Below are 72,089 nucleotides of genomic sequence, written 5' to 3'. Positions count from 1 at the left end.
TTTTTTCTCCCTTTGTAATATTTTCCAACTTATTTTGTATTTCTTATTTTCATTTTTACAAAATACCTAAAAAAGATTACAACAATCTATTATTAAAATCTATCAGAAAAGAATACAAAAAAAGTGAAAACATATAGTAAATAACATAAACAAAGAAGCAAAAAAATTGTAAGTTATCTTAAACTTGAAAAGAAAATAATAAACCACTTACCAAACAAACAATGCTTCATTACTTTGAAAGACCACAAAGTAGATTTTAACAACAACCCAAAAACCAGACTAATAAATCCATGTTATTCTGACATAGGACAAATAAGTAAAATTATCATAGACAAAATCAACAACAACTTAAGAAAAACTAACCAATACAACCAATGGAAAAGTACACAAGAAGTAATCAAATGGTACAAAAACCTAAAAATGCACAAATACAAATTTATGAAATTTGATATAGAAAACTTTTACTCATCAATAACAGAAAAATTATTAAAAGATGCTCTAAATTTTCCTTACAAAACCACACAAATTACAACACAAGAAAAGAAGATAATCTTTAATGCAACAAAATCTGTCTTATATAATCAAGAAGAAACATGGATAAAAAGAAAAAATAACAAAGATGAAAACAATTTTTTTGACATCACAATTGGTGGAAAGCATGGGGCAGAAACTTGTGAACTAATTGGGCTATACATTTTGAAGGGATTAAAAGATATCTTACCAAACTTAATAATTGGAATATATAGAGAAGATGGGCTTATAGCTGTAGAAAAAAAATTAAGCAATGTAGAAATAGAAAAGATTAAGAAAAAATTGCACAAATTCACTAAAAGCATAGGCATAAATATAATCATAGAAAACCCCTCTTGGAAGATTGACTACTTAGATCTAAATTTCAACCTACTGAACCATACTTTCTAACTATATAGAAAAGACAACAACAAAATAAGTTACATAAATTCAAAATCAAACCATCGACCAACCATACTCAAACAAATCCCAAAAATGGTAGAGACCAGACTTTCTAATAATTCAAGTAACAAAAACCTATTCAACAACATAAAAATAGACTATAATGATGCTTTAAAGGTAAACGGATACAATTATGAAATTAACTATAAAGAAGAATTCAATGATAAAAAAAGAAACAGAAAAAGAAAAACTATATGGTACAATCCCCCATATTGCAGGTCAGTAAAAACAAATATAGGTAAAAAGTTTCTAAAAATAATAAACAAGCAGTTTGGAGAAAATAGTAAGTTAAAAAAATATTTAAACAAAAACAATATAAAATTAAGCTACAGCTGCATGTCAAATATTGAAACAATAATAAAAAACCACGACAAAAAAGTAATAAACAACAATAAAGTAAACAAAGATAAATCATGCAACTGCAGAAAGAAAGAAACTTGCCCCCTTGAAGGAGGAGAATGTAGGGCAGAAAATGTTATTTACCAGGCAACAATAGAAACAGATAATTTAACAAAAATATACATTGGACTAAGTGCTAATCAACTAAAAAAACGTATATCTACACACAACACAACAATAAAAAACAACCCAAACAACAAAAACTACCTCCAGTATAAACAAGCAACTGAACTCTCAAAATTAACCCATAAATTAAAAAATGAAAATAAGAAATACAAAATAAGTTGGAAAATATTACAAAGGGAGAAAAAATCAAAACCAGGTATTATGACATGCAGATTGTGCTTAAAAGAAGCTTTATTGATACTTTAATCTGGTACAAATTGCATCAACAAAAGAACAGAATTAATGAACTCATGCAGACACAGAAACAAATTCTTATAAATAAACTGGAAAGCAGACAAAACTTAAACCAAATCATAATTAAAGTACAAAATAGGTTATTTTTCTTGATTTTTTCATTGAGTTTTTGTGGACATTTGGCTTAAATTAAAAAAAAGTTTTTTTAGATAGTTCTTAATTCAACTTAGATAAATTTTTAGAATTTTTTAGATAGTTCTTAAATCTGTTTAAATTTTGACTGTTATGTTAACTTAACTCAAATTAGATTTCGAAATCTTTAGCGACTTTGAGTTTTATTAATGTTTTGTTGACTCTTAGCTTAAAATCACAATTTTAGACAATTCTTAATTTCATTTGGATAAATCTCAAGGTATAATTTTTTTTTTATTATTACTATTTTTTTTTTTTAAAAGCTCTGAACTCAGTTTTTTCTTTAACTCATTATATTAATATTAATTTTTTTAAACTAGTACCAATTTTACCTAAATATACTCTGATATGCTTGAATTTTTGAATATTCAACACTTTTGTTTTTGTTTATATTCTTCACGCATGAACAAGTTTTTAAATAATAGTATAAATAACTAACATTGTTATATGCAGTTTCATATATTATTTTTGCTTGAAAAATGAAACCGGTCGTGAATAAAATTTACAATTTGCATAAATCTATTTAAATAAACTCTTTACATCCCAGTAAACTGAGCATTCTTTTTTAGTTAAGGCAAATAACTATACAATTTAACTTGTAAAGGCATCAGCATATACTGTTTTGTTACCGATTAATAAATACTTAAACTTCTACAAGTAAATATTACTTTCAATTTCTTCTTCTTTTGAAATAGTTTCATCTGCACCCAGGTATTTAATTTGGTCGAAATCAAACTCATCAAATTCAGTAGGTTTATCAGTAGTTGTTTCCAGTTCTACAACTTTATCTATATTTGGAGTAATAAGATTTGAGTTCTTAGCTTCTGTTTAAATAAACAATTTTAACGTTAATTAAAAATTGACAAAAATTAAACGGTAGCTATCATATCTAAAAGTTAGAAAATACTATTAACTCACCAGTCATAGTATGACAAGAATTTTTAATATTTTGTTCCAAATCAGGAATATTAGAAGTTACTTCACTTTCATTAGTTGGAACATCATTAGAGTAAAAAGACTTGACTGGTTCTATTTTAGCCCATTGTTTACCTTTCTCACAGCCAGAAATTTTTTAAATGAATCTTTTATATTTATATATATTTTTTCTTAAATTTAAATAGTATTACAAGTAAAACTTAAAATAACAGACAATTAATAGCAAAATAAAAGATTAAATCTAAGATTTCTAAATACCATCACCTTTTTCAGTGTTGTTTGTACTTGAATTTTTTGGAGTTGATATTGATTTATCAACAGATAAAGAAGCAGCTAGTCCTTGCAACCTAAAACAGTTAAAGTTTAGAACTTTTAAAATTAAAACCCAAGCTTTTAAATAGTTGATTACAAGTTGCTTATTTGAAAATGCTTATATATAACAAAGTAGTTGGTATTTGTTAGAAATATTATAAAAGCAAAAAAAAATTAACATATAATACTATTCATAAGAATTTTATAAAACTTTAAATTGTTTAAAGTGTTTAAAAAATATAATATACCTAAGTTTTTGTAAAAATTTGAATAACTACTTATAATCACCTGTCATTTTTTAACTGAAGATCTTCCTCTAAATTTTTTATATTTTTTGTCAGTTTATTATGTGAATCCGCCATCATCCTATTTTCTATTTCCAATCTGTAGATTATGTTTAATTTAAAACTATTATAAATTATAGTTTCAAAAGTGTTCTTTTTTTTCAGATAGTTTAATTTATTAATTTATAACTTTAAGTTCCATAACTTAAAACTTACCCAACTTATATAGGAAATAGAAGAGAGGTTAACGTTAAACACTCTTGTTGAAAATTTAATCTTGTTTTCACATAGCTAACAAGCTACAAGTCACAAATTACTGGGAGTCGAATTTTAAAGTATCTTTTGAGATATAAGCAATCAAAGCTATGGGATTAAATAGTTTTTTTATTGGAGGTGCAAGCTAAAATGGCAAAATTAGACTAAATCACTTAAAACTTATCTCTTCCTTCAATTTTTTAACAATTATTGCAAATTTTTTCAGAAATATTCTAAATAAATTTTAAACAATTTGTAGACAAATATATTTTTAATTTTGTTTTCATTTTTTTAATAAAAATAATCTAATTGATATTGGTCATAAACTTTTTTGAATTAGTTTTTAAATTAGCTAACTACAAATTGTTTTTAATATAAAAAAGAACATTTCCTAAAAGTTTAAAGTAAATTGCTAAAAAATTTAAGAGCAGATAGATTTTTAGTGAGTTTTTCGAAATTCCCAGAAAATCGCCTTGAAAATTTTTGATCCTTTAGGTTGTATGGATTTTTTTTATAAAAATGGATATATATCAAAAGTAATTGATTTTTTTTAAATCTAGTTATCATTAATGTTATTTTTTGTGAAAAAAATGTTGGACCACCCCTATGCCCTTAAGTTACTTAACAATCTGTTTTATGTTTTGTTAAAAGCTAAAGCTCTAAAGTGAATAATTGTCAATGAATATGTCAAGAGTTAAACAAAACTTTGAAAAAAAGTGACTATTATATAAAGTAAAAATTAACATTTTAAGATAAAAAGCAAATACAAACCTTGCAATTTTTTCACTAGATTCTTTTTCTAACTTATTTAGCTTTTCGAATAGGCTGGTGTTTACTCTTGATAAGTTTTCATTTTCTTTTTGCAAATTGCCTATCTTAGATTGTAATTGTTTATTTTCATTATCTTGTTTTTCTAGTATTTGTTTCAAACATGTCATATGGAACTCAGCTTGGTTTAAATCTATAAAGTATCTAAATTTAACAGCATTCAATTACATTTTTAAAGATAAATAATAAGTTTCTTAGTAAGTTTTTAATAATTAGTGTATCTGCTTAATTTAGATAAACATAGAAAGAACTTATTTGAGTATATAAGTCTTACCTTCATCTAGCTCATTGCTATTAACAAGTTCATCCATTTTTATAAAAAATCAGTAAACTTCCTAGTTAAGACTTAAAAAATATGTAATAAATTAGTTTGTGTAAAAATTAAGTTTATGTAATGTAAAAAAATACTTTTGAAAGTTTAAATATAAATTTATTACACAACTGTCTTCATTTATGTAAAGTTGTATTATAATGATATTATATACAACTATAAATTGACAGAAAAAAACAACAAAATAAAAGACTGGCAGTTAGTGAAAATAAAACTTTTAAATAAAAAGAGAGGTCATATTGAAACTCAATCAAAAGTTTTTGTTAATGCTTATTATAACTAGTAATTTTAAAGTAAATTATCAGATGCAAAACCTTCAAATGTAGTATTTTAAATGTTATTTGCTGTACCCATAATTATGAAAACCATTATTATTTGGAAAACATGACACATATGGCAAAATATGGTAAAAACATGGCAATTATATCAAATTAGAGCAAAATATAAAAAATATGATAAAAGTAAGGCAAATTTTAGATAATATCTATAACATCATTTTAAACACCTATATATTTATAACATCATCATATATTGTTTTATAATGTTAAACTGTGGTGTTAACATTTATTTCAAGTCCTAGCTAAACTAAGTTTTTGTTCATGATAAGATAGTTCAAATTTAGTATTTGTATTAGATGCTTTTCAGTGGAAAGTAAACTTTAAGTGCAGTGGGTTTCAGGTTAGGTAAAATTCCCTATCTATATTGTTTATATAACTTTGATGTTGATAGGAAATTTTATTAATTTATTTATACTCAGTTTATTTTTTACCAGGGCCTAAATCTCAATCAAAAATTTACAATAATATAGTTAATCGAACGACCAAAAATACTCGAAGTTTTTGGTTCTAAGACCTAGTGTACGATACAAAGAACGTTTCGATTATTGAGTCGTACACGACTGATACCTTTTATAATATATAACTATTATATAACTATAATATTACCTAGGACCTAGTACCTACTATAATAAAATGTAAAATAAGCAGACAATTTTGACTTGGTATATTAAACTTTAATTGCACGTATTTTTTATAACACATTGCAATTCAATCACTTTATATTACGAACACTAAATACACTATTAAAAAATATAAACTTAAGCGTTTGTAAACAAAAGATCCTAACAAAACTATTTCACAGGGTTATTTGAAATTAACAAAATAGTATAAATAAATAACGATTCGTTAAATCAAAGTCTTTATTATATTCAAGTGATTGAATCGCAATATGTTATAAATTATTATTCGTTTTTAACGAATATTAAACATATAATTTCAATTTGATAAACAAGTTGAATAAACTAATTCACGTCAAGTTATAATTGTATTATCCACCTTTAAAATCATTAATAATTTATTTTATTTTTATTTGCAAAGTTTACTCAAATTTTTAAATTTTATTTACAAAACAAAGTTTTATTTGTTTTAACTCAATCTAAAGAGATCATCAGTTAATAAAACCTGTACTTTTTTAAATTTTAAGATGCAAGAAGACATTAGGCTAAACTACACAGAATAATGTAGAATACATTTATACTGTAAAAGTACACAATATAAATTTATTTTGAAACATTAAATTTTTATTCAACTTTAAAACATAATCATAAGTCATAACAATAATAATATAAATAGTATTTAGTCTTTATGTTACGGTTAACACGTATTTAAAAGAATAATGAGTTTTTATAAAGTATTAATCGTCATTTACAATTGTACGCATTATAAATTTAAACTAATATAAATCATTAATCTCGAGTACACTATGTTTTAACCAAATATGATCGAATATTTAAAGACAGTTGATATTAACTAGACAATAAAGCTTAAACTATATTTTTTCAAACAAATTAATTAAAAAAGATCACTTGATTTGAGCTTAAAAACATTATTCAGTGTATGTTTCACACTTTTAAACTTAATATGCAGATTAATTTTAGAAGGTAAAATAACTTTAGTTAAATATTTTCAGCAACAAGCCGCAAATATACTTCAGAAAACTCAAATTACTGTGCAGAGGAGAGTTTATTTTGAAAAAGTTAATACATTTTTTTATTAAACATATAAGATACGTCCAATAGACCAATAGATACGTCTGGTATTATTAAAATGAAGATTATATTTTAGCGAACTGTTTTATTTTTATAAACAGGTATTAGTACTTAAAGTAAAATTGTTTGAATTTTTGTTATAAATTATATATTTATCTAAAAGCGAAATTTTAGAAAAACGTTTAAAACTAGTTATTTGTTAAAACTTACACCATTTTTTGTAAGTTAAGTTTTATTTTGTTATCTATAATTTGTTAATTTTCCGCGATGAACACAAAACGCGATAAATGAAACAACTTTGACAAGGTCTAGTTATTTGTTTTGTAGTTAGTTAGACCGCAAATTAAAAAAATCCAAGAAACTTTCCACTCTTAGAGTCTAAAAAAAAACTGCACTGAGGTATCCTGTGATTTATAAATTAAAATTTTTCCCCTTGCGCAAACTAGTTACAACTCATGTTCATTTTTCATCTTAATTATTAAAATGAATGTTGTATGTGTATTGTGTATGCTTCTTGCATTATGTTTTCACTAAAATAATAACAAATACCTTTTAAAATGTTTAACTTAAAACTTGAAATCAATTGAGAAATAAAGGAAATTGTAACGGCAATGGGTCTAAATTGCATGAACACAAAACTGCACAAGGTTACTGAATTGCACGAGGGGACTAAATTTCAAAAGAAAAAAATTGTACGAAAGTACAAAATTGCACGAAGCCAAACTTGCCCAAAGCCAAATTTGCACGAAGGTAAAAAATTACACAAATACGATTTTGCACGAGTTACAATTTTGCACGAGATAAAAAAAAAACACAAAAAAAATGTAAAATTAAAAAAAAAAGATGAAAACAAAAAATAATGGAAAGAAATTAATAAAAAAGGCACTGAATGAGAGTAAGGGTTAGGGGTAACAGTGATAATAAAAAAAATATATATTTGAATAAATACCAAAACAAAAAACAACTTACCGTCCGAGGGTAAGGGGTAACAGTTATAGTAAAAACAAATGAAAAACTAAATTTAAAAAAAATTAAAAAAAATTTATTAAACAACTATAAAATAAAACACTACAAAAATTCCACAAGTGCAAAAAAGTCTCCGTGCAAAAATTTGGGCTCGTGCAATTATGTATTGTGCAACTTTGCTCCTTGTGCAATAGTATCTTCGTGCAATTTTATCCCTTCGTGCGAAAGTGTCTTTGTGCAAAAGTATCTTCGTCCAGTTTTTTGCACTCGTGAAATTTTTTCCCTTGTGCGATTTTGTACGCATGTGCAAATTTGACATCTAGCAAATTGTATCTGAGATATAAATAAATTTAGTTATGTTGTTTTAAGATTGAATAACTTAACTTGGTTAACAATATTTTAATCAAAAAAGAAGAAAACTAGTTTACTATCTTAAGTGTCTTATGTGCTTGTTAATATTATTATTTTAGTTTTGTTAAACCCTTATATTTTGATTTAATTCAAAGTTTTAAAAACTGATAGTATTCACTAAAAGGGTATGTTTGTCTTATTCTATTTAGTTAGTTAAAGAATAGTTTTTTTATTTATTTGATATAGCTTTCTTTTACTATTTTATTAAATACCACATTTATATTTTGTTTATTTATTTTTAATATTATAGCTTTATTTTATTAATACTTATTTTTTAATAACTTAAAATAAGGTGATAGTACAATCTAAATACTTCAACACTCTTTTTAAACTTAAAGCTTATTTATTAATTTATTTTTTTTTCACAAAAATATATTTTTTAAAATTAAAAGGTAAAATTAGTTGCTAAAACCAATGATATTTTTCTATTAAAATAATACTTCAGATTGAAAATTTATTATTCAAATAGAGTTCAATATATATTTTATATGTATTAAATGTTTGATACTGTTATATATACTTTTTTTCATGGACATTTTTGTTTAGGAAATATTGAATGTTGATAGATTAATAGTCTCATTTTGAATTTTACCTTAAGAAAGTAACATTTAAAACACACAAATTATGATTCTTTTTTAAATCTTAAAATTTACATCTATTTTATAAGCTTTAAAAAGGGGAACGGGTCGAAATTGCATAAAGAAAAAATTGCACGAGCAGACAAAACTGCACCAAGTTTTAATTTTTATACTTAATTTAGTCATTGTCTGTTTATGATTCAATTTTTTGATTAATTTGTTTGTATATAATTTTTTTTTTACAATTCAAAGAAAAAGAAAAAGAATGTTTTTTTTGTCATTTAAATCTATTTATACTTTATAACATCACTACTTCAAAAATTTTTTATAACAAAAAAATGCCAGTTCAGTAAGAATAAGTTAGTATTTATAAGAAAAAAACAAAGTGTATAGTAAGATAAATGTTCACTATAGTTTATAAACCATTACAAGTAAAGTTTTTAGTTTATAATATTTCAGCAACAAAGATCTGTTTTATAAACATCCGAGAAACTAAAAAAACACTTTTATATACTGGATTAAATAATCTATAGTATGCAAGTTTTAATGTTTTATGTACCTTAATTATGATCTTCGGAATAAATTTTAAATAAAAAATAAAGTTCATATTCTAGGACCATTTTATAGAAAAAAACAAAAACTTTTTTTTGCTAAATTTGCTACAATGTTATTGAGAATATGAAACATTTTGAAACATAGTTACTTTTTGTATAAATTTCACTAGATGCATTTCCTGCAAAAAAAGTTAAACCTATGTATTAAAACTATTAAGATCTGTTTTAATATGGGTAAATTTAATCAAAATTTAAAGAAAGAAGTTGAGTATCTTTACTTTGAATTACAAAAAAACTATATAAGGCTGAACTTAGCTCTTTAGTATTATGCAACGTGATTTAAACAAAAATTAAGTTTTTAAAGTAATGGAAAGAAAATTGCAGAAGTAAAGCTGTTCTAGTATAAATTGTAGTTCTAGCTTTCGATCTTAAACTAACTTAAAAACGGTAAAACAAACCTTTATCAAAAACGAAGGTTTTATATTAAAAACATTTAATTTTTATTAGGCTAGGGGTAAAACACTTTTTTTTGAAATTAGATTTTATATAGTTTTTACTAAGCTACAATATGCTTTTTACAGATTATAAAAATTCAAAACAACTTTTGAGATATAGCCGGTCAAAGTCGTAGGCAGCACACGATCCTTATGTGAGGCGCATACTAAAACGGCAAAAATAGACTATTTCACTAAAAATCTATCTTCTCTACGTTTTTTGAGATAACTACATCAAAATTTAAAAAAGTGTTTCTTTATATATTTAGAAAATTCTGTCAGTAAGATTTTTTTTTTAATTAAAAAAGTTAAAAAATTATATATAAAATGAACTAATAAAACAGTTTTTTTGTTTTTTCTGGTTATTATTATTTTTTTTTAATTTTTAAATTTTGTTCCAACAAAATTTTCTAAATATTGCAAGGAACGTTTCCTAAAATTTTGAGGTAGTTATCTCAAAATCGTAGGAGAAGATAGACTTTTTGTGATTTCTATTTGTTTGCTGTTTTAGTTTGCGCCTCCCATAAAAAACCTATTGCTACCTTTGACTTTGGCCGGCTTTATCTCAAAAATTTTTTTGAGTTTTTATAATCTGTGTTAAGTATCTTGTAGCTTAGTAGAACCTATATAAAATAAGATCAAATTTCGAAAAAAAGTGTTATAACTAGTAAGTATTAACTATTGTCAAATGGTTCCTGTGGAATAGAATAACATTGTATTTTTAAGTTATCACAAAAAATAACTTTGTCATAAACAAAAATGATGTTTTTTTACATCAAAGTATGGTTAAACTAGTTTTTATATCTTCATTAAAAGTTCAAAAAAACATTAAATACAGATTTTTCATCTCAGTTTAAAATGAAGTAATTAATTTTTCGGACCGTTCCGTGACTACTTAATATACTTTTATATTAGTATATTCCTTACCGAGTATGTTATTTGGTTCTAAAGACTATAATTAATTTTGTTTACTTTACAGAAAATACAGTTGTATTTTATCGCATTAAGTATACTATTAAAGTTTTGTCTAACATGTTTCTATAGTATTAGTACTATTTTTATTTTAAAATGAAACTTTGCTAGTAGTCGTAATACAACTCAAATGCAATTAAAATAAAGTTGCAGGTAAAAAAAAAACAATAGGAAAAGCAAAGTAAATTGAAAAAGTCTGATGCAAGTTTTCATTGGCTGTATTCAGCTACATATAAACACAAAATTTTGTGCATTAGATACATTCATGCAGCCAAATGAACTGTTTCATCTACTCAAATTCAAGTTTACAACCTGTGGACCAATAAGCAGTGAATTGACTGCAAGCCAGTTATAATAAACGATTTTATCTAACTTAAATTACATAAGCAGTAATGCATTTTATACTTAACTACAAGTGACTTGCAATTTGCAAGCTTGTTTCTTAATGATTGGCCGTTCAATTTCATTTTAATATTCAAGAAACTACTAATTAACTAGGATGCATTGCCAATGCTTTATACTACACTACACCAATCGAAAAAAGTCTTTGGAAAAACATATATTATAATGTAAAAAAAGGTAAAACACTTATAACAAAGACAAATAGCTATAACTATATTTAGGATTAAATATAAACAGATATTTAAAAAGGTCAGAACACATAAAAACTATATGATTAAAATAACGAAAAACATCGTGTGTACTATATAAAAAGAATTATATTTGATTTTAAACTCTTTGCTTATGAGCAATGTTAGATATAGCTTGTTGTGCTGGGGAAGAGCAATCTGAAAATGTATAAATAATATCACTGTTCTCATAAACTGAGCACTTATATGCATACAATATAAGAAGTATTATAATAGTGTAACAGAATTAACACTTGTGAAAAACTAGAAGTTTCAAGTCTGTATTTATATAAACTAGGTCAGTTTATATTTAAGTTTAACAATCATTTGTTACCAGCTAATTTCGCTAATTATTATAAAAGTGTAAAAAATAACCATAAGTATCACACTAGGTCTTAAAAAGCAAGTTTTTTCTACCTGAATTCAACAGCAAAATAAGTGATAAATCTCAATCTTACCAAAATAGTAAGTTATGGACAAATCTGCTATAATGTTTATAATATTTAATTAATTTTAACAAGTTTATGGATGAACTAGAAAATTAACTATTAAATAGTAATTGTCAACGTCAATAGTAATTATTGCGTCTCGCCTTTTTTATTTAGTTTAAGTAGTTTATAGTATTTGAGTTTATATACCATTTGCAACTAAGTGTATAGAAATTACTCATATTATTATTATTATTTTTTATTTTACAAAGATTTTTAAAACTATACAAGTTTCATTGTCAAGTGGTAAATTTTAAATGAATTTAAAAAATATTTGGTATGTAAAACAGTTTAAAAAATAAGTTTAAATTATGACGTATGATTCTATTTAAATAAATAGAAAACTTAGAGCTTAGCTACTAAAACTATAGTAAAGATATGTTAACTGGTAAATTGTTAACAATTTTTTTTAACATTTGAAACTTTAAAGTTTTGAATTATGTCAGGGTTTTGACAGTTTGTGCAATTAAAAAGATGGTATAATATTGCGCTGTTTTTATCTGTTCCGCAATTGTCTGCGATTCGTCGGAAGACTTGCCGTGTTGTTTCTATAATGTAGGAGGGGCTCTGATCTGCTGGATGTTTATAAATAACTTTTGCGTCAAATACTTCCGAGCATTTACTTTTGTTGCTGAAAAGTCAGAAACGTTTGCTTGTGTAGACCGGCTTAAAAACAATGTTTTGTTTTTGAAATGTGGATACTGTTTTTTTTTTTGGAATCTTATTTAAGTACCTACGTAAACTGTTGTAAAATAAGAGCAGTTTTCAAGTTCTGTTTTCTTTTCATTTTTTAAGCTAATATTCTAAATGTTGAGTTGTCGAATTTATAAACTTCAAGAAATATGTAGATTTTGGACTCGTTAAGGTTTTTTTGATACTGATTTTTAAGCAATAAGATTATAGTTTTTGTAAGTTCTTTTTTAAAAGCGTTAAAATGTAAGCATATATTTAGAGCTCTGTTTACATAACAATTTACTAGACTGAGTTTCTAAGACTTTAGAAAAGTACTATTGTAATGTATTATTAGATCTGTGTCTGTTGCTTTTCTGTACACATTTCTGTCCAGTTAGTTTGATATTTGCTTTATTCAGTGTCGAGAAACAGTAGTTTTCTGTCAAGTATTTTTTTAAAGTAAGTTTTAGGTTTGGGTGTAGAGCAGACATGTTAAAAAGCTCTGCTTTGTTTACTCGAGCGTGAAATTACTAACTTAAAACAAACCAAAGTTTATACGCTTCATTGCTGAATTACCATAGTAATTGTTAGCATTTTAACAAGTCTGGTGTAGATTATTCATTTCATGAAAGAAGTTAGTTAAATGAGTGTTGTTTTGTGTGACAACGAATATAATCGTTGTCTATAACGATCATCTACCTATCTCAAATAGAAAAGATTTTTTTTTAATTGGTAGTTCGTTTTTGATGCTACAAACTAATTGGCTAGGATTGAGGTTAATGGGCTACCCATTGCAACACCGTCTATTTGTTTGTAGAATTTTTCACCATAAAGGAAAACACTTCGGGAGCACAACTATAAAAAATTTCTTTATATAATTTAATAATTTTGGTTTCTTTGAAAATTGATTTGACGCTTGTGTCTTAAATTTTTGTTAATATGTCTTTTATTATTTCATTTAGCGGAGCGTGAGTATATAGGCCTTTGATGTCTAAACTAGCAAAAGCGTTTTAAGCTTGGATATTTTATCAACAAGTTCACTTGGTGATGAAACACTATATTTGACATACAAATATTTTTTTCTAGCTACTTAGCTACATTGTACTTTGTAGTGTTGATACTGGATAATACTGGTCTTTTTGGAAAACTTTCTTTGTTCTTTTTTGCTACACAATATAATTCACCCGGTTATGATCCTCGTGGATAATTGTTGTAATTGGTTTTTATTATCAATAAACAAAAGAGATTAATCTGTTGAGTGATGACACAGTTTTTGTTAAACTTTGATACAAATAAGCTTTGTCGAATTACAGATCAAACAATTATTCAAGCATAAAAAGTAAAAGTTCATTTACAAACTTTATTTATATAAGTGAAATTTATATAATGAATACCAATAGCTTCAATGAAAAAAAGTAAAAGATGATTTTTTTTCAGTTTTACTATGTTATTTAGGTTTATTTGTAGTTAAATTTTTGTTGACGCTAACAGAAAACTAATTAGTACAATAAAAGTTATAGAAAAAAGATTTTAACACACGTTCAAAAAACACGATCATAAACCTTGCTATTTACTTTTTCATTATAAATAGTTTTAAAATCATTTATGTAAAAACCAAACAAATAATGAGTTATGCATTTTTTTTACTTTCAATTGTTTTTAACAGGATAAACAGTAAAATACATACAATGAAATATTTTTAATGCAAAATCTGTAAATAAATATTCAATACCTGTAAAAAAACTAAGTTTCTGTATTTTATAAATGAGAAACAAGTATTTAAATAAACTATAAAAAAAAAATTAACTTTATCTCTAAATCGTAAAATAAAGTCTTCAAAAATAAATTCATTATTTCATCTCTAGTAGTTGGGATCTCTTTACTAGTATTTCATAAAAATCAATACATATGAATTGACTTAAATAGTTTTTGTCTTTTTAAAGTTTATAAGGATTTAAATGATATCTTTAAACTAATGTCTAAGTTTTTTATAAATAACAAAAAATAAAATACTAAAACTATAAGCACAAATATTTGAATTATATATCAAAAAAAATTAATGTCCGAAATATTTATAAAATTAAAAATATAACAAAAAGAGAACAATTTTGCACTGGTTTATTAAAGCAAACATGTGAATGTGCAAAAATAAAAATGTGAACGATTTTAAAACTGTAGCAAGTTACACTTTTGTGCAAGTATCATCTAAACTTTAGATTCTAAAGGTTTATTTTAAGGTTTCACTTAGTCAATAATCCCTTTTTGGAATGTCAAGGGTTTAATGAATATTAATGGGGTAAAAGTTTCAATAGGCCATTAGATATAATGGTAAGATCTTGAAATCAGGTGTAAAAAGTTTTGCACAAAAGTATAACAACGCTAAAAGACTACAAAAATTATTAAACATCAAATTTCTGAAACTAAAATCCTTATTGTGCGTAATTAAAAACCAAACTTGAAACGTTTGTTTTCAGTTTGTAAAAGCTTAATTTTCCATTTTATTGTCTTTTAAAGAAATTTTTTCTCCCTTGAAAATGATCTATTTGATTTTTTGAATGTAGAGACATTTTCAAAATTTTGGGCATCTACAAAAAAATTAAGAATATTATTTCATTAAGTACCTTACAGAACTATATTGAAAAATTCATTAAAACAGTAGATTAATCATTCAATATCGTAATTTAAATTTAAATAACCTTTATTTGTCTCTACATGTTTACTAGACTCAATTTTTTCAGACTTCGTCTTTTTCGATACTGATCAATTGCGATTGGATTTTTTTTAGGTTTGAGTTTAACATCAGTTAAACTGAACAAATTAAAAAATAGTTAAATATGCGTTATTTTATTTGATTACTATAAAAAAAATACAACTTACAATAAGTATTCTATATGTTTTTTTGTAACGGATGGAGTTGATGACATTTTAGTTTTCTTAGCTTCTGGTTTGTTATTGGTAGAGCTGCACAAAATAAAGCTGTAAAATATTTGAAAATGTAATAAACTATTATAAAAAACTAAACCAACCATAAATTTCTTTTTTGTGCTTTTGTTGGCGGTTTCAAATCTGGTAGTTTTATATCCGATGGTTTTGACTCCTGTGAAATATATTGTTTTTAATCAATACAGTTTAAACTGTAAGAAAAAAGGTTATACTGATATAACATCGTTTAATAATATGTAGTTGAATGATATTTAGAACTTTAATTACTCATCAAAAACATATATTAACTTAAAAATAATTAAGATATTTAATTTTAGTTTATTTTTACATCAATATAGAAGAGTTAAGTTTGAATAACATAAACAAAATATACTAAGAATTATCATTTAAAGAACTAATATTTAAAATAAAACCATTAGTTAACTAAAAGTAATTTTAACGTTATTAAAGATATATATAAAACAATAACACTTCGAAGATATTAATTTACTTTTATATCTTTGTAGTTTAAGATGTAATCCTTGACTTCTGGGTGTTCGGCTAAAACTTGTTCAAAATCTTTTCTGATTTCAAATATATTATCATCAATAATTTCTCCCCAGTCATTGCTCATGTATTTCCAAAAGTACTTATTTTCAGTTGAAGTAGGAATCTAAAAAGTTACAAGCTTCTTTACTTTACATTAGAACTACAGCATACCAATGTATACTGTCATTAAAGACAATAAGCATATTAGAATAATATAAGCTTATATTTAGCCATCGTTACACCAAAAATTTAAGCAAAGTCAGCTTGATACTACTAATGTATCAGTATTTAGGTTATCACTAAAAAGTAAAGAATAATTTTTGAAAAAAAAACTACCAAAACTAGTAAATTCATACACAATAAAAACAAACCTCAAGATTTCTCCAGTCGCAAGCAGTACACATACAAGCAGCTGCGATTAGAACTGGACTGTACTGCAGACAGAAGGTAGTCAGGTGCAAGCTGTTTTAATTATTTATTTTATTCAGGGGATTTTGTGTGTACTTGGCAAAATACGTATTTAACATATGATATACTACTATGTGAGATGTCAACTTAATAGTTAACTCTAAATAAAGAACTATGAACTATTTCTTTTTTGATTAAGCTAAACGTTAAACTTAAGGACTAGTCTAAAAAAATACTGAATATTTGTATTCAGAAAAACATACAATATATTAAAAACTTTGACCTAAAAAAATAATCAAAAATAATTAAATTTTAAATAAAAGTCTAAAATGAATGTTTATAAAGTATTTAACTGATGTTAAAAAAATTAAATTGTTTTTTATTATTATTATTTTTTTAAATTCACAAAATTAATAATCTTACTATCTAAAAACCAATATTGCGACACAAATTATTAGAGTAAAAAAAGCCTTAATTTACAGTAGACTCAAGTGTTAGTTTTAGTATAACAAAAAAAAATGTTCTGCTTTTATTGTTACAAAAATAAATATCAATTTTCTTAATTACAGTTTACGAAAATTTACTACAAACCTCGCAGATGCCAAAAGGTCAGCTGTTTCGAAAATATCTTCTTTACCTGTTTTAAAATTACATTTAATTGTATATTTAAACAAGACAAAGTTTATGTTTTAATTTATAAATTATTTTCATAGAGATATTTTGAAGAGTATTATTAGTATTTTTGGAATAACGACTTAGAGCTAGAAGAATATTTAAGTACTTTCTAAGCATAGATTATAAGTTTTAAGAGCATTTTTTTTTTTTAATTTTTACCTTCAAACATTTCAAACACCTCTTTCACTTCTTCCTCTTTACCTTGATAAATTTCTCCTTCTCTTATTTTCTTAAGTTTTTCGCGTTCTAAAAATACGTTAGAAAGTATATAAAAAAAGAATAAAAGTTTATTCTTGTTTGAATCATTCAAAAAAAGACCAACCTCCAATGTCACGTTTTTTCATTGATCTATCTTTGTAATCCTTTATATTATCTACCGAAAAAGAATATCCATTTCTATTTTTTTCTCTAATATCTGTTATGAAAACACGATTTAAAATTAGTGTTTAAAAAACGAAATGAATTTTATATTTACAAGATACTTTTAAAGTTATTATTTTTACTTAAAAGGCTTACCTGCGTACTTTTTAGAGTATTCCAAAATCTTGTGCATATAAAGCTGAGGATGGACCACCCAAGTATGGAAATCTGCAGTTCAAACATGTGGTTTAGTCAGATTTTACGATTAAATAAATTTAATTTGAAGATTATTATAATTAAAAAAAATAGTTACAAATTAATACAGATGTTATGTTGTAATGACAGTGCAAAATTCCTTGCTTTGTCATTGTTGAGAGAGTTGTTTAAATATTTATGCTAGGTTTATATTTTAATATTTTATTAAACTTTATACATTTTATTGTTTACTAAAAGTTTTATTTAATATTTAGATTATTGTTTTAAGTCTTTTGATATAGATTTGAATAGCTTCCAGTTTTTAAAGTCTTATAATAGTAATTTATAATTTTGTATATCCATGTATTTCTTGCTGTGTTTTATATAAAAGATTAATCACTCAAAAATGTCTGTCTGATTTATATAAAGTAGCCAGAGTACCATTAAGTAGTTTAAAGTTGTTATGTCCAAATTTATTAATACAAATGAGAAGTATGAACAAAAACGTCAGGTTGACTATTTGCCCATAGTAAGTCAACCTGACTTAACTGAGGCTTTAAATGTTGGCCCACCAACATCCGAAGCCCGCAATGGCATCCTTTTTAGTAGTGAGAACTACCAATCTTCTAACCAACAGCTAAATAGATCAAAATTTGATAAAAATATTAAACATTCTTATATGGGTAATTACAGTCAGCACACAATCAGGGTAGCCATTCATTATTTCAATTTATTTTTCAGGTTTTCCAAATTTCTTCGAGGTTTTTAAAAGTACACATTTTTGGGTCTATTTTTAGTTTATTTCTAATAAAAAAACTGTGTTAGATAGAATAAAAGCATTGAAAAGATACTGTAAAATTACTTTAATTGTGTTTTTTAATAAAAAAAATTGACGAAGACAAAAATCTTAATTATATGATAGATTTTTTGTGTCATATCAAAATTTTACAACTGAAAAAGTTAAAGTTGATAAAAATTCCAGGTTTTTACAGGTTTTTTGATCAAATTTCCAGGTTTTTCCAGTTTTTTTTTCAAAATCTCATAAATTCCAGATTTTATCAGGATTTTCCAAATTTCCAGGTAAAGGTATGGGGAAGTTTTAAGGCACTCAGAGTCAATATGTGAGATAGAAGAACAGAGAGTTGTTGAGCAATCCAAAAATATTTAATATGAACCTCACAACCATACTATGGTACGTACAGAAGTAAGAGACACAATAAAGTAGGTCGTCAGCAAAATCAAAATTTGTTTTATAATAACCACAGTGGTAACCAGCCTAATCAAGAGTACTATAGGCTGGGAGACAGCCAATTTACAAATAAAGGCAGAGACCACTATAACAACAAACAAATTGAAGGCTATCAAAACCAAAATTTTTCCAAAATACATGGAAAAAAATGATAGAACAGTAAAACACTGTAATTTTGCAACCACAAAAACTCCTTCAGTTCAATTAACCAGAAAATTACAAAATTTTAAACCTAAGGCTCCAAGAAAAATTATAACAAATGGATTAACAGGCCAAGTTGTGTGGTAAATGTTAAAAAGGGATATAGATTCATTCATTGTGCTAATAAGGACAGAGATGTTTTTGTTCATCACACTGAAATTGCTAAAAACATTCTTAACAAGTTTATAAGGTCTCTTGCACAAGGTGAGGCTGTTCAATTTAATGTTGTAATGAGTGAAAGAAATTTACCATAGGCTGTGAATGTAACAGGTCCTAATAATAAACCAGTTAAAGTTTCTAAATATGCCCAAGACAGGTGGCCAAGCTATAACCAGAGGTTTAATAGGCAACAGAGGCCTCAACAAAAATGTTATTTTGTCAGTGATTGTAAGTAAAAGTCAAACAGCAGAGAGAAAAACAAAACAGTTATATTATAAAACACAACCACCAATTAACCCATCAGGTTGAAGCAACTGAAGATAAACGTTTTGCAAAAGAAAGCACCCATACTGATTCTCCAAATGATTTATTATATATTAGCTCTACCGGCTATCAACCTATTAATAATGAAAAAGAACAGGTTGAACCTCAAAATGCAATTCTAAAATTGCTTTCAGAAAAAGATGAGTTGATTAAAGAAGGTCTAAAATTTTAAGAAAATGTTGAGAGTATTAAACTTAAAGTTGAGTAATAAAGAAATAAAGTTTTAGAAGGCAAATGTAAAAAATAGTATTCTAGGGTTTAGTTAGGCATGACAGTTGAGTGATGTTTCGGTATGACCAAACGAATGTTCTTTTTTTTGTGAAAATATTTTGATCTTAAAACCCATTGGTACTATATTGCCAAAGATTTTTTCTGAGTTTAAAATTTTAATTAAAATTTGCTTATCTATAAAAAGTAATAATAGTATTTAGAAATGTAACCTCGAATTTTAGTGATATTTCATTTTATTTATTATGCAAGTACTATAATGTTAACATCATTTTTTTACCATGTTGTCTAAAATTTTTATTAAGTTAATTGTTCTGATAAAACGTATGTTCTTATATAAAAAGTAATAAAATTGTTTTAATACTGTGAAAGCCAAATTCTCTTCAAAAAAGGACTACAAGGTAAGATGTAATGACAGTGCAAAATTCCTTGCTTTGTCATTGTTTTAGAGAGTATTTAGAGTTAGATACGTTTGAATGCACGAACCAATGAGAATCATATGACGAAATGTTTTAGACTAAATACTGATGCAACAAAACATTACATCAAGACAGGCAGTTTATATGTAAGCAGTTGGTCAGTTAGTTTGGTGTGCAGCTGGAAGCAACAACATAACTTGAACTGATTTACTGATTTTTGAATGTTTATCGTTAGTATTGTTTTTAAAGAATATTTCAAATGGTATTTAATTGTTTAAATATTTAAGCCAGGTTTATATTTTATTAGTTTATTAAACTTTTTACAGTTTATTGTTTACAGTTTTATCTAATTTTTAGTTTATTGTTTAAAGTCTTTGGATAGAGATTTAAATAGCTTTTGTTTTTTAAAGTAATATAATAGTAATTTATAATTTTGTATATGCCTATATTTCTTGTTGTGTTTTATATAAAAGATTCATCACTCAAAACTGTCTGTCTGATTTATATAAAGTAGCCTAGAGTTAAGTAGTTTAAAGTTATTATGTCCAAAATTAATAATATAAATGAGAAGTATGAACAAAAAGGTCAGGTTGACTTTCTGCCCACAGTAAGTCAACCTGACCCAACTGAGGCTTTAGATGTTGGCCCACCAACGTCCCAAGCCCACAAAGTTTCAATTAGTTAAAATTAAATAATAAATTATTGAAGTAGTCGAAATTTCACTAACCTAGGACGTCAAAAAGCAATTTGTTTTCATTAGCAGCTAGCTCCCTTCTGTAAGTAGTCCGAATTCTTTCGAGATTGACGTCTTCGTTATGAATACACTTGCGGGCAACCTTGATTTTTTCGTTAGATTAAAATTATTTAATATATTTTATAGATTGTAAATAAAATTAATAAGAAGCTTTAGCACGTGATTTGATAGTTTGTTTTTATATAATTAAATTAATATAACAACTATTTTGTTTGAAAAAAAAAACATTTATACCTGCAACAATTTAAGTACATCAAGCCTTCCGGAGCTAATGTTGAGTTTATTGTTGTTTTCAGTTGATTCATTGACGTCAGTAAGTTCTTCCGATGCCACAAACAAACAAGCAATTACTATTTTCTCCTGCAAATAAATTAGTCGTTTTTGTGTAAAGTAGAATTAGTTCTGCTAGTGAAAATTTAAAATACATAGCAAAAAAAAATTGGCTGAACATTTATATGCATTAAAAAATTGTTTTTTTTTTATACTGTTTTCTCCTGCAGAGTTTTCATCATTATTCGTAGAGCTAGTAGTAAAAATTATTGCTCGGTAATACGAAGATTGTTAAAACTAAAACCAAGTTCAACAAAATGTTTGTGTATTTAAGTAACTTAACATGTTTGTGTTTTAACAAATTAATTATTATTTTCTGCTGCAGAAACGAGTGTTTTTTATTAGTGCGTGCGTGAAGTTAGTGTAAAAATTGTCATTTTGTAGTAATAATCAGTTTTTTTCACAAAAAAGTATGCAAATCGAGCTCACCAATTTTTCCTCATCAAAAGAGTACATCAAGTAAAATTTGAGCATGAAAGTGATCGCACTGTTGATGCACTTCTGTCCCCTGAAATATAATTTTAATATTATTAATGATAATAACCTCGTTCTTTAAAACATAACATAACTTGTAAGTTTGATATTTAAAACTTTGTTTCATGTGCAAAGAAATAATCACAATAAAAAACTCTATAAAAATTAAAAGGATACTTGTAATTCAGCCATTAGATACTCAAATTTGAGTAAGTAACTAATGTTAATTTTGTTATTAAGTTGCGTAAAAGTTAATATCACTTTTCACAAAAAAATTTGTTATATTATATGGCTAAGATTAGTCTCTAGTTGGTATAATTTGAATTAACTTAAAAAACCTACAAAAGAAACAAAACATATTTTAAACACAACACACATATTTAATCCGTTTCCGATCTGTAGGCAGTACTTGGCAGCTGTTTGGCGGAACATTTCCACTTTCTTCAAACTTCTCCTTGCGTGGGTGGGCGAATTGTTCACATCAGACTCGCTTTTCAGCTTCTCACTCATCAACTTCACCTCATTTGAAACTTCGTCGTCCTGGCTCAGGTTCAGAGTTTTGCACTGGTCGCGCTCAAAGGGCTTCATTCCTTCGATGTTGACTGATGAATTGTGAGACATTTTGTTGTTGTTGTTGTTGTTGTTGTTACGTAGGATGTTTAGTATTATATCTGTGTATTGAAAATAGATTAATATACATACATAAATTACACTAAATGATGTTTTACTTTAGTTAAATTTTATGTTTAAGTGTATTTTTACGTAGATTTAATTGAGCTTTTGCAGAGTTTAAGTGAATCTTAAATGCTAACGTGCAAAAAGCAGTTAAATTTAGCTGTGTTAAAACAAATTATGAGAAAATTAACTGCTGGGTAGATCTTAAGGTGCAAATAATTATACAATGAACTAACAAAATATTTATAGATAGATTTCCAATTGTTACTAATTAGGTATGATAAACAGTTTTAAATATTTTTAAGCATTAGGATAAATGCAATTGAGTTAAGTAGTTGAAAAAACTCAATCAAAAACAAAAGTTAAAATAAGAATAATTAACAAGTACTATAATTAGTAACTAGAGAGAAAAACAAATGGATGAATACAAAAAATGAGGTAAAATCTTAGGATTTCGTAACAGGATATCAAACTGCATTTGATAATTGTTTTGATTTACTTATAAATTTTGTTAAAACTCTTGTTCATCTAAGCGTTTAATAGAGAGCTCGCAAATTTCTCTGAGGCAAAAAAAAAAAAACAAATTTTCTTTTCATAAAACTAAAAAAAAAACTGTACTTTGTATGCTGATCAGTACCTATAAACTTTTTTCTATCTTCACAAGACTCTACAATAATTCTCTCCAACTGAACAACATAAACAGTCAAAAAATTCATCTATTCTTGCAAAAAACAAAAAAAAGCTGCCTATTTTTTACTAGTTCCTTCACTTACCTTAGTCTGAAACATTATGATCTATTGTAGATTTTTCAGAATAAAATTAAGGATGCTCTAAAATGGCTTAAAACATTTTGTCTTATTACCAGGGCTTAAACTGTTTAACAATTCATTAATCTTGTTCTGAACAAAAACAGTGAATTTAAAGGAGAGTTATAAGAAACAAAGAACTTTGGATACTGAAACATAACCTTGCTTCTATCCATATAAAATTGTCATGCTCGAGTGATTTCGTGTAACAAAATGCAGCTTATACATTATTATTACAATAATTATGAATTAATACTTATGCTGTCATAAATAATTTTAGTAGAACAAACTTATTCTTATTTATGTAAATACTTATAAAACTTGTATAAGTAAAAAAATATTTTAATTTAACTAAATTTTTAATCAAAACAACATTAGCTAAATATGATTAAAAGTATTTGTGATAAACTGTTCTGAAACTATTAATACAAATTTAAGCCAAATAATAAAATTCTTTTAAATTTTACTACCATCCTACTCCTACCTTTATCATAAATAAATATTACTTTTATGATCAATAAAAGTAAACAGTAAAAAATTTCATTATAGGTTTCAGTCTTTAATTAAAGACATATAAACTAAAAATCTTGACAAAAATATAAACAAAACTGCATTTTTAAAACTACTACATTTTTAATATAAAAACATTAAGTTTGCTAAAACTGTAAAATCAGCTATTTTGATAATTAAACCAACTAAAAAGAATCATAATCTACTGTTTTTAGAAAACCTAAAGTTTTTTGTGGTTAAATAATCTGATAAAAGAAAAATTATCTAAATAATAATTTGGTGCGTTTAAGGCCATATGGTTCACTTTACGTTTTACAAGTTGATCATTTGGTAAATTTTTATCTTAGCTGTCAGAAACTTCTAACCGCTTTGAAAAATTCAAAAAAAAATTATAAATAAATGCGATAAAAATGAAAAAACTTGGAATGTTATAAAAAAAATTCATGGTAAAAAAATACAATTTCTTTATATTTTATCAGCTGTTCAATGTTTAAACTTGTTTTTTTAAGTTTTTCATTAAGTAGATTAATAATTCTTTATATTTTTTGATCTATCAGTTTTTTATCTTTAATAGTTTTTTTTTAATTAGATAATAAAATATCATAAGCTATTTTCTCAACTATTTTAAACTTCAAAGTTTTTTACTATAATACAAACTTTTGCTAAAGAGAGCTTAAATAATTATGCAGAAAACAGAAGTTCATTGAACTAGTTAGTTATTTAGAAAATTAGTAAGCTTAAGGTATGTTATAATATCTCAAAAGTTATATAAAACTTTTTAATTTATAAAAAACTAGCTAGAATATTATATTGAAAGGTTTATACTTGAAGTTGATAATATTTATTTTGTAAAACATAAAATAAGGCACCCTTCCAATATGACCTTAATCTTAGTATATTTAAAAGAAAATGGGATGAAACATATAGTAAATAATCAATGCTTTTTACAAATATATCAAATAAAAATTGAAATTGTACCCTGTTTAATACTTTATATGTTAGCACTATAATGTTAATTTACTAAGCTTATCATTATATAAGCTTGTATCTAAAAAGAATGAAGCAAGCATTATTCTGAAGTCATTTAAACTAAAATAGGCTTATATACTTTTAATTTAAGTGTTTATCAGCAACTAAAGCTATATTTAAATGTTCAAAGTAATATTTAATAAAACTAGTTAGAGTTCTAGTTGTATAACTATTCGGAAAATGAAAACAATTAGTTAAATTATTTGTATAAAACTATATGTTTGTAATATTATTAATATTATATTTGTAACAAACGTAACAAAAAACATTCGAACACAACTAACAAATTCAATTTGTACCTGATCTGTTGACAGTACTTTTCAGCCGTTTGACGGAACTTTATAATTTGGATAAATCTCTTCCTTAAGTGATTGGGCGAACGGTTTAAATAAAACTCGCTTTTCACGCTCTCTCTCCAATTTCTTGGCTTAGGTTAAAAGTGTTGCATTGGTCGAACTTGGAAGGCTCCATTCCTTGGATGTAGACTTGTGGGTTGCGTGAAATTTTGTTTTTGTTATGTTTATTCTGCATAAGTTTTATAAAATGCAAAATTATAACACTAAGGAATAACATTAACTTTTAAGTAAAAAAAGCGTTATGGCTGTTTAAATAAAAAAAATCTTTTTTAACAAACTTTTTTGAGCTCAATCATTTTAAAGTGCTTGCAAGTTTTTTCTTGAGTAAGAATCTCTTAAAATGTACACTTTATCAATAAGTATGTGTATTTAACAAAATCTATGCAGTATACTAGTTTGATATGAGTATATTTGATTAACATAATTTGAAGAAACAAAAATGGCTTTCTTGAAGTACAATAATATTAAATAACAGCAACATTTGAGTATCATACGCGTATACATAACCTAACACTAGTAAGAGAGGCGTGTTGTCGTCTCAGTCGGTCGACTTGAAAGGTTATGGATTTTATACTGTTAAGTTTTGAATGCTTTTTATGGAGAAATCCTTAGACGTCGAGGCGGGTTTATTGGCAGTATTTTTGTAGGCACTTACCTTAAATCTTGTGTCGACATGCCGTCGACTTAAGCTTTAGTCGAAAGACCGCAGCTAGGCGGATAAAGGTAAAATAGCAGACCGTGTTGAATAAGTAGCAAGGGAAAATAGGCGAGAGCAAAACAAGTACTGTCCGTAGTAAGCCATTGAGTGTATAAGCTTTATTAAGTCGTAGCAGTAAGCTCTGAATGATTTTGCCCAATTAAAAAACTTTTGAGTGCAAGTGTTTAATGATTTAAATTTCTAGAGGTGCAGTTTCGTCCGTCGCGACTGAAGTCGAGCAAGATTAAGAATAGAAAATGGACAGGCGGTGAAGCACTTCAAATGTAACAAGTAAAAAAGTGTATGTATAAATATTTCTACTTTAGTTTACTATCAGTAGTTTATAAGACATATTTTATTAACTTTACATAAAACTTTACCTATAGGCTAAAATTAAAATTATAAGTATTTTTAAATAAAGTTTATTTAATGTATATAAGTCATAAAAATAAAAATAAAAATTTAATTTATTTTATAAATTTAAAGTTAAGTGAAATTTAAAGAAAAATATTAAAAATCAATCAAAAATATTAGTTAAAACGTAAAATACAAAAAAAGTTTACTATTATAACTAGATATAAAATATTTTAAATTAATGCTAAAAGCACATATAAAGCAATTTCTATATTGGTTGTTTTATTAAAATTAAATAGTTGATTTGTTTGCTTTTTTATTCAGGACTAATACTTTATTTTAATTTTTACCTTTTATCTACAATATAAAAATAAGAATTTGGTTTGTTAAAAAACATCAAACATTATTAGCAGAAAAATGAATAAAAATTAAACCAATAAAGTAAAAGGAAGATTAAGTCTCTAAAGTTTTAGACTTTTTTTTGCTTATGTATTTAAGGTTTTGTTTTATAGGATATATCTTAAAGAAATCAGTAAACTTAATAAAACTTTAGTTCATAAATTCTCTTAACAAAATAACATCAATGGTTGGTAACCAACTATATTAAAGTTGTATGCTATTAAGTAGATTTATTAAAATTTCCTCTGTTGAGTAAATATTGCATTTGAAAGGCATATTAGTTTCATTTTTAATTTACTTATTTCAAAAACACAATTCTATATCAAAACTTAAGCATTTTTTTAACAAAGTTTTATAAGTTTTACACGGTTTTTAGTAAAAGTTATACCAAATTATAAAATTAATTTTTTTTTTTTTACCAATGTACTATTTTATTAAAATTAAAACAAAAAAAGTGACAATTTGTTACAGGGCGACGCTTGAGTCAAAAGCTTTAAGCTCTGTATTTAATGATAGTATTTATAATTTAAATACAAAGTTTTAATTTACTTTAATGATATTCATAAATGATTTGCTACTTTTGTAGAACCTTTATGCACTACTAAAGTGCTTTAAAAAATTTAACTAGACATTATTAAAGCTTGTTTAGTAAAGACTGTTTTATATTATCAGCGTTTAACAGCGATCTTAATATATTACAACACTAATTCCGGAAGGAATTTTATACTTTACTTCAAATTATACATGTTAAATATAGTTTTATTCAACGCTATTTCAATTATAAGATATATTACTATAAAAACGCTTAACTTTTCTGAATTTACAAATGAGTTCAATGACGTTTTAACTTAAATAAATTTTAAACATTGTTTTAACTTATAGTCAGCAAACAAATTATTTCATGGTAGAAGAAAGCAATAAAAAAAATGTGCAGTATTTTAAACTGCGTGGTAAGTCTAAGGCGTTGAATAATGCAAAATATGTAAAAGTACAACAAAATATCTTTGAAATGATAAGTTAATATTTTTAAACCATTTACGACCAGCAAACTTTATTCTACCAACTGGTTAAAACGATAAGTTGTTATGAGAAATTGCGGTACAAGTTTTTATAGCATTGATTATTTTTAATCTAATCTTTTAGTTTTCAATGTTTTGATGCGAAAACTCGAATTTATAAATAATATACAACAACGATGAATTGATAAACGTTAATAAAATCTGACTAGATAAATGGAAATTTTTTCTTTGGAATATAAAACATACAATCGTTAATACAAATTTTTCTAATATCTTACTTTATGAAATAAACAAAGGCAAAATAAAATCTAAAGTCAGTAAAAACTTACGCATGAAACTTTTAAGTAAGTAATCAAAAAAAATATATTTAACTACAAACTAAATGCATCAACGCTGTCAATAAAAAAATAACGAAACCTTTCAGTACAGAAAAACCCAAATTAAGTTTTAGATTCATTTGTATAAACAATTTATATATTGTCATTTGTTTAACTAAAAAACTCATTTGTTTTTGTTTTATGCATAATTTAGAACTATATCGTTCTAGTCATATATTTTTATTTAAATAGAATGAGACCTAAGAATATGGATTGTCAATGTTTTTGCAAAGTTTAAAAAAAAAATTGTTGTAAAATCAATAATTATATGTACGAGGCTTGTTTGTAATAAACTATTTTGATACTTAATACTATACAAACGCTGTTATACAAAACCTAAAAGCTTGAATAAATTATTTTGGTCTATTAAATTCACAATAGCAACTTTGGTCTAAAATATTGTTTCAAACTTTATATAACTCATTTGATTTGTGTAGAATTACCTAGTTTATATTATTTAGTGTTTTTTTTAGTATACTATTACATTTATATATTTCGACAGAAAAAAGTGATTACTAAAAAAAATTCTAATAAGAGTCAGAATCTATTCATTTTTCATCTCTTACATAAGGTTTTTTATAAAATGATAAAATACAAAATTGTGTACAGAAAAAATATGCTGAAACACCTATCCCGAATATATTTATTAGTAAAGATCGAATTAAAAATGTACTTGCAACCTGGGTTAAAAAGTTCAGGAAATTTATACAATTTTTTTTTACTGATCATGACTTTTTTTAAACCATAAGCTCTTACTCCTAGATCTTTATTTTACAAACTTTTCTATTGTAGCCCTTCTATTAACTTATACTTTTATTACCGGAACACTTCTGATTTTTTCATATTTATTTTTTAAAGGTAATTAAATTAAAAAAATTGTACATAACTTCGATCTTTGTCTTAACTTCTTTTAAGTAAAACAAAATGTGATAAATCAACAAATTTAATTAGTAAAGATTAAGCATGAAGAAAATAATTAATTTAATAATTTTCATTTAAGCACTTGAATAGAAAAGTTAGGTTTGCCAATTGACTTACACTAAATAAATTGTTTTATGCTTTAAAACATTGTCTAAAAACAAATAATTAAAAAAAAATATAACTAAGAATTTTTGGTAACTTTTGTTTAATTAAGAATTTAACCTAAAAAGCTAATCATTACAAATACCAACCCTAATTTAAATTATAAGATACTGTAAACTCATATAATAAAACGATTTAGATACACAAAACACAAATAAACTATTAAATAATAATAGGAAAAAAATTCTCTTTGGAAAATAACTTTTTTTATCCGTAACTAAACAAAACTGCACATTTTTTTTTTCTTTTTTATTTATTTTTTAAAATAATTTTCGTCCGACCTAAAAGACTGTTTTGTGAGTGACATCAACAGTTTTTAAATTAAGTAGAATTAAAATTAATCTGAGTTAATTTGGCACATTAGTAGTAGCAGAAAATAAAAGCAGCTTAATGATAAAAACTTACTATTTTTTACAAAATGGTTTATTTAAGTTTTTAAAGAGTTTTTTTAATAGTGTATAGGATATTTGAAAAAAAATGTTATAAATTAAACATAAAAACACATTTTAAAAGATAACATTTTCATAGTTAAAGTTTAATAACTGATAACATTTCAAACCAACTATATACTAATTCTGTTGTCTTGACTGTTTCATTACCTAATTTAAAAATTTAGTCATAAAAAAAACTCTACAAAAAACAAGGGAGGCTTATGTTTTATACTGCGTCACATAAAAAAAAGACTTAAGTACGTTTTTTTTTGTTTTTTTTTAAGCTGCCTTTAACGCCTAGTGTTATTATTATAAGAACGACATTAGTATTTGCCTAACTACCACATCACAGTAAATCGCAATGATACAACTACCACATCACAGTAAATTATAACAATACAGCTATCACATCAAAGTAGATTACAATGATACAACTATCACATCACAATAGATCATAACAATACAACTATCACATCACAGTAAATCTTAACGGTACAACTATCACATCACAGTAGATCTCAACAACACAACTATCACGTCACAGTAGATCTTAACGGTACAACTATCACATCAGAGTAGATCTTAACGGTACAACTATCACATCACAGTAGATCTCAACAATACAACTATCACATCACAGTATATCTCAACGATACAACTATCACATCACAGTAGATCTCAACAACACAACTATCACATCACAGTAGATCTTAACAATACAACTATCACATCACAGTACACTGCAACAATACAGGTACTTTAAGTAGTAGACAGTTTATTAGGCGAGATAGTTGGCCATTTTGTAGGTATATGCAAAATTTTGAATATTTTTCAAGTTTTAGGTTTTGTTTATACACCATGTAATAGTACGTTCAGGGCTACATATAGAAACTTTTTCGTATTGAAACTAAAATTTATTTCTAATTAAATAAAATTGTATTTTTAATGTTATATTAAAAATTAACGAATGGTTAATAGTAAGAGAAGTGTTAGATTTTTTTAACTTTATACTTAAATGTTTTGTTAGATTTGTTTTAGAGACTTTTAGAAAACTGTCTAGTGATTTAATGAAATTTTAACAGAAAGAAATTCGAGAATACATAAGTTTGTTATCTCTTTTCGTAGTAAAATAGAAATTATTGGAAAAGTTAAAAAAAATCTTGGCTTTCCGATGGTTTTTTAAATTAACCAAGATCGACTGCAATTACCACATACAACGTAAATGTTAAACAACTCAATAAAACGCTTAGTCTTTCATAGAGTTTTGTCAACGGTTAATTTCTTAAATTTTGAAGAGCAGTGACGTGTAGTTGTTGACATCATAATGTTGCGGACAACAATGGTCGAGTCTTTTTTTAAAGCATCAACGACCTTTTAGTTAGAGACAGAAGCCAAGTTTTGACCTTTTTTTTAACTTTACGCTTTACATTAGCATGTTGTTATAAATATAAGTAGGTCACAGTAAAATGTTTTTGTATCTACAGTGGTTTGATGTCTTATATTTATAGTTAAAAACTAAAAACGTTGAGAGAATATAAAGTTTGTTAACTTATACTTTAACTCTTGTCTTAAAGTTTAAATTTCATCTTCAATTATACGTCGATAACGAAAAATAAAGCAAAAGTATTTTTTATTTTCCAGTTAAAAATATTTTTATAAAGCTCTAATAGTCCTATGACATAAGTTCAATTGAAATGTTTAACTATAATCTAGTTAAAATATTACGTCACATTGCTCAGCAAAGTTTCGACTAGATTTATGTTTTTTTTTGAAAGTAAAAAATACGTTAACCATAAACTTTCGGTATATGTTGAAGTTTTAAAGTGTACTAAATATTAAAAAATAAAAAATTGCGACAACACTAATCATTGACTTAATTTTCTTTTAAAGATAAGATTTCGAAATATCTTAAAACAAATAAAATCAAAAACTAGTAAAAAAATAATGTATCGTTTAACAAACTACCATTTTTTAGCGTTTATTTTTTTCTAGAATCTATTTGTTTTCGGTATAAAACGGTTTAAGTTTATAAATCTTTCTGTGTACGTAGACAATATAAAATTTAAATGATCTATGGACAAAAAAAATTAAAAAGAATACTTACAATTATATCTGATAGCATTAAACGAGTAAAAACACGATGAATCATTTACAATAAAATTACTAATTAATCTTACCATAGTAAATTTGACTCATAATAACTATTTAGCACTTAGCAAAACAAAAGTTCCAAACTATTAAAAATTGAAAACGTTATCGTATTGTTTAATTATAGTTAAGTAACTTTGAAAAACAGGAATTGGTAATTTGTTATTTTTACAAAACTATTAATATATAAATCAATTCAAACCAATTTTAATCGTAAATTTATATCAAACTATATCAAATTCAAACACAAACAACTTCTGTCGATATTACAACTGATACCAAAAAAGTAAAACGAAATTAACTAACTTTTAAAACCAATCAGTTATTTTTTTACTATTTCTTAATTTAGTTCTATATGAAATGCTAAGTAATTACTTTATTAATACAATTTATTGTAAGTCAAAGCATTTAAGTAAATAGTTGTTGTTTGTAATAAAAGTTTCAAACGAAGTAAATATATTTCAAGATGATGTGACTACTAAAACTTAATTCGTTTATGCTAGTTTAAGTGTCAAAGTCGTAAAAACTGCACACTTGTAATAAAAAAACTAATTATGAATAAAATTTTGTTAATTCAGCAAATTTTAAGTTCTAAGAAAAAACGACATGTATGTTTATATCAAGGTTTTGTATAGATACGTTGATAGAGTGTTTAAAAAAAATTAATTTGTTAGATTTTTTTTATACATAAATCTTTTTAAAATATTAATAAAAAAAAAGTACGAAATTGTTTTTATACAAACTCGAAAAATATTGTAAAGCAAAAATATCATTAAAATTGCTATAAGAATAACAATTTTTAACAGCTTTTGAAAGAAGCGTGTTGTCATCAACTTTTTTGTCGAGTGTAAGGGCGGTGATTCTAACCAGGGAAACTTATGAGAGATGATTGACTCTCTCTTTCGAAAAAGTTGTACACGAGTCAGTTTTACATTTATTTTAAAGTTAAAAGTTTCAGAAAACTACTTATTATCATTAATGTCGTTGATGTTTTGTAGTTTGTTGTAGATTATGGTAAGTAAGAAAATTGGTCAATTAAAAAACGTGAAAGGAATATAAAAGAACTTATTTTGATTAGAGTAAGTAACGAAAACGAAATTCTTAATAACAACAACAAAGATAAAAGAAGTTCTTCTGATAATAAACAAAGATAACAGAAATAAATCGCTAAGATAAATATAAAACAGAAGTCTTATTAAGCTGGATCGACCGGCAAAAAAAAAAAACAGTTCTGTTGCTAACCGTCGCAAAACCAAATATTGTTTTTTTTAATAACAACAATACCTACAAAATGGCCAACTATCTCGCCTAACAAACTGTTTACTACTTGAAGTAGCTGTAATGTGATAGTTGTATTGTTGAGATCTACTGTGATGTAATAGTTGTAATGTTGCAGTGTACTGTGATGTGATAGTTGTATCGTTGAGATCTACTGTGATGTGATAGTTGTATTGTTGAGATCTACTGTGATTTGATAGTTGTATTGTTGAGATCTACTGTGATGTGATAGTTGTAATGTTGCAGTGTACTGTGATGTGATAGTTGTATCGTTGAGATCTACTGTGATGTGATAGTTGTATCGTTGAGATCTACTGTGATGTGATAGTTGTATCATTGATATTTACTGTGATGTTATAGCTATATTTTTGTAATCTACTGCGATGTAATAGTTGTATCTCTGCGATCTACTGTGATATGATAGCTGTATTGTTGTAATTTACTGTGATGTGGTAGTTGTATCATTGCGATTTACTGTATTGTGATAGTTAGGCACAAACAAATATTGTTCTTATAATGATAACACTAGGCGTTGAAGGCAGCATAAAAAAATACAAAAATAATTACTTAGATAAGTCTTTTTTTATATGTAATGCAGTATTAAACATAGGCTTCCCTTGTTTTTTATAAATATTTGTTTTTAGATGACTATATTTTTAATTTATATAATTATTTTTAATTGTCAGACAACAGTTTTAAGGTGTTCGTTAAGATTTAGTACATTGTTGGTTTGTAATGTCATCAGTTATTAAACTCTTACACTAAAAGTTTTATCTAATAACAAGTAAGTTTGTGATTTTTTTATAACATTTTATTCAAATATCCTAAACATCCTACATAAAACTAGTTTTCTGATCTTTATTTATGTAAACATACAAAAAAAGCGTGTCGGCCTATGAGAATTAAACTTTGTTTGTGATCTTTATTTTTAATAAATACAATCAAGTCAATTAAATTTAAAAAGTATACTTTTAACTACTTTACAAAGTGTTTATAAATTTTAATAACAGTTATAAGGTCGGTCTATTAAAACTTCTGTGTAATTTTTTAAAATTATGTGGAATGAGGTTTTGTTATCACTGTTGTATTGTATATCAAAGAGATAGTTATTTTTTTCGTAATTAAAACAGATACACTCACTCTATTGAATATATTCATATTTAAAGATATAAAGTTTACTGTAAATAGTAAAAAAAAATATTTGTTAAGTTTACTTTTGTGGAAGTATAAGTAATTCTAATGAAATTTATACTTTTTTTAATTAGTTAATTTTGTAATATATAAGTATTTTTTAAAACAGTTATCTCGAACTTATTTTACTAAATGAATTTATTTCAATTATAATACTGATAAAAATATCTTTTTAATGCTAATTAATAAAGTTTTAATTTAGGGGATTTTTGAGAAAAATTTAGCACATACCCTGACCAAAATCCCACGCTACGCCACTGGTAAAAGCATATTTTTTTCAAAAGTTTGTTAACTACTAATAAAATTTCTCTGATAAATTTTCTTCATAAACTGTACAATTTAATACTAAAATAACATTTAATTAAGAATTCAGAGCGAAGTCGTTAAATTGCTTATGTTATCATGGAAATAGAGCACTGATCTGTTTTTTTTATAAAGATTTCATCTTCAAGTTAACAAAGCGATTCCTTTTAACAAGTACGATTCTGAGTGTAAATTCACATGCTAAATACATACTTATAAATATATTTCTGCCTGCAGAAAGCGTTAGGGAAAATAAATATTTTGTGTGAAGATTGAAACTTACCGTTAATGTATTAAAATAGACATATATTATTATTTAAACAGAGTGTTCATTAACCTCAAATCCTAGAATTTAACAATTTATGCTAAAAAAGCTGGAATTAAAGAAATTTTGAAAACAACCTGGAAAATAAGCGCCGTTCTATTTAGGTTACAAATTCTTAAAACTTACCTTGTTTTCTTTTGTAGTTGTCAAATATATTTCTATTTGCTTTATAACTATATGTAGTAACACTGTTTAATTATTGACAGATAACTTGTTTTATAACCAATAGCTAACATAGATATAGCCAAAATTACTCGAAAATTCAAAAGTTTATTTAAGTATCCGCTAATTAAAATTTAATCTGTTAAAGCTTATGTTTTATTCAAAAAGTTAACATATCTAAACTCAAAATGATTTAACAATTTCAAATTTAATCAGTAAGATTTTACAGCAACATAACTTATATAAAAGTATATTAGCCTTGTTCAATAAAAATGTATGAAATAGAAAAGTAGTTTTGTGTTTGTTTAGGTAAAATTAAAACTAAATAAAACCGTATGTAAACTATTACTTTATATATAAATACCAGAGTTCAAAAAATTTTACAAAGCTTCATAAACATAAATTATTAAAGCATAAGTATTGTATATCTTACTGTGGTAAGTAAACTTAACTAAAATCGGCAAATTTTTAAATTTTTAGTTAAATTATAAGTAATAAGTTTGCTTTTTATCAAAGTTATTTTAATGTTTTTTTTTAAGATTGGGTAAGGATCTTAAAACTTAACTTGTTCTAAAGGTCAATAGTTGTAAGCTTAAATTATGTGAAATTTGTCAAAATTTTTAAATTTTAAGTTAATAACTTTATTTTTGCTGTACGCAAATGTGTACTTTTGTGTTAATGAAACTTTACAAAATAGGTGCATTATTTGAAAAATTTTTTAAGTATTTTATGTTAAAAACAAAGGTCATATCATACTTAAAATAAAAAAATGTAATTGAGTTGTGAGATTCTTGTTCTAAAAGCAGCAACTTAATTTACAAAAGTGTTATTATTTTTTAGCACATAATAAAATAAAACGATTCAAATTAAACTTAATCATACCAAAATATCATGAATTAAATTGTGATAAGGGATTATTAACATTTTCAAAAAAAAAATCAAATCCAGATTATAAAATTTTAACATAGTAAATAAAGCTTGTAAAATACAGCATTATAAAAAGATAACTTTTAAAACTTTTAAAGTGTTTAAACTTTGTTCAAAAGTTATATTTTGATAAATTTTTTATTAAGGTTTTTATTTTACATGAGGTTTGCATAATGCCTAATAAATATTAATTACGGTAGACTTGCTATTAAGTTCGCACTTTTTACCCAAAAAATGGAATTTTAAATTTTCTAAAATTTAACTTAAATAAAGTCTATTTAATATTTAATAACTAACTAAGTATTAATAAAACAAAAAGTACATAGTTTTTATTAGCTTGTATAGATCTATTTTTTAATGAATGTTTGTATTATGTTTTAGTTGATTTAATTTTTATTCATCAAGTTATTGCATATAACATATTTTAATATATCATTTTGTAAAAAAAATGTTAATAGTTTTTGAGTTTGCACTTTTTAATTTTGCTCAAAGTGCAAACTCAGCGGAAGTCTACTATAAATATTAAAATGTTAATGTTTTAAATTTGTTAATAGTTTCATTTTGACCTAGTTAATTTTGCAGTTTATATTTGTTTAATATTACAATACACTAAAAGTTTTTATAGCATAGTGATTAAAGTAATTGTTTTAAAGAACTTTATTTCAAATATTTTTGTTATTACTTGTTTAATCTGTATTATTAAAAAAAATCTTGATAACCATTAACGTTTATATTACAACTTTTTTTTTGGTTTTAAAAGAGTATAGATTTTAGGTCTCTATTTGAAATGACTTCAAACTTTTCATTTAAAAGAATGTTAACCTCATTTTTTTTTTCTAACTAGATTTATTATTGTTAAAAAGTCATATATAAAGAAATTTTAAACTATTAATACAACTATTTTTTGTTTTATCTTATTTTTAATATATTAGCAATAGGCATCTGTCATTTATTTTAATACTTCAACACCAGCTTTTAGTTTTTCAGTATTTTTTCATGGTAAATTATTAAAGGCTAATAACTAGAAAAAGTATAAATTTTAACAACATTAAATAAGCTATCAAAAAGACTGCTACAGTTACAAAACAAAATTTTAACCTAATTAAAAGAATTTTTATCGATTAATTTCTGTAGAAGAATTAGCTAATACATATGATTTTTTTTTTGAATTTAAATTAAGAAAAAAAAATGTTAAAATTAAGGTTTAGTTTCGTAAAGGTTATTCCAAATCAAATACTATTTAATGGTATTCTACTACAACTGTTATGGTTTAAAAAGTTTAAAATTAAGTTTTTAACTCTTAACAACTATCTTGCTTATAATATATCTTAGCATTGAAATTAATAATTTTACTGCATTAACTGAAGCTGTTGATGAAACAGCTTTTCATGTGAGATAATTAACCAGTCGGTCAAACTTTTCAAACTAGATCAGGAATTATTTTTTAATATTCATTTTATTATGTATAAAATAAACTGTTCATTCTTTTAGTTTTCAAATCACTGGTATAGTAATTTTATAATATGCCTTTTTATGAGATAATAAGCACTTTACTCATTAGTAAGTACTTTATGCAGCTTAATTAAGCTACTTAGTATTAACTTCTAAATGTCCGAAATTCGTTATATGAGAAATTATTATAATTTCAGGTTTCAGTTAAGATTTCAGATGGGTAACGTACGGTTAAGACCCAGTCACATTTCGACCCGCTAAAAAACTTGAAAACTATTTTTTCAAAATAAACGAAATTTAGTTTTTTGATACTTAATATTTTGAAATACACTTTTAATTTGGTTTTCATTTGACAATAGTATTTCCTAGATCACAAAAATACTAAATCATTTTATACAATTTTGCTCGAGTTTTTTAATTTTCTTATATGTTTTTTTTTAAATTATGCAGCCCGCAATTACATTTTTTTTAACGAGTTGAAATTAGAAAATATTTTTTAGTAAACATGAATTGCTGACTACAAAATTTGTCCACGACTACCCTAAAAGTTTCATTAGTTTCAAAACAATTCATATCTAAACAAAATTGATTACAGATTACACAAGGCTTTTTAAAAATTAAGTATTTTAATACACTTTACTTGGCTTATAAGAAAAGAAATAAAACTTATTTTCTCAAGCCCTGTAAACTACTTTGAACACAGCCCAAAAGTTCGTGCATGAGAAGTACCAGACTAAATACATTTTGAACACAACTTTTTCGGCTCAAAAGTTTGTACTCAAGAGAAAAACTACTTTGTAAAATTTGGGGGCGATTGTTTTTCAAATTTCTGAAAAGGGAGCGATTTAGAAATGAGTTTGGGAAACCCTGGTTTAGTCTGTAAATTATCTAGAAGAAAAAAGAAAGCTACATACAGCTTTGATTATTATTATTATTGTTATTATATTGATTTTAAAACTTAGCTAAAAACTTAAACTTCTACTAAAACTCAGTCTTAATATTAAAATTTGATTTGTTTAGTTATTTAAGTAAAAATTTTCAGTAATAATTTGTTTTTATTTTAATTTAATTGTTTAAATGCTATTTTCCATGACTGTCACATATCTTTTTTTAGATTTATTTAAGCACTGACGAGGTCTTTGACCGAAACTTAGTTTGCAAAATAAGTTTTTGAAAGAATAAATATATTACTTCTCCTCCAGCAGTTGAGATCTCTCTATTTGTTTTCTTAAAACCAAAACATATAATATCTATATTTGATATATTTCAACAACATTTTTTTCTTTTTAAACTTTTAAAACATTTGTAAACGATAACTTTTAAGTAATGCCTGAGTTTTGGTATAAATAACAAAAAATCAAAAACTAAAACTATAAGCACAAATATTTTAATTGAATATCAAAACAAAGTAGTGTCCGATTTTCTTAAGAGTTAAAAAAAATAAAACAAAAGGAGAATCATTTTGCACAGATTTATTAAAACAGACATTTGAATGTGCAAAAATAAACTTGTGAACGATTTAAAACTGTAGCAAATAACACTTTTGTACAAATATTATCTATAGGTTTTTTTAGGGGTTTCACTAAGTTAATAAGTCAATATTTTTTTTTTTTTTGGATGTCAAGGTTGTAAAAAATATCAATGAGGTAAAAATCTAAAAATGCATTAAAAAATTAATAAAGAGTAAAAAGTAATAAGAGTAAGTAATCAAGAGCAAAAAAGTATAACAATGCTAAAACACGACAAAATTTTGAATGCCAAATTTCTGAAACTAAAATCCTATTGTGCCTAATTAAAAACCAAATTTAAAATGCTTGTTTTCAGTTTGTAAAAGATAATTTTTCCGTTTTAAAGTCTTTTAAAGAAATTTTTACTCCCTCGAAAATAATCCATTTGATTTTTTGAATGTCGAGGCATTTTAAAAATTTTGGGCAACTATAAAAATAAGAATGTTATTTCATAAGGTACCTTACAAAACTATATTTAAAAAGTCAACAAAACACAAATTAATCATTACACGTTATACTGGTAATTTGAAACTAATGACCTTTATTTGTCTCTACATGTTTACTAGATTCAGTTTGTTTCAGACTCCATCTTTTTTGATACTGATCAATTGAGATTGTAGGTTTTTTAGCTTGAGGTTTAACATCAGTTGAACTGTACAAGTTAAAAAAAAAGTTGAGTATGCGTCATTTTATTTGATTACTATAAAAAAATAAAACTTACCATAACCATTTTATGTGTTTTTTTATAACGGATGGAGTTGATGACATTTTATTTTTCTTAGCTTCTGGTTTGTTATTGGTAGAGCTGCACAAAATAAAGCTGTAAAATATTTGAAAATGTAATTAACTATTATAAAAAGTTAAACCAACCATAAAATTCTTTTTTGTGCTTTTGTTGGCGGTTTCAAATCTGGTAGTTTTATATCCGATGGTTTTGACTCCTGTGAAATATATTATTTTAATCAGTACAGTTTAAACTGTAAGAAAAAAGTTTATACTGTTATAATATCGTTTAAAAATATGTAGTTGAATAATATTTAGAACTTTAATTACTCATCAAAAACATATATTAGCTTAAAAATAATTAAGATATTTAATTTTAGTTTATATTTACATCAATATAGAAGAGTTAAGTTTGAATAACATAAACAAAATTTACTAAAAATTATCATTTAAAACAACTAATATTTAAAATAAAACTATTAGTTAACTAAAAGTTATTTTAACGTTATTAAAGATTATATAAAAAATAACACTACGAAGATATTAATTTACTTTTATATCTTTGTAGTTTAAGATGTAATCCTTGACTTCTGGGTGCACGGCTAAAACTTGTTCAAAATCTTTTCTGATTTTAAATATATTATCATCAATAATTTCTCCCCAGTCATTGCTCATGTATTTCCAAAAGTACTTATTGTCAGTTGAAGTAGGAATCTAAAAAGTTACAAGCTTCTTTACTTTACATCAGAACTACAGCATACCAGTGTATACTGTCATTGAAGACAATAAGCAAATTAGAAAAATATAAGCTTATATTTAGCCATCGTTACACCAAAAAATTGAAGTTAAGTAAGCTTGACATTACTAATGTATCAGTACTTAGGTTATCACTAAAAATAAAGAATATTTTTTGAAAAAAAAACTAGTAAATTCATACACAATAAAAACAAACCTCAAGATTTCTCCAGTCGCACGCAATACACATACAAGCAGCTGCAATTAGAACTGGACTGTACTGCAGACAGAAGGTAGTCAGGTGCAAGCTGTTTTAATTATTTATTTCAAATTATTCAGGGCATTTTGCGTACACTTGGCAAAGTACGTATTTAACATATGATATACTACTTTGTGAGGTGTCAACTTAATAGTTAACTTTAAATAAAGAACTATGAACTATTTCTTTTTTGAGCAAGTTAAACGTTAAACTTAAGGACTAGTCTAGAAAAAGAAATACTGAGTGTTTATATTCAGCAGATCATACATATATTAAAAACTTTGACCTAAAAAAATAATCAAAACTAATTACATTTTAATTAAAAGTCTAAAAGGAATATTTATAAAAATTTTAACTGATGTTAAAAAAGTTAATTAAATTGTTTTTTATTCTTCAAAGTACTCACAGATTTAACATTCTTACCAACAAAAAACCAATATTGCGACACAAATTGTTAGAGTAAAAAAAAAACCTTAATTTACAGTAGACTCAAGTATTAGTTTTAATGTAACACAAAAAAACTTTTCTGCTTAAAATGCTACAAATATAAATATCAACTTATTAAAATTACAGTTTACAAAAAATTACTACAAACCTCGCAGATGCCAAAAGGTCAGCTGTTTCGAAAATTTCTTCTTTACCTGTTTTAAAATTACATTTAATTGTATATTTAAACAAGACAAAGTTTATGTTTTAATTTATAAATTATTTTGATAGAGATATTTTGAAGAGTATTATTAGTATTTTTAAAATAGAAACTTAGAGCTAGAAAAATATTTAAGTACTTTTTAAGCATAGATTATAAGTTTTAAGAGAATATTTTTTTTAAATTTCTACCTTCAAACATTTCAAACACCGCTTTCACTTCTTCCTCTTTGCCTTGATAAATTTCTCCTTTTCTTATTTTCATAAGTTTTTCGCGTTCTAAAAATACGTTAGTAAGTATATAAAAAAAGAATAAAAGTTTATTCTTGTTTGAATCATTTTAAAAAAGACCAACCTCCAATGTCACGTTTTCTCATTGATCTATCTTTGTAATCCTTTATATTATCTACCGAAAAAGAATATCCATTTCTATTTTTTTCTCTAATATCTGTTATGAAAACCCGATTTAAAATTAGTATTTAAATAAGGAAATTAATTTACATTTACAAGATACTTCTATAGTTATTATTTTTACTTAAAAGGCTTACCTGCGTACTTTTTAGAGTATTCCAAAATCTTGTGCATATAAAGCTGAGGATGGACCACCCAAGTATGGAATTCTTTAGTTCAAACATGTGGTTTAGTCAGATTTTACGATCGAATTAATTTAATTTGAAGATTATTATAATTAAAAAATGTAGTTACAAATTAATACAGATGTTAAGTTGCAATGACAGTGCAAAATTGCTTGCTTTGTCATTGTTGACAGAGTTGTTTAAATATTTATGCTAGGTTTATATTTTATTAGTTTATTAATCTTTTTACATTTTATTGTTTACTAAAAGTTTTATTTAATATTTAGATTATTTTTTTAAGTCTTTGGATATAGATTTGAATAGCTTCCAGTTTTTAAAGTCTTATAATAGTAATTTATAATTTGTATATGTTTGTATTTCTTGCTGTGTTTTATATAAAATATTCATCACTTAAAAATGTCTGTCTGATTTATATAAAGTAGCCAGAGTACTATTAAGTAGTTTAAAGTTATTATGTCCAAATTTAATAATATAAATGAGAATTATGAACAAAAACGTCAGGTTGACTATTTGCCCACAGTAAGTCAACCTGACCCAACTAAGGCTTTAAATGTTGGCCCACCAACAACCGAAGCCCGCAATGGCATCCTTTTTAGTAGTGAGAACTACCAATCTTTTCACCAACAGTTAAATAGATCAAAATTTGATAAAAATATTAAACATTCTTATACGGGTAATTACAGTCAGCACACTATCAGGGTGGCCAATCATTATTTCAAATTTTTTTCCAGGTTTTACAAATTTCTTCCAGGTTTTTAAAAGTACACATTTTTGGGTCTATTTTTAGTTTATTTCTATTAAAGAAACTGTGTTAAATAGAATAAAAGCATTGAAAAGATACTGTAAAATTACTTGTGTTTTTTAATAAAAAAAATTTGATGATGACAAAAATCTTAATTAAATGATAGATTTTTTGTATCATAAGAATTTTACAACTGAAAAAGTTAAAGTTGATAAAAATTCCAGGTTTTTACCGGTTTTTTGATCAAATTTCCAGGTTTTTCCAGTTTTTTTTCAAAATTTCATAAATTCCAGGTTTTATCAGGTTTTTCCAAATTTCCAGGTAAAATGGCAACCCTGACACTATACATAAAAATGTGCAGGGCAATAGACAGAAGCAGTCTTTAGATTATGAAAGTTTACTAGAGGTGGAAAACTTAGATATAAAGCCCAAGCTAGTAGGCAAGCTAGAATTTTAGAAAAGAAGGTCATTTCAAAAAAGGAATTGAATTCAATTTATAATTGTTTATATAAAGGTCAAAATAAATCCCAAAGTAAGATAATTTACAGTGGCAGTAGTCTTGTATATAATTCTTCCCACACTGTAGGGGCTACATATAACAGCAGTTTGAAACAAAGGACTCTAGACAATTGCAAACTTTTTCCCACATTTAGGCCATAGGGACCCTGTAATTGTAATTAGATATTTTAAGGATAGGTGTAGTACTTATAGCATTACTGAAGATACTCAGAAGTTTGAAATTCTTCAAAGAATCTGGCCACGTCCTGATATAATAGATTTTTTTGAAGCTTATGATGAAAATAGGTCATATAACAATATTTTTAAATTTTTAGAAGGCAAAGACAGTAAATTGCCAAAAATCTTAGGAGCCCATCCAACATGAAAGGGGCCACTAAAATTCCAAAATTTGTACTTGTCAGCAAAAAAGTGGGCAAAATCAAATGAGCAAGACAGAATTAAATACATTATGTATGTGCATGCTCCTGATAAATTAAAAAATAAAATTAAGGAAAATTTTTGGTTAAGGTATGGGGAATTTATAAGGCACACAGAGTCAATATGTGAGATAGAAGAACAGAGAGTTGTTGAGCAATCCAAAAATATTTAATATGAACCTCACAACCATACTATGGTAGGTACAGAAGTAAGAGACACAATAATGTAGGTTGTCAGCAAAATCAAAATTTGTTTTATAATAATCACACTGGTAACTAGCCCTATCAAGAGTACTATAGGCTGGGAGACAGCCAATATACAAATAAAGGCAGAGACCACTATAACAACAAACAAATTGAAGGCTATCAAAATTAAAATTTTTCCAAAATACATGGAAAAATTGATAGAACAGTAAAACACTGTAATTTTGCAACCACAAAAACTCCTTCAGTTCAATTAACCAGAAAATTACAAAATTTTAAACCTAGAGCTCCAAGAAAAATTATAACATATGGATTAACAGGCCGAGTTGTGTGGTAAATGTTAAAAAGGGATATGGATTCGTTCATTGTGCTAATAAGGACAGAGATGTTTTTGTTCATCACACTGAAATTGCTAAAAACAACCTTAACAAGTTTATAAGGTTTCTTGCACAAGGTGAGGCTATTCAATTTAATGTTGTAATGAGTGAAAGAAATTTACCACAGGCTGTGAACGTAACATGTCCTAATAATAAACCAGTTAAAGGTTCTAAATATGCCCAAGACAGGTGGCCAAGCTATAACCAGAGGTTTAAGAGGCAACAGAGGCCTCAACAAAAATGTTATTTTGTCAGTGATAGTAAGTAAGAGACAAACAGCAGAGAGAAAAACAAAACAGTTATAATATAAAACACAACCACCAATTAACCCATCAGGTTGAAGCAACTGATGATAAACGTTTTGCAAAAAAAAAACACCCATACTGATTCTCCAAATGATTTATTAAATATTAGCTCTACCGGCTATCAACCTATTAGTAATGAAAAAGAACAGGTTGAACCTCAAAATGCAATTCTAAAATTGCTTTCAGAAAAAGATGAGTTGATTAAAGAAGGTCTAAAAATTTAAGAAAATGTTTAGAGTACTAAACTTAACGTTAAGTAATTAAGAAATAAAGTTTTAGAAGGCAAATGTAAAAAAATAGTATTCTAGGGCTTAGTTAGGCATGACAGTTGAGTGATGTTTCGGTATGACCAAACAAATATTCTTTTTTTTTGTGAAAATATTTTGATCTTAAAACCCATAGGTACTATATTGCCAAAGATTTTTTCTGAGTTTAAAATTTTAATTAAAATTTGCTTATCTATAAAAAGTAATAATAATATTTAGAAATGTAACATTGAATTTTAGTGATATTTCATTTTATTTATTATGCAAGTACTATAATGTTAACATCATTTTTTTACCATGTTGTCTAAGATTTTAATAAAACGTATGTTCTTGTATAAAAAGTAATAAAATTGTTTGAATACTGTGAAAGCCAAACACTTGATATTTTTTTCTCTCTTTTATTAGTATTCTTATTCAATTTGATTTTTAAATTAGTTAATGATTAGTTTGAATTTGTTTATGCGTTATACTGTTGCTTTTATTTTGTTTTTTTATTGCTGTTTACCAATTAGGTTTAGATAAAAACCATTTTCGAATCCATCTAGCAGGAGAGAAGAAGAAGATAGAGTGAAGACTCTCTTCAAAAAAGGACTACAAGGTAAAATGTAATGACAGTGCAAAATTTCTTGCTTTGTCATTGTTTTAGAAAGTATTTAGAGTTAGAAACGTTTGAATGCACGAGCCAATGAGAATCATATGACGAAATGTTTTAAACTAAATACTGATGCAACAAAACATTAGAACATGACAGGCAGTTTATATGTAAGCAGTTAGTCAGTTAGTTTGGTGTGTAGCTGGAAGCAACAACATATCTTGAACTGATTTGTGAATGTTTTTTGTTAGTATTGTTTTTAAAGAATATTTCATTTCGACTGGTGTTTAATTGTTTAAATATTTAAGCCAGGTTTATATTTTAATAGTTTATTAAACTTTTTACAGTTTATTGTTTACAGTTTTATTTAACTTTTAGTTTATTGTTTAAAGTCTTTGGATAGAGATTTAAATAGCTTTTGTTTTTTAAAGTGATATAATAGTAATTTATAATTTTGTATATGCTTGTATTTCTTGTTGTGTTTTATATAAAAGATTCATCACTCAAAACTGTCTGTCTGATTTATATAAAGTAGCCTAGAGTTAAGTAGTTTAGAGTTATTATGTCCAAAATTAATAATATAAATGAGAAGTATGAACAAAAAGGACAGGTTGACTTTCTGCCCACAGTAACTGAGGCTTTAAATGTTGGCCTACCAACGTCCCAAGCCCACAAAGTTTCAATTAGTTAATATCAAATAATAAATTATTGAAGTAGTGGAAATTTTACTAACCTAGGACGTCAAAAAGCAATTTGTTTTCATTAGCAGCTAGCTCCCTTTTGTAAGTAGTCCGAATTCTTTCGAGATTGACGTCTTCGTTATAAATACACTTGCGGGCAACCTTGATTTTTTCGTTTGATTAAATTTATTTGATATATAATATAGATTGTAAATAAAATTAGTAAGAAGCTTTAGCACGTGATTTGATAGTTTGTTTTTATATAATTCAATTAATATAACAATTATGTTGTTTGAAAAAAAAACATTTATACCTGCAACAATTTAAGTACATCAAGCCTTCCGGAGCTAATGTTGAGTTTATTGTTGTTTTCAGTTGATTCATTGACGTCAGTAAGTTCTTCCGATGCAACAAACAAACAAGCAATTACTATTTTCTCCTGCAAAAAAATAAGTCGTTTTTGTGTAAAGTAGAATTAGTTCTGCTAGTGAAAATTTAAAATACATAGCAAAAAAAATTGGCTGAACATTTATATGCATTAAAAAATTGTTTTTTTTTTAATACTGTTTTCTCCTGCAGAGTTTTCATCATTATTCGTAGAGCTAGTATTAAAAATTCTTGCTCGGTAATACGCAGATTGTTAAAACTAAAACCAAGTTCAACAAAAACTTGTGTATTTAAGTAACTAAACATGGTAGTGTTTTAAAAATAAACTATTATTTTCTGCTGCAGAAACGAGTGTTTTTCATTAGTGCGTGCGTGAAGTTAGTGTAAAAATTATTATTTTGTAGTAATAATCAGTTTTTTTCACAAAAAAAAACCTTTTTAGTTTGTTTTTAATTTTAAACTTAAACATAAAAAAATGTAAATCGAGCTCACCAATTTTTCTTCATCAAAAGAGTACATCAAGTAAAATTTGAGCATGAAAGTGATGGCACTGTTGATGCACTTCTGTCCCCTGTCATATAATTTTAATATTATTAATGATAATAACCTCGTTCTACGAAACATAACATAACTTGTAAGTTTGATATTTAAAACTTTTTTTCATGTACAAGGAAAGAATCACAATAAAAAACTCTATAAAAATTAAAAGGATACTTGTAATTTAGCCATTACATACTCAAATAATAGTAAGTAACTAATGTTAATTTTGTTATTAAGTTATGTAAAAGTTAATATCACTTTTCACAAAAAAAGTTGTTATATTATATGGCTAAGATTAGTCTCTAGTTGGTATAATTTGAATTAACTTAAAAAACCTACAAAAGAAACAAAACATATTTTAAACACAACACACATATTTAATCCGTTTCCGATCTGTAGGCAGTACTTGGCAGCTGTTTGGCGGAACATTTCCACTTTCTTCAAACTTCTCCTTGCGTGGGTGGGCGAATTGTTCACATCAGACTCGCTTTTCAGCTTCTTACTCATTAACTTCACCTCATTTGAAACTTCGTTGTCCTCGCTCAGGTTCAGAGTTTTGCACTGGTCGCGCTCAAAAGGCTTCATTCCTTCGATGTTGACTGATGAATTGTGAGACATTTTGTTGTTGTTACGTAGGATGTTTAGTATTATATCTATGTATTGAAAATAGATTAATATACATACATAATTTACACTAAATGTTGTTTTACTTCACTTGAATTTTATGTTTAAGTATATTTTTACGTAGATTTCATTGAGCTTTTGCAGAGTTTAAGTTTATCTTAAATGCTCACGTGCAAAAAGCAGTGAAATTTAGCTGTGTTAAAACTAATTATGAAAAAATTAACTGCTGGGTAGATCTTAAGGTGCAAATAATTATACAATGAACTAACAAAATATTTATAGATAGATTTACAATTGTTAGTAATTAGGTATGATAAGCAGTTTTAAATATTTTTAAGCATTAGGAAAAAGGCAATTGAGTTAAGTAATTGCAAAAAACTCAATTAAAAACAAAAGTTAAAAAGAGCTATAATTAATTAACAAGAACTATAATTAGTAACTAGATGGAAAAACAAAAGGATGACTACAAAAAAAGAGGTAAAATCTTAGAATTTTGTAACAGGATATTAAACTGCATTTGATAATTGTTTTCATTTATTTATAAACTTTGTTAAAACTCTTGTTCATCTAAGCGTTTAAAAGAGAGCTTGCGAGATTTCTCTGAGGCAAAAAAAACCAAAACAATTTTTTTTTTATAAAACTTAAAAAAACTGTACTTTGTATGCTGATCAGTACCTATAAACTTTTTCTATCTTCACAAGGCTGTACAATAATTCTCTCCAACTGAACAACATAAACAGTCAAAAAAATTCATCTAATCTTGCAAAAAACAAAAAAAGCTGCCTATTTTTTACTAGTTCCTTCACCTTCCTTAGTCTGAAACATTATGATCTGTTGTAGAATTTTTTTGGTTGATATAAAATTAGGGATGCTCTAAAATGGCTTAAAACATTTTGTTTTATTACCAGGGCTTAAACTGTTTCACAATTTATTAATCTTGTTCTGAACAAAAACAGTGAATTTAAATGAGAGTTATAAGAAACAAAGAACTTTGGATACTGAAACATAACCTTGTTTCTATTCCATTTAAAACTGTCATGCTCGAGGGATTTCGTGTAACAAAATGCAGCTTATACATTATTACTACAATAATAATGAATTAATACTTATGCTGTCATAAATAATTTTTTTAGAATAAACATTTTCTTTTTAATGTAAATTCTTATAAAACTTTTATAAGAAAAAAAATATTTTAATTTAAGTAAACTTTTAATCAAAAAAACATTAGCTAAATATGATTCAAGTATTTATGAAAAACTGTTCTGAAACTATTAATAATAATTCTAAGCCAAATAAATAAAATTCTTTTAAAATTACTACCATCCTGCTCCTACCTTTGTCAAAAATAAATATTGTTTTTATGATCAATAATACTTTTAATTTTATAAATGTGATAGTAAAAATTTTATAAAAGGTTTTGGTCTTTAATTAAAGACATATAAACTAAAAATCTTGACGAAGATACAAACAAAACTGCATTTTTAAAACTACTATACTTTCAAAATAAAAACATTAAGTTTGCTAAATCTGTAAAATCAGCTATTTCAATAATTAAACCAACTACAAAAAAATCATAATCTACTGTTTTTGAAAATCCAAAAGTCTTTTCTGGTGAAATTATCTGATAAAAGAAAAATTATTTAGATAGTAATTAGGTGCATTTAAGGTCATATGGTTCACTTCACTTAAAGTTCTACAAGTTGATCATTTGGTGAATTTTTATCTTAGCTGTCAGAAACTTCTAACCGCTTAGAAAAATTCAACATAGATTTAAAGATAAAAGCTATAAAAATGAGTAAACTTAAAAAGTTCTATAAAAAATAACAATTTTCAGAATAAAAAAGACTACTTTATTTAAAAGATAACAACATTTAGTTTGCTAAATCTAGAATAAGTTACACAAGGCACACAATTTTAAAAACACTAAATATATTTCGAGCAGTTCTCTTCAGTAGAGTACAATGCTAAAAAATAATAAGGTTTTACACACTTAAATAGTAACCAAGTAATCAAGTAACCATAAAGTAATCAAGAGATTATTAAAAGGCAAAAGCAATTGTAACAGTTAAAATCAAATAAGTCCATTTACGTTATAGTTGATATATAGTAAAACTTAACACTTAATGCAAAGCACTCTTGTTCAGTCAATTGTCGATCAGAACAATTTAAGACATTATATCTAGATAAAGTAGAAAACTTTCTTAATATCAAATTATTCAAATTGTTGCTATTGTCTTTTATCATTTTATTAATTTTTAAGTACAACTTCTTCCACATTATTATTAAATTAATCAAAATTTTCTAAAGACAATACTTCCTTTACTTTACTTAAGTAATATACAACAGCATAATCAAGATAAGATTACTTGATTACTTGGTTACTATACAAATGTGTAAAATCTTACTATTTGTTAGCATTGTACTATACTGAAGAGAATTGCTCGAAATATATTTAGTGTTTTAGAAATTGTGTGTTTTGTGTAACTCATTGTATATTTACTGGTCACTTATGTTCCAATATTTGCTAAATCTGTAAAAACAGCTATTTCAATCGTTAAACCAACTACAAAGAATCATAATAAACTGTTTATAGAAACCCATAAGTCTTTTCTGGTGAAATTATCTGATAAAAGAAAAGTGTATTAAATAGTTAACGGTGCATTAAAGGCCATAAGGTTTAATTTACGTTTTACAAGTTGATCATTTGGTAAATTTTTATCTTAGCTGTCAGAAACTTCTAACCGCTTAGAAAAATTCAACATAGATTTAAAGATAAAAGCTATAAAAATGAGTAAACTTAAAAAGTTCTATAAAAAATAACAATTTTCAGAGTAAAAAAGACTACTTTATTGAAAGTTTATCTGCTACTCAACGTTTAAAATTATGTTTTTAAGAGCTTTACATTAAATAGATTACTAATACTTGATAGTTTTTGATCTATGACTTTTTCATCTCCAAAAGGTTATTTTTATAAATAAAAAAGATATTCTAAATTGTGTTATAAATTATTTTTTTTTTCTTTATTACAGACTTTTGCTAAAGACAGCTTAAACAATAAAGAAGAAAACATATTTCCAGTAAACTATATAATTACTTAGAAAGTTGATTAAGTAAAGCTTAAGGTCTGTTTCAAAGTCTAAAAATTTATAGAAAAAGCAAAATCGTCTTCGTGCAATTATATCCCCTAATGCACAAGAATCTTTGTGCAAATTGTCCCCTCGTGCATTTTTGTAGGTTCAGCAAACTTGACAGCTACCCAAGTATAATATTTGTAATTTTTATCTAATTTAAAAACTAAAGCTACCTTAGGCTTGTTTGTAAATTTTTAAAAAGCTCGTGATTTATATTTATATTCTAAACTAGTTATTACAGTTTCACAATTTATTTCAATTATGTTGAAATTAATTTTTGTAATTTATAGTTTTTAACTTATTAAGCAACAAGTTTTTAAGTTTATTAATTATAATAATTTTTGATTATTTAATACATTTTATAATAAATATTAAGAAAAATTGTCGTAAAACTTATATTATTCAATTATTTAAAAAGTATTTGTAAAATATATCCTTGAAAATTTATTATAAACGTCTATCCTTTCAAATGGTTGATTAAACCATTTTTTTACAATAAAAAAAAACGTTGGTAGCCTTAGCTTAGGTTAAAAATAAAAATTAGATAAATTTTTAACGATATTTTAAAGCACTGCTTTTTATCAAGCCTGGTGCTAACCCTAAACATAGTATTATGTTGCTAAAGTTGTTAAGGGAAAAGAAGTTAAAGTAGTTCATTAATCAATAACACTGTCTCTTATATGAAAGTTTAAAGCAAAATTTATATTTAAAAAGATTGATCATACTAATTCAATCATTAGACAATTTTTTAGGTAGTTAGTATAGAACAGAAAATGTTTTAATAAATCATATTAAATATACTTTAATACTTTAATTAAGTAACAGCTTAGGATTTTGATTCAGTTAAAATATAGTAAAGTATAACAAAGAAGTTAAGTTATACGGTTGAATATTAATGCTAACATTGTTATTATGACTTTATTTTAGAGTAGTACTAGAATTTTTAACTATTAGAATTTAAAAGTACATTAAGTTTTACTTAAAAACTATTTAGTATCTTTTATATTACTGCAGTTTATTTGCTTTTAAATAATTTTTGTTAATTTTCCCCACTTTCAAAATAGATAGATCTAGTCAAACGTAAGGATAAAAAAATTACATCAAAACTGTTATTTGATTTTTTTTTCTTTCAGGTAAATTGTTTGACTAAAAGTTTTAAATCTTGAAAGAAAAAATAGTTGCAACTAAAGTGTGGGTATTACATTACATTTTCTTTGTTTACTTAAACTATTTTAAATTTTGTTAAAACTCGGGGTTTCTTGTAGATAAATTCAATTTCACGATAGTATTGGTATTTTTTGATAATATCAAACTCAAAAAACCTGGAATTTGAGAATTATGGCTAGAAAACCTAAGTTTAAAAATTTATAAAAAGCTGTAAATATTTTGTATTTTGAACAAAAATCACTACAAAATTTGGAATTTTAAAATGTTTTTACATTTAATTTAGTAAAACCTTGATTTGACACAAAAACTATCATAAAGTCAAAACTTTTTTTCATCACCAAATTTTTATTAAAACAAAAAACACATTTCAAAGTAGCTATACATAATTGCCTAAATTTTTATATACTTCTTAACAAAGTTCTTTTTCTAAGTCTCTTTAATTTTATAAGACCTGAAAGTAATTCAGAAAACCTTGAAAAATTTTTTTAAAATAAGAGGCCAGTCTGATTATATTTTAAGTGTATATTAGACGGCAATTTATTTATTTTAAGGTGTATTTTTATTGATAGTCAGGCTACAAGTTGTTTTTTACCTTGTTTATCTAAATTAACTCATCAAATAACTTCAACAAAATAATAAGCTTTTATAGTGGTTTATTAAAAAAATGCAAAAAATTGCTCAACATTTTTTTGTTCAAGGACCTGGATTTGAAAAAGACCTCTCGGTCAAAAAGTTGCATACCCAACTTTATCAAAATTGTTTTGAGCTACAAAAGAAAACAAGGAAAAAATACTTTACAGTCAAAATTTAAACTTTAAATCTAAAAACTCTATGAAAAACGAAAAAAAAACTTTACAACATTAAATACTTTTCAAAAAATAAAAATCAAAAAAATAAAATAATTTTCATACACACATATATCTAACATTATATAATAAAATATATGTCGGAAGGTTAGGTTTCTATCTGAAATGATTTTAACTTAAAAATTTATTAATAGTTTTAGCAATTAATTTGTCATTTAATATGAGTTAAAAAAGCATAAAAAAAATTGGAAGTTTTTTTCTTCTTTTTAAAGTATGTTTATAAATTTATACGATACTATCAACTTCTTTTGACTTATTAAAAACTAAGCAAAAATAAATTAAAGCTATAACATAAAAAAAACAATAAATATATAAAATAAAGCTGCAATATTCAAAAAATTGTAAAATAAAGCTTTATCCATAATAAACAAAATATTTTCGTTTAAACTAGATAAAAAGTATAAAATGAGTATATCTTTTTATTTTAACTATCCGTTTTTACAATCTTAAACAAATGTCTAAGTATTAATTTTAATTATACCAAAACAATAATTTGAAAACCACAAAAATCACTTAAAATATTTGATAAGTTTTTTCTTGTATAAGAAAAATAATAACAAAAATATAACAATAAAATAAAGAAGATAAAAAACAATAATAATCATAAAATAAGTCAACAAATTACAAGTTTTAAATTTTATCAATGGTTTCAGCTCATGATTTAAATATTTAATTTTCTTAGTTTTCTGACAAAAGTATATTTAAAAACTAATAATTTTATTTATACAGATAAAATGTAGACTAAGAACTTGTTAACTAATACACAAACAAATTACAAACAAAATAAAAAAAACATATATATATTTATATATTACACCTAAACTGAACCTATGCTATTGAAACCCGATTGATGTACTCAAAAAAATACCTGCTCAGATGAAAAATGAATTCTAATCTTATTTTTATAAATAATTATATAAGAAAATAAAAAGTTTCTGTTTATCTTATGTAAACTGTATTGGATTGGTTTATCATTTAATATATTAACCTTTAGTTCAACCTGGAACTTCCACGATGGTTTTGATTTTTTACTCAATAGGTGTGACTGTCCAAAGTTTACTACCTTGATAAGGTAGTAGTTTATGACCATTACAGCTTTTAAATCTTAGTAAGAAAAAAATAAGAGACCAATAAGGACCTTGTTGATTGGTTGTGTATTTTAGTTATGTTGTTAAAGTAACACTTAAAATTTACTGGTAAATAAATATATAAAAATTTGAACATAAATCCTAACTCATATTTGAAAAAAAAATTGAACATTCAATATTTTTTGTTATTTTTAATTTTTTTACACTCTCGTTGTACTTTTTATAGCGAATGCACCCGAGTGTTTTATTTAAGAGTACATGGATTTCAATTTTTTTTATTGGTTGTGCCCGAGCATATCAAACCATACCTTATATTATATGGCTCTTAAAATATTAATTAAAAATTAAATATATAGTTTTTCATTTAAAAAGTTACTTTTTTTATATAAAAAATCAATTTCTTTTAATAATTTACCTTTAACAACTTCAATATGTTCTGCCCAACTAAAGTTATTATCTATTATTACTTCTAAGTACTTGTAATTTTTTACCATTTTTACTACTGTTTTACCTAATTTGACACAAAATTCTACACTTTTCCTAAAATTTGTTTTAACTGGATGAAATAGAATATACATATAGTTTTATCCATATTTAATTAAAGTCTATTTTCTTAAAGCCAATTTGAGACTTTTTTAAGTTCAAAATTAACGTTGTCACTGTCTTGTAAGTATGTGTTTTTATTAAAAGTTTTAAATAGTAAGGTATTGTCTGCAAAATTGTCTGCACATTTAAGCTAGTATTGTTTTGTTGGTCATTAACGTGTATAAGAAATAAAAGAGGTCCTAGGACTGAACCTTGTGGTTCTCCTAAGTCAATCTTTTTAAGTGTTGATTCATACCCACAGAAACTAATATACTGTTCCCTTTTAGTCAAATAAGATTTAATTAAAAATTGCATTTTCCCTCTTACACCATAACATTCCTATTTGTTGAGCAAAATCTTTCTATCAACACTGTCAAATGCTATAGTTAAATCAAGTAATACCGCACATAGTAGTTCTTCCTTATCAAATCTATTCAGAACACCTTCTACAAATTCAGACAAAGCCATGGTAGTAGAGTGATTCTCTCAAAAACTAAATTTTGAATTTTTTTAGTAAAAAAAGTAAATAATGGATTGTATATTAATTAATTTTTTCTTTGTTTCATTTATATTAGATAAAATTGAAGATTGGTCTATACTTGTCTAGTACTTTTTTTAATCATGTTTTCAATATTGGAATTATTCTTGCTAATCTAAAAATATTCTGGATATTTACCTACATTATATGCTTGATTAATCAATTGACATAAAACTTTAGAGATAGGTCTGTTAATTTAAAAATATAATAATTGAGACTTTATCATAGCCATTAGCCTTGTTTAAATCTAAGTGTTTATAATGTTATATATTTCAAATTCTCTTCTATTAAACTAAAAAACTGTTACTAACATTTTCTACTTTATTGGCTAAGTTTAGAGTATCACTTTTTTTTGTACAAGTATGTAAAGCAATACTCGCAAAATGAATATTTAATTCATCAACTATTTCAACTGGTTTAATATAAGAATTTTTATTTATATCCAGTTGATGTGTGAATTGGTTTTCTTGTTATTTCTTAGTTATGTTATTTATTATTCTCCAAATTTTGGTTGTATTTTTCAGAGAATTTAAGCATGTTTTCATAGTATGTCTTTTTTGATATTGTTTTAATTTTTGTAAGTTTTTGTTTTAATTTTTTCTATTAAGTTATTAAACTTTATATCAGTATAATTTTCAGATTAAATAGTTAATTCTTTATTACTTTATTAAAATGTTAGTTTTATGTATGATAAAAATAAGTGAAGCATCTGCTAGAAGTATTTTTATTTATATTTATTTATAATTTCTTAGAAGAAATCCGAGAATTGTTTACTGAATTAAGGAATCGAAGCTTATGGATGACGGTAAATTAATAATTGTAAGAACAGTATTTTTACTGTTCTTATAATTATTTCTTACTGACATTTCTTACCATAAAGATTCATAACTAATGCTTGTAAAGTTTAAATTCATTCTCATTAAATAAACTATTAAATCGTTAAAATACACCCCAACCAGGGGCGTAGCGTGGGGAGGGACGCTGGCGCATGCGTGCCACCCAAAAAAAAAAAGAAAAAAAAATGCAATATCTTTATCCTTTATTGTTTTTTTCTTTTTGCTTACTTTGCCTTTTTTCAACTATGTTTTTGTACTATTCGAAAAGTTAAACGAAATTTAAAATACCAAATAGTAACAAGTTAGGGAAATTACCCAGTATACTGATTCGGTGCATAGTTGCAAATGCGCACCGATGTTGATGAAAAACTACATAAGAAAAAAATTTATAACTTCATTAACTTCATAAGAATTTAGACTCAAACAGTACGCAACTAGTTAGTGCACCGTGGTAGTATAGCCTTATGAAAGATTTTTTTAGATAGACAAATGCTAACATTTTATTAACAAACCATAAAGCTAAACCTGTTTTATAGTGATAATGATTCAAGAATAAACAAACCTAAGAAAAACTAGCAATAAACAACTGCTAATAGAATAAAAAAAAAAATGATAATAAAAATAAAAATACTAAAAACATAATTAAAAAAAAAAAAAAAACAGAAAAAAAAATAAAACAAATAATAAACAAACAGTTCATACTGTGATTACAGTTTTAATCTCACTATACAAAAAGTATTGTTTGAATTAACTAAAATTAAAATTTTTTTTAAAGTAATTTTTTTTTATCAAGATAACAAACAAATCAAACTTCGTTATTTTATCATCCAAAAAGTTTAAAAATTAATCAATTTTTGTAGCAAATTATTTTAAAATTTCTTTAGTCACATCATGAATAGATTCGTAGCAACTTGTAAAACAGAATTTTTTACAATCAATTTTTAGTCTAAAAGACATCATTGATTAATTTTAAATTTAAATTTATTGTGTTTTAAATCAAATTTTAAACGACATTAATTTTTTTTTCTAATAACTGTTTGTAGTATTTGAAAAATGCCAATCCCCTAAAGATCTTAGAAAAACTGACTTTAAGATAAGTAAAAACGTATATTTCTTGTGAATTTTTAAAAGCACTTAAAAAATTTATCTTTCAAACATTTTGTTTTGTGTCAGAAACATTTAGTAAAATATTTTCACACACTCAGGATAACTAAGGATTTTATGAAGTTTTGGAAAACTTTAGGATACTCAATAAAAATCATGATAACTCTGAATGTTTTAAGTATTTTTAAACTCAGCCTGACTGAGGATAGACTTTTTTTTATTAACTCAGGGTAGATATAGTGGTTTCAAAAGTTTTTTATAAAGCTTAGTTTTAATTAGTTTAAAACATTAAAAAAATTCTGTAAACGAATTTAAATTGCATATTATGACATATGACATTTTTAAACTAACTCAGGACAGTTATTTTGACTCAAAGAGTGGCAAGGCAATCCTGATATCATCAAAGTTGATTGTTTTTTTTGTCAAATATGTTTTATAATACTAAAGAAAAAGTAAACATTTGTTTTCATTAATTTTTAGATTATTGTTTAAAATAATATGCAGAGTAGTATTGTATGGAATGTTGCAAGTATTAAAATATGTCAGGTAGGAAAATTATCTGAAGTTCAAAAGCTTGAATTGAAAAATGCAGACCAACACCAGATATTACTATTAATCAAGACTGCAGTTCAAGTGGTATGAAATTTTTAATTTTAATTTTGTTTATATTTCAGATTTTCTTCATTTATTAAGATTTTTTTTACAGTTTTATATTGTAATATAGGTAAAAATATTACAGTAGAAGTTAAAAAAACTAGCTATTTAGATTTCTCCTACAAAAAATTCAAAGTTTTCAATTATAATACTAGAGATTTAACATTTTTATACAAAAGATAAAGATCGTATATTAAAAGCTGCAAAAAACTAAAAGTATGAGTTATTTTGAGTTTAATACAATTCTTTTTTGTTGATATAAAATAGATATTAAACATTATTTAGAAATTGCACAGAGAAAAATGCTTTGAGGTATTAATTGTTATACTTAGTTGACAATTTATTTGTAGTTTAAGGCCATAGAGGGGTTAAGCCATGATTTTTAGAAGTTGATCTTATTTGATATATATTTTTGAAGCTTTAAGATGCTTTTTTTGTTTAAAAAAATGCGAATTATTTTTTGAGATATGACCAGTCAAAGTCGATCCGCATAATAGGTTACCTATTGGAAGGAAAAACTGAAACAGCGAAAAAAGGCTAGTTTGCTTAAAATCTATCTCCTCCTACATTTTTCAAGCAATCTTCTTCAAACTTTAACAGTTTTATCTTTATACAATAAAAAAAAAACCTTACTTATGAATTTAAAAATTTGTAGTAAAAAAATTTATTTTTTTTGAAGGAAAAAGACTATTTTTTTAATTTTTTGTAATAAAATTTTTATTTGTTTTAATTATCAAAATTCATAAGTAACTATTTTTCTTGTAATTTCAGAAACATTTTCCAAAATTTAAAGAAGGTTGCTTGAAAAATGAAGTAGGAGATAGATTTTTAGTAATTTTTTTATATTTCTGAGAAAATTGACCCCGAATAATTTGTGGCCCAAAAGTTTTAATTTGGAGGATTTTTTGAAAAAAAAATCTCGATATTAAAAAAGTATAAAAAATCTAACTATGACTAGGATAACTCAGAATAAAGTCACACTTTTAAAAACTCAGGACAGTTTTGATTATTTTATAAAACTTTCAGGATAAACTTAAGATTTTTCAAAAATCTTAGGACATTATTTTTTTAGATTTAGAATTTTAGTTGATCCAGTATCAAAATTTGTTTTTATGTACAACCATTATTTTATGACATGTATTTAATTTATTCTAAAATTTTCAACACAATTATTTACCTTTGTGGCAAGATCAACACTACTCTCAGAAATAACATACTAGATTATGTTTAAATCTAAAACAATTATTTATCATGATTAAAGTCAATATTAAACTATTTAGTCTTTTAAGTTAAAATTGTAGTTACCAAATAGGTATTTTAGTAAGTAGTTTGTGTAGTTAAATCAAAGTATTTCAATCAAATCTCACTAAAGTTTTAACTAAAATCTACAAAAACTCTCACTCAATAAAAAAGACAGTGATCATTTAGGTTTTGTTTAAACTTTAATTATTTTTAAATTACTTCTGAATAAATTTTAAAACTTTTTAAGCTATAAATTTTACTGAATAAAAAAAATTTTCAACTGTTTTTTATTATTTATAAAGTTAATTAACATGGCTAAATAATATTACTTACAAATCATGTCTTTTAATCTCAATTTAGTTTCACTTTTAATAGTTAATCTCCAAAAAAAGTATTTTTTTTGTTATAGTAAACACGTATTTCAGATTTTTATATTACAATCTTTATTATAGACTAATTGTTTCGTTTGAGTGTACAACTTCTGAAGTTCTAACAGCTCAAGTTCATATTATACAAATTATAATAATAGGCAGTAGCTATGGAACATCTCTTAGAGAAATAAAAAATCATTATCTTATAAATAAGACATTGAAAAACTTAGTTTTTGTTTTTACTTGATACTTAAATTTAGTTCTAATTAAATTTGTCAGATTATTTTTATCATCATAACTATATAAAGTAGACCTGCACAAATTTTATTTTAAAATTATCAATCACTTTTTGAAATATATAACCATAAGTTTTTATGAATTTACATTTCATTTTATTATTTTTCTTTTACATTACATAACAATACTATAGGAAGGAAAATATATTTAAATCAAATGTCAGTTTATCAAGTTTAAAACAATGCAGTTGTGCTAAAAGTATTGAGAAATACTGAAACTTAACATTTATAAAAGGCATGTGTATCAAAGGTATTTAAAGTTGCTTTATGCAGTAACCACTTTTAAGTTGAACTATAATCACCTTGAATTGGAAATAAAAAGTTAAATTCCTATAAAATAAAAATTCGTAAATCTTAACATAAGCCAAATTTTATATCATCCCTAAAGTTATAATTATTGAATTTATCTAGCTATAAATATTATTTCCTACTGAAAATTGGGAGAAATAAAAGTAGTAGTTTAAGTCTGCTTCAGTCATATTTTTACTTTTTTGATATTAAAAGTAGATTACACTTTTTTTTTAATTCAAGCATGTTGAAATTAAATTTTTATATTTAAAAAAGTGCAAAGGAATTTTTCTATTGTGATAACTTAATGTAAGTATAATAAGTAAGTTTTTAAGGGTAATTTTAAAGAATACTTCCTTTAAAGCGTTATGCAGGATTAAAATGAGAATACTTTGAAGATTTATTGAGAATAAACAAATGAATTTGTTAAAAATAAATCAGAAAAAGTTGTAAGAGCGATTTATTAATTTAGTTTTTACAAATTTAATACAATTAGTAACACATTTATATGTTAATTGTCAATAAAAAGAATATTTTTTTAAGAGAATATTTTTCGTGCTATTATTAAATAGTTTATCAGTATTTTGTTTTTTTGATTCGATTTATCATATGAGTTCGCTGTATCTAATAAGAAAAGGGTTGGTATTTGTAATGATTAGCTTGTTTTGTTAAATTCTAATATTAACATTAGTAATGGAAAATTTAATATAATAAACTTTTTAATCTTTTAAGGGCGAAGTTTTTCAGCAAGAAACTATTTATTAAGTTTTAGCCAATTGAAAAACCTAAATAGTCTAAACAAGTGCTTTATTTGAAACAATAAAAAAAAAAAAAGAGAATTATTTTGTTTATGGTTAATCTTTACAAGACAAGTTTTTACAATTATTGAAATTCGTTTTACTTAAAAAAACGTTTCGACATAGAACGATTTTGTGTATAATTTTATTAATCTATTTATATTTTAAGAATAAGTCCGAAAAAATCATAAATGTTTTGTTGATGAAAGTTTATGCCATTAGGAGGGCTTCCATAAAATATTTTTTATTTTGGACATCTAGGAGTATGAGCTTAAAATAAATTATTCTATAGCTAAATTTTTTTTACTCAATTTAGTATAGTTTGTGTATCAAAATAAGTTTTTATAACAGCAATAAGTAATAATGTACAACTTTTTTATGATAAGTTTGGTTAATAGTATTACTTAATTGGTTGCTATATTTCAATAGTATTTGTTTTATATATAAAGGGGTAGTATTACTTTCTTAATTAAGAAAAAAAAAACTAAATATAGTTAGCAGATGTAATTATAGAAAACTTTTTATTACCTTAATACTAATGCTTAATATTAATACCAATTAATCATTTAGACTACGTAGTTTAAAGCATAGGAAGGAATTTCATTTTTCAATAATTTATGTGTAGAATATAAGATAAGTGTTATCATAGTTTGCAACTTATTTAAAAACTTTAAAACATTAGTGAATCACAGAATCTTTTAAAGTTTTTGGAAAAACTTATGTTAGTTTGTTTTATGGTAGTTTTGATGAATGCAAAATAATTTTTTAACAGAGCATCAGTTTCTCTTAGTAATTAATTTTTTATTAACATCGAACAACATAAAGTTAGTCAACTGGAATGCGAGTTTACTGTCGAAATTTTGATTAAAATTTAGGAAGTTTATAAAACATAAGAAAGTATTAATGGTGTGTGGCAACTGAGGATTCGATTAAAGATGTTTAGTTGACAGTTTTAGCGTGTTTATTTAATTCCAATACTTGAACGAACTTTTTTTTTTTAATATGTTTATTATCTTACAAGTGATATGATTTTAGTACAACTGATCAATTTTTTTATTTAACAAATTCTTTAAATATTGATTTTTTAGAATTTTAATTTGACTTAAGTTATGTGTTAAGCTTTAAATCAATTTTAAGTAATTTCTATGGTATGACTATGACCTTCTTAACAACTTTATTTTGTTTGATGTTCTTTATGTTAAAATTTAGTTACTTATTTGTTCTGCATAGTTTATTGTTGTCTAACGTATTATTTAGAATTAGTTAAGTTTAATATTGTCCATAAAGAATATACTATAACCATCAAGTCCCTTAAATGATCCTATATTAAATATAAGGTTGCATATTCATCCTTAAATTTAATTCATATAGTTTTATATACTTTTTTACTTTGTTATTGTTACCATACTCGACTAAAATAAGAAAACTTTTTTTTGCTATAAAAATATTTTATTTTTATTGAAACTCAGGCTGACTCAGGCTGGTTTGATGTAATTTCTTAACTACTTAAACTTTTTTATTGAGTTGAAAAATGACAATTAAATTTTTTTACTGATACTATTTGTACTTTATAATCGTTTAAAAACTAAGTTCTAAAAGTAAACCATTTTCATTTCATTTTTGTACTTTCTTTTGATCATTTTTTAAGTAAAAAGTTCAGTTTTTTTTTTTCAAAACTATCAAATTAAAACTTTAGACTTAAAATATTTTTTTTTATTTTTTTTCTGATAGACTACTTAACGAACTGTTTTTAAGAAACTGATAATTTTACAACAGTTAGATTGACACAATACTTAAGTTGTAGCAACTGAATAAAGACTTGCTACTTATTTAAAAACTACGAATTTTTTGTTAACACTTGATTATAAATTCTTTATAGTTTTTAAAAGCAATAACAAAACACTAAATACTTATTTTTGTTATTAATTATTACTAATTTATTTATTGGAATATAAAACTAAGAATATTAACTTAAATTAAAGTGGTTTATGTTTCCCCGTCATTTTACCAAGATAAACCAGGGTTAAACATTAGTACATTTCTACCCTTAAACAACAGAACAAGTTAATAAGTTAATCACAGATGCTTTCAAAAACTTTTTAGTTAGAACTAATTTAAGAATTTAATCAGAATTATTCTTTCAATGAAAGTGCATTTTAGAATAAAGCGTTTAATTGAATTATTTGTAGGTTGAGATTTAGGAGTCATATATCGGGATGAAAGACTGGACTTTAATTAAACAAGTTTTATTCTATCAAACTTGTTTAAGATTCAGATTAAGTTGTTCTGATTGTTTAAATTACTTATTGTATAAGTATTTTAAAACAAATTAATTATTTAAACAGTTTTACTTTATTTAGCTGTATATTTTATCAGCGTGTTGAGTATTGCAATATTGATTTATCATTTTTATAATTATTATATTTTACCCCACCTATAAAACAGTTAAACCATTTTCAGAGGTAAAAGTAAACTATATCTTTAACCCTATACATATAAATATATCATTTATAATAAAATATTTTGAATGTGGTTCCAAAGGCTGAACTAAAAACATTGTTTCAAAATTTGTGCATACGATATAATTTAATTGTGTTCGTAAATTTTTGTTTATTATAAAACTTTAAAATATACTAAAGTTCAGCCTGTTTTGAATTTTTTGATAAAACTAAATATTAAATATAAAAACTATAATTAATTTTGTTTTAAATATAGAGTCATTTTTTGTAAGCATCTTGTTAAATTTTTAAAATTTAATGAAAGTATTTTTTTATTTTTCATATTTTTACAGCTTAAACTTCTTTTTATTTTAAACTAAATGTGACTTAGACTTTTTTTAGTGTAATGCAGACTTCGGTTTTTAAATCTGGTAGATTTTTTAAGGTGTTATACAAAATATTTTTTTTAAATCTTTGATATGATAAAAGACATCAATTTTACTTGTACTTTTTTTAAAGAAACAGGTCTAAGTTGCCTGTACGAACTACTTCTAAATAGTTTAAAAATTTAATTTTTTCATGCGGGGGCCGTGAAGTCATAATTTGAAACTAAATAATCTGGAATTGGTGAGGCAGAGCCAAAAAAAGGTCTTAGTCGTTTTTATGGTAGTATTTTTGGATATGTTGTTGGAAGGTCCATACTGTTAGTAATTTCTTTAAAGCGGGCCTTTGAAAAAAAGCTAGGGAAACCCTGAGTTAGAATGCTAAATTTTGAAGGCTGGTATAAAAATATCTTTCTAGTTACACTCTTAAATACATAAAACACATGAAAAAATTAAGTATATAAAAGTCTTAGAAATAACTACAATGTTTAATGTTCTTGATTTTTTTAAAATGTGTTTTAAGAGACTTCGGTTAAAAATTTTCCTTCATGCGTATAAAAGTTTAATTTTGTTTCTATTTAAAAGTATTTTGTTACCACTTTGTACCAAAGAAACTTTCAGATATGTTTAGTTATATATATGTAAATAAATTAGAACTAAAACAGATATAGTAAAATAAATTAATGTTATCAAATGGTAAAGTAATCTAAGTTGATTCATTACTTTTAAATTTCAAGTCTGAACAATTATCCAGATTAACATTTTTTTTGTAGACAGCTTGTAAAGTAACTTGATTTTAGTTCACAAAATGGATAAGCCTGGAGTCAGCAATACTTTAAATAAAAGTTAGTTTTGTTCTTAAAAAAATGAAAACTTTTGTTTTTAGAAAATTTCTTGGTAAAATAAGTATAACATTATATATAATTTTACTCTTTCTACAGTTAATCTCTAAATATAATAAGTCTTTGTTTAGCTCTATCTATTTTTAAGGTATAAACAAAAAAAAAAAGAAACACTGATTTCATACTGATTTTTAAATAACCTTTTGTTTATTTTTCATAGTTAATGTTTATACAAGTATTTCTTTTTCTTATTCCTTAGAAATTCATTTTTTGCAATCCTTCATTTTAAGGAACTTAAATTTTTGAGAATAAAAACAATGTTTTTGTACACTGTACAGTATAGTTTTAAAGTTAAACTGATAAGTTTTTGCCTATATATTACTACAAAAAAGCTTTTTATTCCAAATCGATTAAAATTACCAGACAATACTACTAAACGAAAATTAGATGATGGTACTGAAGATAAAACTCCGAAACTATTACAATCTGATAATACTTCTGGCTCTAATACTCAAAGTAAGTCGTTTTTAAACTTGCAAAGCAAAAAAAAAACTCAACAAGATGTTTTTATACATTCAATTTAATTTAATAAAGCTAATTAAGTTTTTTTATGCGATGCTATATAATTTTATATATTATCTCAAAACTTTACATCAGCAACATGAATCATACACGTCTAATGAAACTTCAAATCTTACTTACAACTAATTTTAAACTTATATTATAGGTTATAAATTGAACAAAAATAGTTCTCAACTTATTTAAAAAAGAAAAAATATATACAAGATTAATTATTTGAGATTTTTTTTTGTAAAACTAAGTTTCACCTTTAAAGGGATTTAGATTTACAATTAGAATCTGAAAAATAAAAAATAATCAAACATGGAAAATACAATAATTTTGATACTTTAAAGGGTAAAACTTAGTTTCACAAATAAAAATCTTGATTAATAAGACTTAAATACTACTTTTAAACTAAAATTTTATACTGCATTATTGAAATAGAAAAAAAAAATTAAAAATTATTTTATGCTTTCCAGTTACTTATCTATTTTTATACTATAGGTTTTTTAGTCCATTTAATATTAAGTTCTAAGCTATCATTTATCATGTATTAGGTAAATATAGTCAATAATTTTGCCTATATATTAGTAAAAACTCGGTTTTTTATGTTGTTTTTCATTGTTTTAGAAAAACTGTAAGTCAATGATATATAGCAACTGAAGTTTGTTGGATGTATAAATTATAAAAATAAATTGGTCTGTTAAACAAAACAGGAATACATACGTTATGAAAATTTTGTTTTTAGACTGCAGAAATGAAATTATCAACAGTAAGGACAAGTTTCAAAGTCGCTTTTTTCAAAAAAAGAATGCAAGTAAGAAGGATCTAAATCGACATAGAAATGTACATGAAAAAGTACATCAATGCATTAGTTGTAAGAAGTGTTTTGGCAGTAAATCAGCTCTCAATGTTCACATCAGAATGCACACGGGAGAAAAGCCCTATGCTTGTTCTACTTGCAATAGAAAGTTTGCAACAAATAATGGCTTACAAGAACATCAGGCAACTCACAGTGATGATAGAAAATTCAAGTGTGAGATATGCACAGATGATAGATATTTTAAAACTAAAGGTCAATTAAGAACTCATATGAAGTTTCATTACGAGCCGTCTCATCAGTGTGAAGCTTGCCTTAAGAGTTTTTATAGTAAGGCAGATCTTGCTGTACATAGTAGAACGCACACGGGAGAAAAGTCTTACGTGTGTTCTATTTGTGATAAAAAATTTGCTCGTAAACCTGACTTAAAAAACCATCAGACAACTCACAGTGATGAAAGAAAGTTCAAGTGCACGATATGCCCTGATGGTAGAAGATTTAAAACTAAAAGTCAATTGACTAATCACACGCGTTATCATTATGAACCGAAACACACTTGCGTACAATGTGGTAAAAAGTTTCACAACTCTAGTACCTTGAAACAACACGTGAAGATCCATTTGAAACGACTAAACGTGTAAGAAATGCGGTAGGAACTTTCATATTTCAGGAGATCTAAAGAAACATGAAAAAAGAAACAGATGCTAGTTTTGTTTTCTTAAACTGTTATTAGTTGATTTTACTTGGAAATTAAGCATAGTTTAAATCTAGCAGTTTTAGTTGTTTTAAATGACTTTTGTTGATATTAGTGTTGAATTATAAGTTTTACAATAAGCTAAAATTATTTTCAAAAGTTAGTTCAATTGTTCTGTTTAAATAAAGTTTTTTGAGTCATATAAATTACTTTTCTAAATTTTATTGTAGATCAGTAAATTTATTAAACACCTTATAATATATGCCTAAAACAATTTACTTTATTGACTATCTAAAGTAAAGATGTAGTCAATAGTGCTTTATGTTAATGTCGAACTGAACATTACATAAACACATTACACAAATTGTGAATTAACAAAAAAGAATAAATTAAAAGATTGTGTACAAAAATCGTATCTGTTTTATACACCAAATAAAAAGTTTTTAATATTTTTGTTGGTACAGTTGTCTTATTATAAATGAATTATATTTTAAATTACGACTTTTAAACGTTATCACTAAATTTTAAACAAAAAACTGAAATGTTTTACTTAGTGCATTCTATTTATCCTTTCTAGTATCTTACAACAACTTACAGAGGTCCTAAAAGTCCTTGTAATTACGAATTAGTAAAACAGTTTATTAACACCAATTATTTTTATCTACTTGAATATCTTGAATTTATTTATCTTTAGTTACTTCAATTTATAATGTATAATAAAGTTGCTTACTAAAACGGAGCATACATAAATTTAATTTACTTTTTTAGTTCTTAAACAAAAATATGTGTCTTAAACTTAAAACTCCTAAAATACTAATCCTTTTTACAGAGCAAATTAATTTATTTAATTTCTATTAGTAATTTCAAACATAATTTGCTTTTTTTTTTAATAAAATGTGTCACTAAAATATGTAAATTTATTAGCTTTTAAAAAGTCTGTAAATAACGCAATGAGTCATTTTTGTAAAAAGAGTAAATATACTCTACAAAAAGTTTAAGTATTTAATGAACACAACTTTTTTTGTAAATTGGTGATGTGAATTTCTAACTTTTCAAGTTTGATTTTAAAATAATTTATGTGAAGCTTTTTGTAAACTAAAAAAATTACAATTTAATATATTTTTCAAATACCATAATAAATTATGTTTTTCTTTTAGAAAACTACAACTTTTACATTCTCTGAGTCGACGTCCGACAGGTTGAAGTTTACAAATAAATAATTAATATAAAAACTTTAAACTTAATTTTTCTATCCAGAAATGTAATAAAGTAGAAATAATTCAAACACAATTGAAAAATTTAACCTTAACTTAAAACACACTAAGGATTCAAAAAAAAAAGTTCTATATAAAAGTTTAAATAAATATATGAACATATGTTTTACTTTAAAAAAATCAGGAAAGAAAGTTGAATTAAATTTTTATTTCTTGAAGAACGAAAAAAATGTGCTAAGCTAGTTTGAAAATGACTAAATGTAATAATGTTTTTATGTAATAATCGTATTGTTTTATCTTTAAAATAGAAAAGTTTAAGTCATTCCTCAAAATAAATCGATAGAAAACTTTTAATCTATAAAAAATATAACCACAGTGACTAGATTAAAAAAGTTTTAGTTAAAACAAAATTAAAGTCAAATAAAATACTTTTATGTTAATAATCAGTCTAAATATTAACCTTAAGTTTTACAACACTTTACGGTGAAAACTAGTGGCGTAGCGTAGGGAGGGACAATGGCGCATGCGTGCCACTCGAAAAAAAATGAAGTAAAAAAAAGAAAGTGATTGGTTTATCTTTTATTGTTTATTTTTTCTGCTTTATTTGCCTATTTCAACTATGTTTATCAAATATTAGAAAAGTTAAACGAAATTTTGATTACAAATTAGTGACGAGTAAGGAAAATTACCCAATATACTGTTTCGCTGCAGTCCGCACCGATGTTGATGAAAAACTCTATATGAAAAATTTTTTAAACTTCATTAATTTCATAAAAATTTAGACTCAAAAAGAACGCAACTAATTAGTGCATTTATATCCTAATGGCAGATTTTTCTACAAAAAGTTCACAAAAATACGTCACGCATAAAGGAAAATTAAACAATTTTACAAGTTTTATTTTAATCTTACAATGAATTTTAAGACTACTGCTAGTTTTGTGATCTTTATTTTTGTAAACATACAAGAAAAAGCGTGTCGGCCTATGAGAAGTGAACATTATTTTTAATTTTTATTTTAAAAAAGTACAATCAGATCAAGTATACTTTTAACTGTTTTACAAAGTTGTAATAAATTGTAATAACAGTTATAAAGTTGGTCCATTCATTACATTTTAAAATGCTGTATACCAACAACAAAATATTTTAAGAACAGTATGATTATTAAGTTATAGATATTAAATTTAAAGAATTATTTTACAATACCTTAAATCACATTGGTATTAAATGCAGTGAAAGTCCGTTGTCATAGTCTTCAAATAGTAACTTTTTTAAGTTTTTTCATGGTATAAGTTCTAAAAAATACATAAAAAAATGTCAAATCAACCGTATTAAATCAAGTACTTCAACAACACTTAAAAAACTTATCTCCATGATTAGACAAAACGAAAAGTATGAATCATATTTATTAATTAAATTTTCTGATCCATGTTTAGATTCAAGACTTAATTTAAAAAAATATTTTACACTAAATTTAAATTCTTTTTTTTTAGTTACAAAACGGAGTTGATAAATAAAATTTACGACCGTATGACAGTTCAATATTAGTTTAATAGTTCTACTTCAATAATTCTACTTCAGAATTTTTATCGTTTAATAAAAACATGTTGTTGATGTTTTTTTTTAAGTTTAAAACATACAAACTTTTTATCAATGCACAAGTAGTAATAACAGACTCAAATAATAACAAATAAGATTTAATTATTAGAAACTTTGTAAATTTTTCTATAATTTTTTGTCTACATTTTTGATCCTATCTTAATCAGTTTATTAATGTTTACTTTTGAGTTATTACGAATTACGTATATAAAGCATAAGTTTATTTTTATAAATGTCCTTTTTTTATATTCTAGCTAAGCTTTAAATTGTTTTTTTTAGTTTCAAATTAATAGTAGTTGTTTGTTATTACAGTAAATTAGTGTAAAAAAAAGTATGTAAGTTTAAACATTCAACTTTTATTTTACTGTTTTACTAAGTATTCAACTGGTTTTTGTAAGTTATTTTTTTCGAATTAATTCTATTTTTTAATTTCTTTAATTTAAAGCTTACAAATGATATAAAATTTGAAGGCAATTAAACTATTTTAAAAGCTTTTTAACAATGAGGTTTTTGTTGAACTTCTAAAGTTCATAATATAAGTCAGTGTGACAAACAGTTAAAATATTAAGTGCAACAATAAAAGATCTCTAAAATTAATCCGTAGTGTGTTTGAAACTTATTAATAAAGTAGATATACTTCTTAAGTACTGTAACCGTATGCAAAACTCTAGCTTATATGCTCTAACCATGCCTAACAGATGTTTATGCATTGAAATTATTTTGTTTTAAAAAAAGACCAAGTATTAAAAGATTTATATGTTTTAGCTATTTTGAAGAAATAAAAATTAGCCATAGTTTAAGTTATAAATTTTGTTTAATTTTTAAAAAGTAATGGTATGTATTACTTTAATTTATCAAAAAAGCAGAATTAAAATGTCATCAGAGTTCTCAAAATTGTTCATATCAAAGAGTTTTCAACTTTCTTCCTTTCTTAAATACATCCCAGCAAGATTTCACTTTTTTTATATAAAACAGCTATACCAACAACAAACTTTAAATGAAAGTATTTTGTAGGTTGAGTTGATTTTAAAATGTTAAATTTATTTTTATTTTTTTGTTTATGAAAACTATAAACAAACTACATAGCTCCTTTTTCTACTTGAATTAGCTCTGCTACTACAAAAGTATTTTAAATAAAAAAAAATCTTTTATTTAAACTTACTGTAAGGTTTAAAAGTGTGTATGTTCAAATATAAAACGTTCTTTTAATTTTCAACATCATTAAGTGACAGAAAAAGGTTTCTTAACTTAAAGATTTTAAGATTTAGGTACTAATTTAAACTTGTTACGAATTTGTTTCAATGTTTAAACGTTTTTAAGGTCTTAAGTTTTCATATTTAGTGCGTTATTTTATATTTTATAGATGGACATCAAAACAAACAAAAATTTTAAAGGTTACTTTGGTCATTTGGTACTTAAGTATTAACTTTAAAATATAAATACGATACAAAGTAATTAGTTTTACGCTTTGAAATTATAATTGTGAAAGGCGTAAATTCTATTTCGCTTTTGATTTTGAATTTATTTTAATAGTTCTACGTTTTTTTATTGCAGTGTCGAATAAATTCGTTTTAAGTCTCTGCAATTATAAAAACTTAGTTGCGAAGAAACAACGTGCATATTGAGAAAAATTTCAAAAAAATCATATTTTAACTAAATCCGTAAACAAATTCAAGTTACTTGTAGTAGATGTACGTCTAAGTATCGTTTAGTCGGATCAAATAATATAAATTTGAAGTTTAAGCTTACTAGAAAATTACGTTTATTATTTAAAATTTCAAACTGTATAGATGATTTCTTGTTAAATGTGAAATTTACACATTTTTTTGCTTAATGTTGATCTTTAACTTATTTAATTTTCAAACATAGTTTTTGAATACAACAATTTAAAGCACAAAAATTAATTAAAAATTCTTTTTTTAATCATTTATTAATGCTGAAAACCACTTTTTTTTGTCTTTTTGAAAAGCAGCTAAAAACACTAATTTTTTGAATAAGTTTTATATTAAGTCATTGTAATTTAATATAAAGGTATTAAATGATTAAATTGTTATTGAAATACAAAATATTTTTTTTGCTTTAAACAAACTATTTAAAAAAAAAAATACATGTTTTTTTTTGATTTATTTCGATGCTTAAATGTTTTAAACTCAAAGTTATAAGTTAAAAATAGCGAAACATAATTTAATCACTATCTATCTTTTACTTATTAAGAAAATAAAGTTTTACTGTATATACTAAGTGCACACAGTATTTTTACATTTTATTTTTCAAATGAATATAAGTTGCAGTAATATTTAACCTTGTGATATACAAAAAAAAAAAACAAAAAAAAAAAAAAACGTTACTTATAACTAAACTAACAAAACTATATTTATGAATTATAATAAACAATTATAAACAGAATACTTAATGATATAGTACTGCATTTTAGACTTGTACTTATATTCATTTTTTATTCACAGGATTTTAATAAAAAAAAGATTATTCGTACTATAAATCTAAAAAGACAATAACTATTAGCCTTTTTTCAAACAGTTGATATATTTATCAGAAGTTTTATTACCATCTGCATCTGGTTTATTTTTATCCTTTTTATATGATATACTAACTATAAATATTTATCTGAAATGAATCGTTTGACAAAATTATTTGCAATCTTATCTGATTACTTTAGAACTAATAAAAGAGATGTCAAATAATTTGACACATTAAAAATAAAAAGTATCTAGATAGCTGAAAATCATTATACATTACTAAAAGGAAACCTTTTCTCGATTTAGTTAGCATAACTATATCAAACTAATTTTCTCTTCCTGATTGAATGAATTTTTACTGTAATATAAAGGTACGCCAAAATTTTATTTGTACTAACATAAAACATGTTGGTACAATTGTTGGTACATGCAAATCATTATTAAACATATACAAACAAATTTGTTTAAAGTTAAATTTGAATGATATGTTTTAACTACATTTAAACATATTAGTTTTTTAGTAATGTGCTTAAT

The sequence above is a fragment of the Thalia democratica genome, chromosome 8, assembly GCF_965202585.1.
Source record: "Thalia democratica chromosome 8, ktThaDemo2.hap1.1, whole genome shotgun sequence".
Taxonomy (NCBI): Eukaryota; Metazoa; Chordata; class Thaliacea; order Salpida; family Salpidae; genus Thalia; species Thalia democratica.
Note: the sequence above shows the minus strand (reverse complement) of the source record.